At 37.3% G+C, this 55,818-nt stretch overlaps 5 protein-coding genes across 8 annotated transcripts in view; 2 read left to right on the plus strand and 3 right to left on the minus strand.

Annotated features, from left to right (window-relative positions):
* The window catches only part of nt5c2a (5'-nucleotidase, cytosolic IIa), a 13,278-nt gene extending 8,035 nt beyond the window's left edge, over nt 1-5,243 (plus strand). For both annotated transcript variants that reach the window (XM_056238020.1, XM_056238021.1), the window contains 7 exons: nt 312-419; nt 503-569; nt 659-829; nt 3,223-3,274; nt 3,520-3,580; nt 4,525-4,701; nt 4,799-5,243. In XM_056238020.1, the coding sequence (XP_056093995.1) occupies nt 312-419; nt 503-569; nt 659-829; nt 3,223-3,274; nt 3,520-3,580; nt 4,525-4,701; nt 4,799-5,035 (873 nt within the window). In that variant the 3' untranslated portion in view covers nt 5,036-5,243. The remainder of the gene's footprint in view (nt 1-311; nt 420-502; nt 570-658; nt 830-3,222; nt 3,275-3,519; nt 3,581-4,524; nt 4,702-4,798) is intronic.
* A 2,789-nt stretch (nt 5,244-8,032) lies between these two features.
* On the minus strand, nt 8,033-25,315 carry cnnm2a (cyclin and CBS domain divalent metal cation transport mediator 2a). 2 transcript variants are annotated; one of them, XM_056238022.1, is made up of 8 exons: nt 23,662-25,315; nt 15,688-15,831; nt 14,628-14,765; nt 14,336-14,505; nt 13,696-13,789; nt 13,259-13,321; nt 11,691-11,869; nt 8,033-10,311 (listed from the first exon to the last, which is right to left on the minus strand). In XM_056238022.1, exons 1-8 carry the CDS (start codon nt 25,112-25,114, stop codon nt 10,114-10,116), a joined length of 2,439 nt encoding a protein of 812 aa, XP_056093997.1. In that variant the 5' UTR covers nt 25,115-25,315; the 3' UTR covers nt 8,033-10,113. The 2 variants fall into 2 exon arrangements, with proteins under 2 accessions (XP_056093997.1, XP_056093998.1); XM_056238023.1 differs by lacking the exon at nt 13,259-13,321.
* Nucleotides 25,316-27,938: 2,623 nt separating this feature from the next.
* borcs7 (BLOC-1 related complex subunit 7) lies at nt 27,939-29,454 on the minus strand. Its single transcript, XM_056238040.1, has 5 exons — nt 29,291-29,454; nt 29,002-29,064; nt 28,857-28,900; nt 28,545-28,565; nt 27,939-28,461 (listed from the first exon to the last, which is right to left on the minus strand). Exons 1-5 carry the CDS (start codon nt 29,420-29,422, stop codon nt 28,410-28,412), a joined length of 312 nt encoding a protein of 103 aa, XP_056094015.1. The 5' UTR covers nt 29,423-29,454; the 3' UTR covers nt 27,939-28,409.
* A 1,281-nt stretch (nt 29,455-30,735) lies between these two features.
* On the plus strand, nt 30,736-34,734 carry LOC130072784 (steroid 17-alpha-hydroxylase/17,20 lyase). The gene is made up of 8 exons (XM_056238031.1): nt 30,736-31,306; nt 31,566-31,704; nt 31,807-32,036; nt 32,727-32,813; nt 32,986-33,195; nt 33,285-33,454; nt 34,258-34,361; nt 34,435-34,734. Exons 1-8 carry the CDS (start codon nt 30,839-30,841, stop codon nt 34,716-34,718), a joined length of 1,692 nt encoding a protein of 563 aa, XP_056094006.1. The 5' UTR covers nt 30,736-30,838; the 3' UTR covers nt 34,719-34,734.
* Nucleotides 34,735-37,348: 2,614 nt separating this feature from the next.
* Nucleotides 37,349-49,626, minus strand: wbp1la (WW domain binding protein 1-like a). Of its 2 annotated transcripts, XM_056238026.1 has the most exons (5): nt 49,408-49,626; nt 44,992-45,076; nt 44,436-44,538; nt 41,534-41,695; nt 37,349-38,888 (listed from the first exon to the last, which is right to left on the minus strand). In XM_056238026.1, the coding sequence occupies exons 2-5, from the start codon at nt 45,016-45,018 to the stop codon at nt 38,158-38,160; spliced, it is 1,023 nt and encodes a 340-aa protein (XP_056094001.1). In that variant the 5' UTR covers nt 45,019-45,076; nt 49,408-49,626; the 3' UTR covers nt 37,349-38,157. The 2 variants fall into 2 exon arrangements, with proteins under 2 accessions (XP_056094001.1, XP_056094000.1); XM_056238025.1 differs by lacking the exon at nt 44,992-45,076 and having other exon boundaries at nt 49,408-49,625.
* Between the last annotated feature and the right edge of the window lie 6,192 nt (nt 49,627-55,818).

Consider the following 55,818-nt stretch of genomic DNA (forward strand, 5'->3'; position numbering starts at 1 on the left):
TGTTGTTTTTATTTGTCTCAGATCCCCAATGAAAATGTCCTGGGACAAAGACCAGTACACATTTCACATATAATTTGTGTAGCAAGCTGCATTGTGTAGAAACCCCCCCTAAGGGTCAATTCGCCGGCTATGATGTGTCTGTAACACCATCAGATTTTTCATTAAAAAATGTGCTATTAACAAATATTGGGAAAGGGAATATGAACATAAAGACAAGGAGTATCATAGGCCATATAAGAACTCATTGTGTTGCGTTTGTATTGCATACACAAAGACAGTGACAGATTGAATGTATTATTTCTTTATTACAGGCAGGTACACCCCATCAGCCCTGGCAGTCCTACTTTGACCTTATTCTGGTGGATGCCAGGAAGCCAGTGTTTTTTGGAGAGGGCACAGTGCTCAGACAGGTGGACACGGTAAGCTCCGCTAGACTCACTTGAGTAGATTCCTGTGATGAACTTGTTCCTGTGATTGATTCAGCCATGTCTCTGTTCTGTAGACCACTGGGAGATTGAAGATCGGGACATACACTGGTCCCTTGCAGCATGGCATAGTGTATTCTGGTGGTAAGATAAACATTTATGTCATTTTTCATATTTATTTAACAGTTCTTGTCTGAACTGCCTGATTAAATTAGTTTATTGTTCCTTCTCAGGTTCCTCAGATATAGTTTGTGATCTATTGGGAGCAAAAGGAAAGGAAATCCTGTACATCGGTGACCACATTTTCGGAGACATCCTGAAGTCTAAGAAGCGGCAGGGCTGGAGAACGTTCCTGGTCATTCCTGAGCTGGCTCAGGAGCTGCACGTGTGGACCGACAAGAGCTGTGAGTCATATTATAGTTAACTAAAACTAAAATCATTAAAAAAAAGGTTGCTACTTGAAGGGGTGGTTTACTGCTTTTTTTCTTTGCATGATTGTGTTTATGGGGTGCAATGTAACATGTATTCGTGGTTTTTCTTTTTTAAAAAGTCTTATTTTTCATAAATTTCACCTTTATTGTAAGCCTCTTTCTCCTCTGTCATTTGAACGACCGGTTGATTCCTGATTCTATGAAACCACTCCCTCAGAAACAGGCAGTGGGCTCAGATTGGTTAGTTTGGGCCGGTGTGTTGCAATTGGCTAAACTGCGTAGCGCACGTTGTCCGGAAACCGGCACGCCCGGTTTCAGTTTCATGTGCTCCGGTTAATGTAAATAATGGTGTCGATACTGCCGTATCAGTTTGAGCCTGAATCAGACCCAGAAAGCGGCGATGAAGAGTCAAACAGAACCTCCCCAAACACGGCTGTTACAAAACGTTTCTGAATGGTACGTTTTTTAATTATTATTATTCTATTCTTCTATTATTACATAAGAAGTTTGATACCCTGTTATACCGGTAGCAGCTACTTGAAAATGCTACTGCTGCTTGTTAGCTTTTTGAGATACGTTTTTATCTTGATTAAACATTTAATACAAATGATTACATGAGTAATACAGTTTTTAGCAACAGTTTCTTGTGGAATCCGGCATTGAATTGTTGGAGATTCTGGAAGCTGTCTTCAGTGAAATGTGCTGCACAAAGAGCTAAATTACGATTGTAATCGTCAGAAACATTATCAAACATAAATTGTAGCCATTGTTGACGAACTACAGCGTCTGTAGGAAGCCCGAACACAGAAGACCTAACAGCTGAATGAAAATAACACACTTTTGACGGCATGGCTAGCTCTCCCTTGTAACTCTTCCTCTTCGGCAAAGCCGCACAAATATGGCCATGCCCTTTTTTGCGTATTCCGGAGGGAGGGTTGATGCAAATGTATGGGTTAGTGACGTCTAAAACCCAGCTGTAGTCCCAATCGAGTCGTTTTTGTAGGCATTTACACTTCCTGATTTTTAAAAGACGATATCTCTGCTTACATTGAACTTTCAGCGCTGCAACTTTGCAGATACTGTTCATGCACCAACAGCAACATTACACACTATTTAAAATGAAAAAATTGAAATCGCAATCAACCACCCCTTTGAAATCAAATAAACGTTAACTAAAACAGAATAAGTTTAATTGTTTTTTTGGCTATTTGCCAAAGCAACATTTGCATTTTGTTTAACTTGATGTACTAAAATAACTAAAACTGAAATTAAAAATATATAAAAACTGTACAGACATTTAAAAAAAAACTCAGATTCAGATTTGTCATCACTGATATGAAGAGTTTTGTTTAGCGTGTGTGCTTTCTGACTGAAACTCGCAAATTCTCCCATCATAAACAACAAAGTGCAGATTCGATGTAAGAGATTCATGTCGCATGTCTTCCGTGATTTTAACGGGAGTGTTTGTGAGAGTGCTTAAACTCGGGCTAGACCCAAGTTATGGACAGCTTCACGATCGGTCACATTGTCTGCTCCCTTTCTGTATACAGTTTATTCCAGTTAGGGTTAGACGGGAACGTTAGATGACGAGCTTGTGCACGAGTTGCGCCAGTTGCCCAGTAACTTTTGAATGAATTTTGACAATGCATGGTTGTGAGAATGTGATATGGCTTAGTGCGATCATCAAAACGCAACGGTTGTGATGTAATTATATAATATAGTCTGACGGTTACGCACTACATGTTTCCGAGTAAAGCCAAAGCACAGCACTCTGTTCATTTTCAGTAAATGCTATTCTGCAAGTGCTGTGTGTTTGAGTTGCTTATAATGTGCATTTGGGAAAGCAACATGCTCCAACCATCTTCCCAAATTTGTAATAAGAATAATTTATAAATCTGTTGTTGTCAATAAAGAGAAGCGTTAAGGTCTCCCTGCAGTTTCCGCCTAAATAAAAGTTCAATAGTTTAACGTTTGAAAGCAACAACAAAAAATTAAGACAACCATAAATTATAGTATTGTCATTTTTCTGCTGTTCTGTCAAATAAAATAATAATGATTATAATAATGATTAATATTGTTATTAATAATAATAATAATAATAATAAATCTGTTAATACTTTTATTATGACATAAATTGAATTATAATTATTATTGTTAATAATACAAAAAAATCAAAGCAAATCTATTTCGTTATACCATATTGCATTATAATATAACATTATTATTAAACACTTTTTTTAACAGTAGGCTACAATAGTGTATTACTGCGATAGTAAGATATTTCTTTATTATTTGAATGAAATAATAATTGGGGGTGGGGATGCAGATGTACATAGTTCACTGAGATCTCTCTCTTTGTTTTGCAGCACTGTTTGAGGAACTACAGAGTCTGGACATTTTCCTGGCAGAGCTCTACAAGTAAGTATCATCCATTAACTGCCACCATCCAGTGCTCGTGTGTGCTGGCATTCATGGGACACGACGCTCCCTCCCTGCTGTCTGCAGCCATTTGACATGCAGATAAAGGGGTGCGCATTCTTTTCTATTTAAAGACTGACAGTTCATGCCTTCAACTACATATAACTCCTTTGACACCGCTCTCACCCTACACCTCTCTGTTTCCCCTGTCATTTTTCTCCATCCTTTCTTTTTTTTGTTCACAGGCATTTGGATAGCAGCAGCAATGAGAGACCCGACATCAGCTCTCTTCAGAGGAGGATTAAGGTATATTTCTTTATACAAACGGAAGCAGTACGCTGTTCACTGACAATCCTGTCAGTGACATCGCGTTACTGGAGTGAAAAATCCACTTTCATGGGGAAAAAATATTCAGGGCTTTCCACATTTATAATTTGGAAAAAGTGCATGAAAGTTCCAAAGCATGCATTTTTAAAAAGGTGCTTGAGAGACAAATAGTTTATAGAACGGTATGTGTAGCAAACAAATGGAGCGCATCAAAGAATATAATCTTTTTGACAAAATTTTTTATTTTGATGGAATTTTCTTTTTTGGATGCCAGATTTAGGTTTTATTGAAGTCCTAATGACACTAATCATATTTTAATATTGAGCAGAAATTGAAATAATATATTATTCATTTTAGAAATATTCACTAGATTGATTATCAAAGTAATTACACTACTGTTTAAAAGTTTGAGCTCGGTAAGATTTTGGAATGTTTTTGAAAGAAATCTCTCATGTTCACCCAGGCTGAATGTATTTGATCTAAAATACCGTGAAATATTATTATAATTTAAAATAACTGATTTTAAAATATGATTTATTCCTGTGATGGCAGAATTTTCAGCATCATTAACTTCAGTGTCACATGATCCTTCAGGAATCATTCTAATATTCCGATTTGCTGTTCAAGAAACATTTTTTTATTATCAATGTTGTGATGATAATAATAATAATAATAAAAAACAGTTGTGCTGCTTAATATTTTTGTGGAAACAGTGCTAAAAAAAATTTTTTCTGAATTCTTTGGTAAATAGTTTAAAAGAACAGCATTTACTTAAATAGAAATAACATTATACGTGTTTCTACTGTCGATTATGATCAATTTAATGCATCCTTGCTGAATAAAAGTAATTAAAAAAAGTCTTACTGACCATTTCCTAAATCAAACTCAGTACCGTGCTGTTTCTGTATCTCTGATTTTCTCAGAAAGTGACCCATGACATGGACATGTGCTATGGGATGATGGGAAGTCTTTTCCGCAGTGGCTCTCGTCAGACTCTGTTCGCGTCTCAAGTGATGCGTTACGCTGACCTGTACGCTGCGTCCTTCATCAATCTCCTGTACTACCCCTTCAGCTACCTGTTCAGAGCCGCCCACGTCCTGGTAAGCTCAACAAACACAATGTCTACAGTTGATACATTGGTCATAAAAGTCAAGAAACCTTTAGTAGACATTTTTTTTGTCTGTGGTTTACAATCAGATGCCTCACGAGTCGACCGTGGAGCACGCTCACGTGGACATTAACGACACTGAGTCGCCCATGGCCACGCGCAACCGCCACTCCATCGACTTCAGAGACCTCGAGTGCAAGAGACACCAGCTGACCCGTTCCATAAGCGAGATCAACCCTCCACACCTCTTCCCTCAGACGCCACAGGAGATCACACACTGTCACGATGAGGATGATGATGAGGAGGAGGAAGAGGAGGAAGAATAGGCCTGTGACATTGCGTAGAGATGCGTCTACGGATTAAACGAGTATGAGCATTGCATTCACACTCAGCCATATATTTTGTAGATATATAAGAGAGGATGATTATTACTCACGAAACGTATTACATATTTTAGAGTTAAAGGTTTGATGAGAGTCTGAGGCTAAAACTGGGTTTTGATACTGTAGTTCTAGCTTCTTATTTTTGAATGAGATTTACTTTAAAATGCATTGAAAAAAATGCAAAATGATAACAGGAAGAACAGATTCCTGTTTAAACTGAATTACAGAATCAGTTAAGATATTGAGGGAACATAACACTTACAAGGTACGTCACTGACTTAAGCTTGATAAAATAGCATGAATACTCCATGACGTATTGTAGACTGCCTTCAAACTTTGGAGATGAGCCATGTAGCATGCTGGGAAATGTCACAACAACAATACACCTTGCTCAGTATCTGTCTTACTGCCTATTCAAACGCTCTAACATCGCCATCTTCATTTCAAAACTGGTAGTATGCAAATTGCTGTCATATTATTCGGTGAAAAATGGAACACATGCAACCGTTGCCAATTTATGCAGAGTGAGATACAGGAACTGAGGTGTAATAACTGGAAGATGAAGACAACACTGAAACACTGTCAAATGCACTTTCCATGATCACTGTGTTATCATTAAACCTTGAATCTAGAGCTTAGATTCGTTATTTACTATTTTTATATCCACTGATCTACAGTTAATTCAACCAGATATGTTTAAATCATTTTGTTTGATATTAGTGTAACGGTTAGCTTTTTGACAGTTGGCAGTGATTTAAGATTGTGAGTTGGTCTGAATGCATGGCACAAAGCCTTGTGGGTGGCATTGGACCAAAAGGGAGCTCATCCATGAGTCACACTCTGACATAATGAACATTTGTAACCCATACAGTGTTTTTGACTTTCATGGTGTTCTGATCAACATCAGAAGTGGTTTTGTCTTTTGTTAATGTTTTAAATCAAAAAGGGAATTTATGATGGGTCCGTGTTGCTTTGGAAAACTTTAACGTGCGCTCCTATATTTACAACTGTATTGGTTTATTTTGAACAGTACTGTTGAATTTGGACAGAAAGATGAGGGCCATCATGCCAATGTAATATGTGAAGGGATGCTTTAATCAGTGTCTTTCATTTAAATTCTCAGTAGCTGTTGAAGATTATTGATTTTGTGACTGTATTGTGTAATAGTGACATATTTGAGTTTGCTTTAACCTAATCAAACACACCTCTTGTTTATTTTTAGGCATTTCTATTCAGGTTAAATCTGCTGTATGGTATTTTTGATTCATCTGTGCCTTTTATTGTTTCAAATTTCTTGATTTGTTTGTGCCCAAGGCCTGTGAATCCCTGTTTTCAAAATAGTTTTCTTTTACTATTGTGTCATGTTTTTGCAGGATTTTTATGTTTGTTTAGTTTGCCATTATTTACTGTAAAGCGAACTGTCATGACAGACGTTTTGGAAGGATTAGATATTAATGTAGTTTAAATGTAGAAATACATCAGAAGGCTTTCAACTCAGATGTCTTTCATTTTTAATGTTATGTTTTGCATTGTTTGCTACACACAGGATTGGTTTTCAGTGTGTTGGCTTGTTGCATACGAAGATAATAAAGATCCTGTCATGCAGCGCTCCCTGGTGGTCAATATCTGTATTAGGTAATGGGCCAGATTTACGAAACAGGGCAAATTAGAGCGAGAACACAAATGCCAGTAAATTGACTAGTGGAAACCTTAGTATATCCCCTTGCTTGATTCATTTAAATACTCTCGTCTCATAAATTTTGCTTCTGATAGGAAAACTCCTACAAATACATAAGTGAAATAAGGTCAGCCGCAAAAATAACTGTCCGTGCCTCTTCAGCGCAAATTTTTCACATGATTTTTCACTTCCTGTCTTTAGTAAATCCTGAGTTTTTTTTAACGCTAAAAGAGTGTTTGCACTGTCGCAAGCTGTTAGTAAACCTGGCCCTATAAGTTTCTTTGGATAAAAGTGTGCCAAACGCATATGTAAATACTCTCAGGGTAGTTGAGAAATTGATATAACAAAATAAATTAAAAAATATATATTTTCATCTCAAACCTGTGCAGCTGCCTTTAACAATCAAATGTTAGGGATGCACAATATATTGGCCACCATATCAGTATCGGCCGATATGTTCATTTTTAATGTTATTGGGCCGATAAGAAAATTGGGCCGATATATTAAAGCTGATAAATAATGGATTATTTCCTTCAGTTTAGACACTTCAGATGCACACTGTTCGCCATGATGGTTTTGAATCGTTTGAAATATCATAGACATAGGAAAATAGACTTCTGCTGCACATGTTGCACTTAACTCTGTCATATAGGCTACATAAAAATATGAGAACATTAGAATTGTGTGCTTGGGACATGGCTTTTAATGGTGAGACTTTTGTTTTTGTAACCAGGCTTTCAAAAATCATATAAAATTTGGATTTAGATTTATCAGGCAATATATCGGTTTTCGCCTTTCAAACCTTAATAATTAGTGGTATCAGCCAAAATATTTGGGTCAAATTGACCCACAAACATCATAATCATACTAGAAGTTTTGTGTGCACATCGGTGTCGATTTTTGTTTTCATGACCCTAAATTAGAATGTCACAAAATTTCAAGACATCATGTTACCAGATAACTCAAAATCAAAATCAAACTTGACTCGCATCATAATATAAGGGCAGACAACAGAGGCTGCTTGGCTGATAAACATTCAAGCCAAAAAAAAAAAAAAAAATTAACCAATTTTCTGTTTTAAAATGTTTTAGACAATATTATTTAGAGTAAGTATTGTGTAAAAAGTAAATTTGCAGCAATTTTGTGGCTGTTTTATTTGCCATAACTAAATTGCATTATATATTAAACACATTAATCAGAGTTACATCTGCCACAATCTAACCTTTAAAAAATAAAATAAAATAAATGCAGGCAGGTAGCCATAAAGTTGTCAAACTGTTTTATTATAGCAATTTCCATCTGCATTATATATATATATAATATGTATATTTAAATCTGATATAGCATTTTCTGGTTTATAGTATGTAAGCATACAATAGTACTCTCTGATTTATGACTGTACAATATCTCTATACACATTCAAGATTGAAAATAGCAGCAGTGTATGACAGACTCAAACGGCATGTTAGAGCACCACATTTTTAAAGACATTTCCTCTTTTCTAAGGCAGGCGATCCGATGTGAAAACACTGATCTGACCTGTAGGACATCACCAAATGCTTTAAGCGAAATGAAAGGGCGTTCCTCTTTAACACAGTGTGAAAAAAAAATGGAATAAGTGTTCGATAAAGAAGAACAGGAATGAAGCCTTTGTTAGCGCTTAACAATCACTATTTCACATCTCAACAATAGTTATGTTACTCTAACAAACTTATTCTACCTCTCAGCCTCTTATTAAATTCTGCTAGTTTACTTTTGGTTATTTTGTCCTACCTGTGAGCTCATTAATTGGTCATGATTGTCCCTGCATAGCTGTTGCACTATTGCACTGAGAGGTTGCTACATAAAACACTTCAGACGTGAATGTCCTGATATCCAGCGGCTTTACGCTTCTGACGGAAGCGCCTCAGGAGGTTCTGAGAATAAAAAATAAAAAAACAACACAGCGGATAAACACATCATCCAGAGAATCGTTCCCCTATGTATCAGGAGTTAGTGTAATCTTGTCATAATAAAACAAAAATAAATACATTAATGCTGAATTATTTTCCTTTTTCGTCCGTTTTAAAATCGATACCTCTTTAACAATCCCATGGCATTGAGTCCTACGTGAATAGCTTTTTCTCTAAAAAATAAAATAAAAGTAAGATAAAAGAGCAATCTGAATCTGAAGACAAATATAAGTTATGGTGTAAATTCCTGAAATAGTCCTTTACATGTTTTTTTTAGGTCCTAAATGCAGCTTGAAACTATCTGAAGAAAGGTTGTTGTGACGTACAAAATGTTTCTTTTAAAAATGAAGAGTTACACGATTACAACAAATGCACTGAAAATCAAAAACGTATCGTTAATAAAGAGTGGTCCGACGTACATAAAAATGGAACCAGTCATGAGACATAATCTATTCACCTTAAAATAGGTGACGCTGTACCTCAGAGCAATCAGGATTGATGTAAAAAAAAAAATCTCTCTCTCTCTCTATATATATATATATATATATATACATATATAGATGAAAAAGGCCCTCATATGTAAACACATCTGACTTCTTTGTACTGCGAATGCTGTACAAAGCGCATCTGTACGTGACGTGGATTAACCTGGGCAGAAGAAATCATTGAAATCGTTGGTGTTATTTGGCACAGTCCAGGCAAATACTGTTTTGCCTGCTAATGCGCGTCATATCCGAAGCTGCTGTTTTGTAACAAATTCTCTTGAAGTTATTTTTCCCGTTTTTTGCTGTCCTTGCCAAATGTCTTTGGTCGTGATGCCTCTCAGTTCTGCTCTGACAGGCTGCGAGACGTATCCTGGATTTTCTCGAAAGGCTTAGTGATATTGATCTCCATCGAGTGTTTCCAAGCCTCCTGGTCGCCGATATCTCACCTGTGGTTGCATCTACTCGGGCTTCCTGGGTCGAATGGAAGATTTGGGAGAGCTCCGTGTCGCCGGGGCCCTCTAGATCTCCTTTGTTGACAGTAACCGAGCGCTGTCTAAAGGCACCATTATTTCTTTGTCCTTCTAGTATCGTGTCTGGTCGAGGTGTGGTGTGGGTCGTCACCTTGCTCCTAAGTGAAAGTGTGTGAGTGTGAATTTCAAGTGTGTGAGTCCTCGAGCGAGAATGATTTTGTGGTCCCTGACTGATCCGCTGCCTACAAAAAGTGTTAAGGTCATTAGTGCATGCATTGTGGGATATGCGGCCCTTCACGTTGTAGTCTTTGCGTACGGTCCCCTTTGAAATCGACCGTGATACGAGTTATGTCAAACGGAAGCTGCCCAGTGTACGAGAAGGCCTCTCTAATGGAGCCGAGCGCTCTCTCTCGCCATCTCTCTCCGCTGAGGGTGGTTAAATAGCCCCGTCGTTGTGGGCAGTGTGGTTGGGTCTGTGTGCGTTGGTGGTCAAAAGAGTGGCCGACTCATCCAGTGGTCCATCCTGATGCTCTGTGAAGGTCAACTCGATCTTGGTGAACTCGCTGTCCGTGGACTGAGGTGTTTTGTCCATGCGAGACGCCATCAGGGCGTTCTGATATTGCTGGCGGGTCACCTGAGAGAAGGGGAACAAGAATTAATGAGCTAGAATTATTCTGGTCTATTTTGGACATTTTGTGATGTAGCACTGCTAATATCTGTAATTATTAAAAAACATTATTCAAAGTTGCTTTGAATAGAAGCGTCATGCTAATTCAAACTGAGATCTTCAGATTTTTAGAGCCAAGTGGATTTAAAAAAAAATTTTTAACTAAGCTGTATTTTTTGTTTTTGCAAAATGTATTTTTTTTTAGATCCAAGTTAAAATGTTTATTGAAAATATAAAATATGTGTAACAATTCTACCAAACACATCTACCAAATGTAATGCTCTTATTGTTTCATTCAGCTTTCTAAAGATAGAAATCATCAGATTTATTATTATTATTTTTTTAAACTTTTTTTAATGAAATTATTTGATTCTATCGACAACTCTAGTTTTTAATAATAATAATAAAAATAAAATAACTAAACCTGTTTATTCTCTCATGTTCTACTTTGTGAAATATGTTCAGAAATCTTTCAATTGTTAGATTCTACTCGTGTTTATCTGGTGTTAAACTGTAAAACTGCTTTGGATGGATTTTTTTTAGTAAAAAAATAAAAAATAAGTGTATATAACTAAATGCCAATTCAGGCAATATGTTTGTCTTCATATGGTAACATCGTAAGATGTAACATTCTAATATTATGGGCTCTAATACCTAAAACCTCAATACCAAGTAAATAATTAAAATATACATAATATTCTATGCTCTCATTGCTCTGGTACAGGGATTCCCAAACCTTTTTTATCAGCTGAACCCCTCTGATGTAAAATGTTTTTACATCAGTATTTTAAGAATTTAAAAACAAATTTGCATGCTTACTGGTTCTCTGGTGTCGGTTAATGGTCACATGGCATTTTTATATTTAATCCTTTTTTGTTTTATTTTGGTGGGGTTTGAGAACCCCAATTTGGGAAATCCTGCTTTAATGTAATTACAATATAAATAGCAAATGTTTAATTTTGGAAATTTGTAACAACACATTATATAATATATATATTTTTTTTTTTACAATATAAATTGTATAGAAGTATAAAATTTAGTTGTCTTTATATTACAGAAAGTGGGGTATATCATATTCGAGGGTCCTTGGATTAAAAAAAGTTTGAAATCCTCTGCACTAAACAACAAAAGTACCACTGGACTAATGGTCAAGCTGCATGACGGCCCTGGCTTTGGATACAAGCTTATGCCAAAAATAAATTTAATACGACTGTCAGTTTTAGGCATCACAAAGTGTCTCAAACTTCAGTTGAGGTTCTAGAAGGCTTGCAATTCTATGCAATCCAAATAAACTAGTCTGAGTTGAGATTCAGAAGGGCAATATAAATTCTCAGCAGCATTCAAACCTTGATGTAAAGCAGGTCAGAGGCGGCTCTCACGGTGTAGTCCGGCACATAGACCTGCAGGAAGGAGTTGAGCTGGTTGTTGCTGCTGCCCAGTGTGGGAGTGACCGCCTCCATCCGGTCACTCCTGTTCAGGGAGTCTGAGTGGTTGAGTCCGAACGGTCGTGGAGGTGACTTATTTTCTGTATAGCAAATAAAGGGTGACATGCAGGTCATTGGTCAGCTGCTGTGATGTAAACAAACCAAAGAAAAGATGCTTGTCTGATGTTCCGTTCATTTTGGAAGCCCTGTCTCTTCTCATGAACCATGCTGTGGAATGCTTTTGTGTTTAGATGCTTCATTTATTTACAATCCAAATTTACAATGTAGCAGCCATTTAATGCGACTTTGATCTTTCTCTGCTAGAAACCCAGTGAGGATTTGCTTTTGTAGCCTAAAAAAATCCACATAAATAAGGGACAACAACCATTAGCCAGTGGCTTCTCTTGTCACAGTCTTTTGTCACCACTGTTTTATCAGCAGAACAAAAGGTAGTTATAATCCACTGCATGTTTGCACATTTTTAAACTTTGTCAGAAAGTGACAATTAGGATTAGAACATCTGCTTAACTCACATGTAATTTAGAGTTTTTAATCAAAATAAGATTAGGTTCTCCACTTCTTAAAGAAAAAGTTCAAAGGGTGTCTGTGGGGAAGCAGTACAACAGTCATTTCACTGGAATGTATATAATCCCAGGGTCAGATGTCTAACTGTGTGGATTGTTTCATATTTAGAAAAATATACGTGACCAATTTGCTAAATATGAAAATGAGTGAATAAATGACATAAATGGATAGCATGTACACTACCATTCAGAAGTTTGGGGTCGGAAAGATTTTTTAAATGGTTTTGAAAGAAGTGAAATTACATTTTAAAATAACTGTTTTCAATTTAAATACATTTTAAAATGTAAATTATTCATATGATGGCAAAGCTGAATTTTCAGCAGCCATTACTCCAATTTTCAGTGTCACATGATCCTTCAGAAACACTTCTTATAGGCTGATTTTGTGCTCAATAAGAATGTATTATTATTATTACCAATGTTATCAAGTTTATGTGGAATCAATTATACTTTTTTTCAGGATTCTTTGATGAATGTTGCAAAAGATTTTTTTTTAAATTCTATTCAAGTCTTTACTGTCACTTTTGATTAATTTAATGCATATTTGCTGAATACAAGTATTCATTCCTTTTAAAACCTTTGAATAGCAGTGTAAATGGATAAAGTGAACAAAAGCCGTTTGTAAAACAGTTTTGACATTTGCAATTTTGCAAAAAGATTTATTTCAATTGATCCATCTTTTGGATGAATAAAAGAAAGATTCATCAAAAGGTGAATGCTTTTGAATGCACATAAAAATGGTGTCATTTGCTTATTGGCTCCCATTATGATGATCAGACCATTAACATTTCCTTTTTTCTGTAAAAGAAAATGGAGGACCTTGGACAGAGAAAACTCATGACGCACCATTCAAATATTCAGATTCTGATGTGAAAAGATTATTCAGAGGAGAAACAAGTCCAGTACCTGGAGATCCTGCCAGTGATTCTGCCCTGCTCACCACAAAGGTTCGAGACAAGGAGAGGGGAACTGGAGAACAAGAAGAAAAGAGAGAAGGAGGAAAAGACAGAAGGAAATCATGGGGAGGAAAACATGATTTACACAGAATTCCACCAAGAATCAAATGAGTAATCATTTGCATAGTGTGCATTTGCATAATGTGATTGATTCAAGAGAGTATTCCTCATGCTTAAAGAAATCCAATAATAAATCTGATAGAAAAGAAAATCATGCATGATTTGGTAGAAAGAGTTGTATGAAATAAAGATATCAGCCATACAAAAGTGTGTAAAAACTTCAGAGTTGACAATCTCTTTCTTTCATGACCAAAGAGCATACATTTTCATCAAAACCCGGACTTCTAGCAGGTTTGTGCAATAAGTGAGACTATGCATTGTTCAGACCTGGTGAGGAAGTTAGAGCCAGCACTCCATAATACGAGAAGGCCCCAGCTTCAAACTTCATCCCCTCCTTTCCAGCCTCAACTTCCACCTTCCCCTGTGGGCCAACAGAGATACAGGTTTTTGAATGTAAATAGATTTATTTGAGTTCATTTTCAGTACTGAATCAAATAAGTAGTGGACGATTTTTTTTCAGAAAGGTTGTCATTGATTGGCTAAAATGACGTCTGCGTTGTTGCCGAGAATTTGGGTCAAAATTAGATTCTTAAAGGCAGGGTAGGCAATTTGTTCCAGAAACATTTTTTGTTATGCTAGTATGCTATATATATCGTCTGTGGAAGGCATAGGACCATAAAATGGTCGTCCAATCATTGCATTCAGTTCAAATGCAATGGTACGATGTCCTACCTGCCTGTCAACGTATGCATTTTCATTCAAAGCGAAGAACGAAACAGAACTTTGCTGCGAGTATATCGGGGGCTTTAGTAGGCGACCAACCCTTTGCTAGGCAGCTCACTATGTTCAGAGCTTCAAGATTTCAATCGAGGCCATGACGTTGTACATAGATCAAGGTCTGCAAAGGTTGTGACCTTTCGCTCAAACAGAACTCATAACATTGAGATACAGCTGAGGATGTTCTGACCTGCAGGATGAGGATGAAGTAGTCCACAGGCTTGTTGCGGTGAAAGAGGTAGTGCTCTGACATTTTCTTGTTCTTGTCATCATATTTGAGCTCCAAGATGACGTTAGGATGTTTCAGCAAGCGCAGGAGGATTTTCTCTGACATTTGAGCTGCACTAAAGGACTCCACCTCTGTAGGAGAAGAAAAAAAAAACAGGTTTAAGAACGCTTTAAGAGTTTGTGATTTTTTTTTCTTATTATTTTTATGATTATGAATGCAGAGACACATGTAGTTACATGCTGGACATCAGTACCAGTTGCCAGGAAACGCAGTGTGGCCAAAAGAAGCTGCGGAGATATTTTCACCCTCAACTCGTTATCTGTGGGTTTGAAAGCGGAGAAATCCTGTTTCTTCTCCCTGTGAGCTATCTTCTTTTTCGTCTTGTTGTCAGCTTTCATTGGGAATAACAGAAGGACATGGTTAGATGTTTTGACCAGCATTGTGAGATCTAAAACAAATGAGAATGGTAGAGCATAGAACCAGTAACACCAAGGTTATGGGTTTCAATTCCCAGGATGTGGATGTAATGACAATATTGCATAGAGGTCAATCAAAGACTTTAGATATACAAAGGTGGTGCACTTGTATTACTATGAATGGGAGAAATTGAAACGTGCATATGGCGGAATAAGTCCCGCCTTAAGTAAAAGAGCCAATCGCCGATTTGGTAAAGTCATTGAGTCACTGTTGCTGCTGTTAAAAGCTCTGGTTAGACGCACGCTTAGGACTGTGCATTAGCTTGGTCAGTTGTTGTCATATTTCAAATATGAAATTTAATCATAAGCTTGGCAAACAGTTCGCAAAATTTTCATGTTTCCCCATTCAAAGAGATAGGAGCTGCACTTGACTGAAATGCTGCCCGAGAGGCGTTTCAAAGATGGCCGCCGAGAGAAACGACTAGTCTTAAAGGGACTTTGGGTCTATGACATTAAAGAAAGAAAATCTTTTAAATGTCTAGTTTAAAACACTTGTGCCAAGTTCTCAGAAAACATAGTGTTTGTATTAATGTTGATTAATGTGGTTTTGAATACATTTTATTCCATTTTCAAGTAAAGGTTAAATGTAATGAATCTTAAAAATGTCATGTGGTTCAATCAAAGTAAAAAGTCATTTACCTTGAAAGTATGACAGAGCACATCTTAATATTTATCAAGAAAAAAGTGCATTCAAGTCATTTTATTGCACTTTAAATGTTTTTTTGAAATACGTAATTGGAGTCCATTTATTCTATTTATTATTGGCATTGAATAAATAGAATAAAAATCAAATAAATACAAATGTTTGCTTGGTTTGTAAATGTAAATGTTACTCACTGTATAAGTCTGTCTCATCAAGAATCTCAGATTTGATAATTTCTTCAATGACGTCCTCTAGCGTGACGATGCCCTGAACTTCATAGAATGGGTCACCCTCTCCTTCATTATTCACTCTTTGGACAATGGCCAGATGGGATTTACCTGCCAGCGCAAAAACAATATACAGTTGAGGTTATGAGGTATCTCTCATTTCAGATCATATCAAACATGGTGGTCCTCCTGAACCCTCTACAACCATAAAATCTCAGTTCTGTTGGTTTATGATTAAAACATGTCACGCGTGCTTATCAAAATCTATGAGAGAGTTATTATTTGACAATTGTGACTATTCAAACAAGAAGTTCTCTGAGTCAGACAATGATCCGTCGCGTTTTCTTAGCAAATCTCTCATGGTTCCACATCTGTTTTCCCAGGACCTCCTCGATAAGCTGCTTAAAAAATTCCTGCCCAGCACTGTCAACCAAAATGTTAAAGAAAATTCTTTTCCTGTTTCTCAGCTAGTGATCATTTAAAAGGAATTTTCCAGAGCCGGAGCTAATATTAGATCTGAAATGAAGTTTCCATTCCACTTGGGCGATGCTCTCACCGGCGTGACAGTGTAGCAATCCATTATGTAGGGTGTCTGCATAAAACTTTTCCATAAATACCACTATATATACCAGCAGAAAAAATGAGAGAGAGAGAGAGAAAAGAGGTTTCTTTAAAAACTACTGGGCGGCCAGACCCGAGTTAATGACTGACCGATCTTGGTCCGATCTTGTTCGGGCCTGTTTCATGCCTGTTGGAATCAGTAAGCAGTGCACCAACACTTGCCTAAGGAAATATAGGCTTATTTGCATTTAAAACCAGCATGACTTTTACAGCAGGAAAATAAGATTATTTTGTAAATAAACAGTTTAGACCGTAACAAAGAGGTGCTGTTAAACAGAGTTGGTTTTCAGAGGCCGCCCACATCCCTCACCCCTGATCTATCTGATCTTAGGAGAGTTTTAGACAGTCACTTCTCAACACATGAACCATTTAAGACACAATAAATGATCTTTCATCAGTTCAGTACAGTTTTAGCCAAACTGAGAACACAAGTATAGGTCCTACATCCAAAGAATCTAGAGAAGAGAAGTCATTGTTTTGAGCTTCCAAGAAATGCCCACACAGTGTCACAGAGGCTTTAACAGCAAATAATAGAAAATCTGGCTATTTAATTTTGACCATTTTGGGAAGTTCTCTTTCACCAGTCTAGTTTTTATGAGCTCTGAATGGTGCAGTTATGCTAACAAAATTACATTCAAAGTTTGGCATCAGTAAGTTTGTTTTTGAAAAAAGTCTCATGCTCACCAAGGCAACGTCTATTTGATCAAAAATACAGCAAAAACAGTAATATTGGTGAAATACATAACTGTTTCTATTTGAATATCCAATCTTCAGTGTCACATGATCCTTCAGAAATCACACTAATATGCTGAGACAATTCTAGCAAAGCATCAATTAGCAGTTCTCAAGGCATAAGAATATGACCTCTTGCGTGCAAGAATAAGACACTAGCTTTCTGAGTTTGCGACATGACTGTTGATCAGAAAACTTTTTTTTTTAAACAAAAAAACTCCAAGATGAATTGGAGTGCCTAAACTTTTTGGATCAAGTAAACAGAACTTGACTCCAAATGAACACATGGTTTCTAGACAACACATACAGACACATTTAGTACATTCCCACCTTATTTATGGAATGAGTTTTTTTCTTAGATATTTTCCGTAATGGAATTTCCCTATAAATAGTTGGTGGGACTGTGGGTGGCACGTCTGTGATGCTTCACTGGAACATCTTACAAATATCACAGGCACTTATCAAGGCAATGTTCCTTTTTATATAGTCATTTTTTTAAACAGTAAAATGACTGTAAATATAGGTTCCCAAGGAAAAGACTTACATCAGTCTTAATAATATTTCACCCCGGAAATGGAAATTTCAGTGCAGTAAATTAACCCCCAGTGTTTCTCCCCCATGGCAGGCCTATGACTCATCTGTAGAATAACAGTGCTTGCACAGTTATTTCAAACACAAAATCTGATCAACATTTGCTTATTCAATAACAAAGAATCTCCTCAGACCTCAATATGTCAAGATATTTAAGCTTCCTGACAGACTGTCACTGAACACTTAAGCGCTCATAAACATGTTAATAAACACTTTAAATAAACTGTTAAAAAAATACCCCTTTATCTATACCTGGGGAGGCTTTTAATTTGAAGCCAAAAATGCACATTTAACTGAGATAATTACCTGAGAATCAGACTGAAATTGGTCAAAGTGAACCCTATTGAGGGCAGAGATGAGCATTACAACCTATACATTATTAAAATGTGTGCTACAGAATAGGAGATTTGTAGTTGAATACTTTTGTAAAATGTAAACAAGAAATTATAAATTAGTGCTGTCAAATTGATTAATCGCATCTAACATAAAAGTTTTTGTTTACATAATATGTGTGTGTATATTATATATATATAACATATGTCTGTGTGTGTGTATATATATATATATATATATATATACACACACACACTCACCTAAAGGATTATTAGGAACACCTGTTCAATTTCTCATTAATGCAATTATCTAATCAACCAATCACATGGCAGTTGATTCAATGCATTTGGGGTGTGGTCCTGGTCAAGACAATCTCCTGAACTCCAAACTGAATGTCAGAATGGGAAAGAAAGGTGATTTAAGCAATTTTGAGCGTGGCATGGTTGTTGGTGCCAGACGGGCCGATCTGAGTATTTCACAATCTGCTCAGTTACTGGGATTTTCACGCACAACCATTTCTAGGGTTTACAAAGATGGTGTGAAAAGGGAAAAACATCCAGTATGCGGCAGTCCTGTTGGCAAAAATGCCTTGTTGATGCTAGAGGTCAGAGGAGAATGGGCCGACTGATTCAAGCTGATAGAAGAGCAACTTTGACTGAAATAACTAGAGATGTTCCGATAGCCTTTTTCCCTTCCCGATACCGATACCTGGACTCAGGGTATCGGCCGATACCGAGTACTGATCCGATACCTGGGTCTGTACAGATTCTATACAGCTGCAATTCATACTAGCACTGTATGAATTGATAGAATTATTTTATGGTGTGCTTCAGACTTATCCCTTAAATAAACATGAACAAATACATAGAGTGAACTATAGAGTATTTTTATTATCTGACATACATTTCACAGCAATATATTATTTATCTTTCTTAAGTGAAAAACAACTTAAAATGCAGCCACACATCTAATACTGTAAACTGAAAAAAGGTATTTAAGATTTACAATATATAACTGTATAAAAAAAGTGCAACAAATAAATCTAGGAATCTAAAAAAAATTATATATGAATAATATAAGAAAATTATCTCTTTATAATTTAAGGTCCATAAATGTTAAATAAACGGCATTTCAGTTTTGACATCGGCTGGTCATCCAGAATAATAAACTTAACTTACATGTTGTCGGTTATATTTATTGCTCGTTGGCTGTCTTTTGAAAACATTTCTCTAAGTTTGAATGAAGCTTTCAGAGATTGTTGATTCTGGCGCGGCTCATCCTTCTCTGCCCTTGCCTTTGTGTAATCGTGTTCTGCGGGGTTACTCGGTGTTAATTGAAGTTGCTAATACTTGTTCCACCCCTCGAAATTGCAGTATGTCATATGAGACATGTCGCCGTTTAACTAGCTGGTTGTCCAGTCTGAAAAACTGCCAACTGCAGGGCGCGCGAGCGTTTTCTTCTTCGCTGCTCTAAACAGTTGTTGCTTGTGTGGCAACAGCACGACTTCCTGTGTCGCCACAAGCAACCACTGTTTAGAGCAGCGAAGAAGAATTGAGCTCCGATTTGCAGCGTTACGCAAAGCTAGCGTGCATAACTAGTTATTGTTTAAGAAAATGGTATCGGATCGGTACGCGGGTAGAAGTACTTGCCGATACCGATGCCAGAATTTTTATTGGTATCGGTGGCATTTCCGATACTAGTATCGGAACAACTCTAGAAATAACCACTCGTTACAACCGAGGTATGCAGCAAAGCATTTGTGAAGCCACAACACGCACAACCTTGAGGCGGATGGGCTACAACAGCAGAAGACCCCACTAGGTACCACTCACCTCCACTACAAATAGGAAAAAGAGGCTACAATTTGCAAGAGCTCACCAAAATTGGACAGTTGAAGACTGGAAAAATGTTGCCTGGTCTGAGGAGTCTCGATTTCTGTTGAGACATTCAGATGGTAGAGTCAGAATTTGGCGTAACAGAATGAGAACATGGATCCATCATGCCTTGTTACCACTGTGCAGGCTGGTGGTGGTGATGTAATGGTGTGGGGGATGTTTTCTTGGCACACTTTAGGTCCCTTAGTGCCAATTGGGCATTGTTTTTCAATGCCACGGCCTACCTGAGTATTGTTTCTGACCATGTCCATCCCTTTATGGCCACCATGTACCCATCCTCTGATGGCTACTTCCAGCAGGATAATGCACCATGTCACAAAGCTCGAATCATTTCAAATTGGTTTCTTGAACATGACAATGAGTTCACTGTACTAAAATGGCCCCCACAGTTACCAGATCTCAACCCAATAGAGTATCTTTGGGATGTGGTGGAACGGGAGCTTCGTGCCCTGGATGTGCATCCCACAAATCTCCATAACCTGCAAGATGCTATCCTATCAATATGGGCCAACATTTCTAAAGAATGCTTTCAGCACCTTGTTGAATCAATGCCACGTAGAATTAAGGCAGTTCTGAAGGCGAAAGGGGGTCAAACACAGTATTAGTATGGAGTTCCTAATAATCCTTTAGGTGTAATCCTATATGTGTAAACAAAAACTTTTATATTAGATGCGATTAATCGCAATTAACCGATTTGACAGCACTAATAGAAATTAAAAATTAAAATTCATTTTACTTCATTTTAATTCTTTTTAATAATTAATTTGGCGTACATACATTAGTATTCAGTGTAACAAGATCCTTCAGAAATCATAAAAAAAAAAAATTAAAAAAAAATTTGAGGAAACTATGAAACATCCTTTTTCAGGATTTTTTGATGAATAGAAAGTTCAAAAGACCAGCATTTATTTGATCAACTTAATGTTTCCTGAGAATTATTCATTTCTATAATAATATCAATCTTACTGATCCCTATTGGGATTGGTTGTGTATATTATTCAAAATGTAGTATATTTTAACAAACAATATTCATTATATATATATATAATACATTTATAAATATATATTATTAAATCAAGACCTTTTCTTCCCATGGACCTTTCCTTGTATTGGTTTACTGCTCAGTTGTAACTGTAAGAACAGTGCAGAAATCTTAAAAGAGCCTTTACTGGAAACTAGTGGCTTCGTCTTGTTTACTACACGATTTATGTTTAGATCTCCCAAATGCGCATTGTATTATCAACAACATAAGCATCAATTAACCCTGTGAATTCCTGACCCTGCTTACAGGATTACACATTCCAACCCCACAACATTTTGAATGCAAATACCTCTCATTCCTGAGAAGAGTCATTTTATAAGACTAGAAAAGCCAAAAGCAAAAAAGCCACAATCAAAGCCGTTTACATAACAAGCAACAACTTGAAAGCAAGCAATAAAGTGCATCGGAGTACAACATGCTACAACAGCCAGATATAATTAGCCTGGAAATACAGTACAGATGCATAAGACCCAAGTGGAAAACAAAAATAAGGATATAAATAATTAGATATAGACCATCAGAGTCCAACAGCTTAATGGACACTTGCCCTTTGACACATCAGGTGACAACATGCTTTCACCATAACAGCATATCACTACTTTTGTGTTGAGTAAACACAGTTTGAAAGGTATGTCACAACAAAGAAATGGGGAGAAAGGCTTATGTGGGTGATACGGAGTCCTTTACACAGGAGATGTTGGGGTTTCTCTAAGATAGGCTTTGTTGATGGACTCAAGCTCAACACTGTACTACACATACCTCAACTGTTGCCCAAATCTGTTTAAGTCCATTTCCTGTTCAGCCACAATTTGTGGAATGTCAGGCCACGGTCCTACTATGGTCTGTGTCCACAACTGCGTGACCGCATGTTTAAAAATGACACCGTCCAACATCGATACTTGCACTTACATTAAAACAACTGACTAAACCTATTAAGACACACTTTAACTAAAACAATATAATTTACGCATATAAATACATTTCTGGCATGGTAATGGTAATGGACATGACAATGGTGATATGTTTGGACATGGCGGAAAAGATCTGCTATGCTGCTGTTGCTGCTTATTATTGTTGCTACTTCAGAGCAAGTACGGGACTTACTACTGCCAATGCATACACACGAAACGCTGCTGTGAGAAAGTAAGACATGCTGCTGCTGGACAATATAGTTACATGAATAAATTACTCGTAGCAGATCTATACAGGTGGAGCTGGGGAAGGTGGAGGGTTTCTGAAGGCGCGCTGCACTGCTAAGGCAAATGCTAATCAAATATTTGAAGGTTGAGCAGCGAGCTTATTGGCTACTGATACAGCAGGCAGGAACCAATCGGCTGTGCCCTATAGAGAATGATGCGATTGCAAGCCCGGTTGAGTTAAGGCCATATTAGCCTGCGCCATCTAGATTTTCATGACAGAACTTTCAACTTTGTATATCACGACAGAGCATTATGGCCAATAATAACCTCACCCACTCATATTGCTGTTTGGTATTTCTGTCAGAAAATAATTCACTGGTTCAGACATCATGTTCTGATTGCTCAGGGCAATGGGTGAAAATCACAAGCCAGAGTGATCATTACTCAGTGCCTGTTGAAGGAATGATTCTCTGAACAGCAATCGTAAAACAGCTTTATGGGATGACTGTGATGTTGTAAAATGAAAGCTTAAGCCTGATCACTCAACAGTCTTTTCATGAACTCCAGAGATCAATGTTATATCGGAGTCAGAGACATCACTGACAGTGAAGTTTAATTAACTCCTCTTGAACCGTCTTCATTGAATCCCACACATCAGAAAGTACAGATCATCTCATCAACAAGGTACCATCTTCAAGTAACATTTTACATTACAACAAATAATAACACTGTTTACTGATGCTGAACATAATGAAATCTAACACTTCCAAGAGTTCTCTATTTTGTATATGTTACTTTAGAGCAGCGGTTAAAACCTTTAAAGACGCAGGGACCCTCAAAGCCAGACTTCATAATAACCGTCATTAAGAAAATAACTAACATTACCACATTATAAAATGCTTAACAAATCATTAGTTACAATACTAGAGAATACTACTATGAGCATGATTTTCAAATGTTTTAATTAATATGAAATTTTTTTTTAAAGGTGAAAGGTTCATCTCCCACAATCGAACTGTCGCCCTAGCACAGTTTGCCAAATATCTTCTTTATGGGATGATATGTTAATATAACGAACACTGATCAGTGGTAATAAACCAATACATATTAGCCTAATGGTAGGGTTATTTTTTTCGATGGTTTTGCCAACCATCTCATATGAGCGCTCTAGCAGTGTACTTTTGCTGTGGTTACCTCCTCAGGTGACTTCTGTTTCATTAGTCTCTAACTTTAGTGGTAACTGAAAGTTTGAAAATGTTGTTGAAACTTTCAACAACATTTTCAAACTTTCATAAACATACATTTACACATGAAAAAGAACATGTAGCCTACTTTTATTATAATATAGATGAATTATTATTTCAACATGTAATTAAAGATGTAGCTTTAAAATAAAACAATGAAATGATATAGGCCTACATCCCCCTTACATTTATAAACTCCTTGAGCATATTTTTATCATTATAGTGTAACTTAAAAAAAATACATTTTTTTAACTCCTAGAGCATACTTGTATTATTATATAGCTGCATTATTTAATGATGTAGATTTTATTTTAAAATATATATATATATACTTTATATTTTACCTTTTTTAAACTCTTCGAGCATGGCATCCAGCTTTGTATCATTGAAGACAAAATGCAGAGGGTGGCTGTAGAACTTGGTGATGGTTTTCAATGGCGTGCAGTCATCAGGATCCACAAAGGCCAGGTCCTTGACAAAGAGCAGGTCCACAATATGACATCTCTCGCCCTCATACACAGGAATGCGCGTGTAGCCGCTCTCCATGATCTCAGACATGGTGTTGAAGTCCAGGATGGCGTCACCGGCGATCATGAAGCAGTCTCGCAAAGGTGTCATGACATCCTCCACAGTTTTAGTCCTGAGCTCCAGAGCACCCTGGATGATGTTGAGCTCCTCTTTCACCAGGTCATTATACGGATCTGTCACCCTGAGCATCTCCAGCAGCTTCTCCCTGTTGTACACAGTGCCTATCTCCTGCCCGAGCACGTGGTCCAGGAGTTTACTGACGGGATAGGACGCAGGGAAAGTGAGGATCATGAAAAATTTAGTCAGGAATATTGTGTTTGCTCCCACGGCGAGCCCATGCCTGGAGCAGATGGCTTGTGGTACGATTTCTCCGAATATAACGATCCCTATAGTGGACACCACCACAGCGATCAGCCCCGATCCTGCGATGTCATCGAGCAGTATGGTCAAAGTGGTATTGACCAGAACATTTCCTAAAAGCAAAGAGCACAGAAGGTAGTTTCCTTGGCTTCGGACGGGCTCGATCTTCTTCGCGTAATTCTTCTCCTTCTCAGTCCCGCAGTTTTGGACAATCCGGAGCTCCATGGGATCCAGCGCCATCAGTCCCAGATTCAGCCCGCTGAACATGCCGGACAAACACAACAACATGGCAATAAAAATAACCTGCAGCCAGAAAGGCAGCAGGAACTTTTTCTCCTCCACCACGAGCACTTTAGTGTCATGCCCGTCGTGATAGAACCAGGTGTTCTCGGACCACGAGTCCTGCGCGCCAGGTGTCGTGGCGGCGATGCACAGGTAATACAATTTACTCTTCTCTGTTTTTCGCAGAGGCTTCACCTCTAGTTCAATAATCCCAGATGTCTTTCGGGTTACCTCCACGTTAGGAAGGATGATGATATCGGAGGATCGGATGCCACAGGGATGAGAGGCAGGTGCATCTCCGGGGCTCTGGCTCTCTGCAGGTGCGCTGCTGCTGCTGTGTTCCGTGAAGGCGAGTTTGGACCACGTCTCGTTGTTGATGTTTTGCCCATAGACCCTTAACCTGACACGAGATCGCTCGCTGACGCGCAGAATGCCTCTCTCCATAAACGACACCTCGCCGGTGTCCTCGAGCCGGATGCCAATGATGACAGTCTCTTCTGGCGCGTCTTTGCCATCAGTGCTACTGATCAGACAACTGCTGACAATTAAGAATATAACAGTCAATGATCTAGCCCGGTTCAGCGCCGCCATATTAGAAGTGGGCACTGCGGTCCATTGCTCTGCCATGTTGACAATGGGCAGGCTTTAGTCAATGAATGTAGGATGCCACAGTCAGAGGGAATCCGCGTCCGCCTTCATCCTCTCTATAGCCGTCCTGACATCAAGCAACAAGGCCGGCATTACTCACCGCGTATCGCTGCCTCTCTGCACCACGATGACACACCAACACGCTCTATGTGAACTGCTGTGAGTACAGATGCCTAATGACGGACGTTCGTTTTGACCAACCCGGTAGCGTATGCAAATTGAGCCCGGATGCATCCAATGACATCGCGCGAGATGTCGGAGGAGAGGCGGTGCTATCGGCCTTAAACCCGGTAGTGGGTGTTTCCAAAGACCAATCAGCGGGTAAAATGAGCAGTACCTAAAAGGTGGGAGTGGTCGCCGACGGCCAACTGTATCTCACCATTGAAAGTACTGGCCAAAACATCGCATTAACGTACTGAAATTTCGGGGTTAATTCTGAAGAAGAGAGAGAGAGAGAGAAAAAAAAACAGTTTGATGGTTTTACTAGTGTAAATCATATACAATAAATTAACCGAGCAGAGTAAAAAGATTCTCCTTGTATTTGCTTGTAAGCGCGTGTGCGTCTCTACCAGATAAACAAACTCGTAACGCCTTCTTCATGCGTTCAGTATGTCACATTCCAAAGTAAACAGTTTTGTGATGTTTCAGAAAATGAAAAAAGGAGGAAAATGAGGAAAGAGGAAAATTGGATACTCATATTTAGATTTTTTTATTAGATTTATTAGCTGTCACCTTTTGAATAGACTTTAAATTGGATATGAAAAAAATATATCTACTATATTTTTAATAGCTAAATTTAGAACTACATGATATACACACACACACACACACACACACACACACACACACACACACACACACACACACACACACACACACACACACACACACACACACACACACACACACACACAATTTTAAATGTAAACATTTCAAGTATTTTAATAAGTTTATTCACATAGAACGAAAACCACTAGTCCAAAACAAATTAATGAATAGAATTCCTTGCAGATGTAGAAAATAGCATTTACTACCGTAATCATTATAATACACCGGACACTGACCACCAAATAGGTAAACAAAATACAATACATATACATTATAACAAAATCCAGTTTAGTTATAATTAATTGTAGGCCTATTTTGTTTACCTATATGGTGGTAAAGTAAATGTCCGGGTATTATAATGCTTACGGTAATAAGCCTGTAAATGAGCGCGTATGCTTTTTGGCTTATTTCTCGTGTGCGGATATCCTTTTGTCATTTTTTGTTAAGTTTATTCACAAAATGAAATAGCACAAAACCGTCTTTGTAATCTCAAGATGTATATGGAAACCCTTTCAATTATGACAAAACTGAACCATAAAACAGTACAAATGTAAAACTGCTAAATAGGTTCATGCAAATACACATTACGTTTGAGTGGAGTTTAGTGCGCATCTTCTTGCTCTTTCCTGTTCCAGGAAACATTGTGACATTGACATTGTGTTGGAAAACTGTTTGTTTATGAATATATTGAATATGTACACAATAATATAGACTAAAAAATATTGAAAAACGATATCGTAACCTATTACCTTAATTTATAATAGGTCCGTCATTGCATCCTTGTAGTCACTAAAGCCTGCAAACCTGTAATCTCCCCAGACTATTTATTTATTTGCTCTATAATAATGTGTTTGGCTGCTGTTTTGCCTATAGAGGGAGCCAAAACCCTAACAATAACGCATTTTGACTAATCGACTTCCTTTTTCAAAATCAGTACCACCTGAACATAAATGACAGTCAAACTGAGCAACGTAAAATGTGCAAGAGGATGTTGCAGATTTGAAGGGCACAACACGAATACAACCATGCTTAGCTCTGTAAATATGTATAGTTTTCTTTATTATAGCCTAGTGTCATATTTAGAATAAAAACTGTTGTTTTGCATATATTGCTAAATTAATAAAGATAAAACTGATATGGAAATATTCTTAAATGGGCGATTATCATTGTGTGAAAAAGCAGTCAATGTTGCTCTTAGCGATTTCTATGGACATTCCACATAAATCAAAGTAAATAAAATTTTGTAAGCCTATTTATTAGCTCATAAGACATTATCCTTTTGAAAAACTCATTCTAATAGTAATGACTAAATCAAGACTTGCTTTTACACAAGCTCTTGGCAGGTGGCAAGACTACATTAATATAGACCTTGGTTACTGATAAGTTGAACTATGGGAGGTACAAAACATTCTTTCCAATTCAAGGTTGCATGATCCTGTGAGTATGAATGAGCAGATGTGCAAAGTGCAAGATCATTTAACAAGGACTTAAAATGAACTTGTATTTATTATAACTGTTGACATTGCATGACCAACTATTTTTTCTCAACACTTTTAAAAGGTTTTTTATAATTTTCTTGAATTACTCGTTTTATTAAAGTTATGTAACTGTCAACATATTATAAATGCAATTGTTACAATACAATGTGTTACTATTTTGGATCAGTATAGTTTTTGACCCTCACTTATATTTTGACTGAAATATATATATATATATATATATATATATGTGTGCACAAGTCTTGCAGATTAGAGTCAAAACTTTGTTGAAGTAGATAGTTATGCTCAAGGCCTCGCTCTTGGTCATGGACATCCATCTGCTTGCCCTTGCAGAGGAGCTGCTGATATTGCATGTGGGATAAACGTTATCATTTACCCCCGTGTTGGACTTTCAACAAAGGACACATTTCATCCATTTGCCATAGTTTTCCACATAAAGTTGCTCCAAGATTACACACAATAAAGAATTAGCAAAATGTGAAGAAACAATTATTTGTGCCATTTTATACAATATATTCAAATATAGCGCAACAATAACAAATAAATTAACAAGAAAATACAATTTGTACAGTTGGTGTACAATGAATTCAAGATCTAAAAGTCTAAAAGCAAATGTTCTTACACAAATGTATGCTTAAAAGATGAGACAAAAACAGTGCAACCTGTTTTGACATTGTACTATCATTTCAAAAAGACAAATATGAATACTGGAAATAGTCTTTCACAGAAAATCCTTCACTTGAAGGTCTTATGCATGTTTTGCATGAGCATCCAGAAGCAGGCCATAAAAACAGAAGAGGATGATGACCTGTGCATTTTCTAAAAGAGCAATCTGCTATGAAATGAGCCATCAGTGCAGTCTCAAATTATGTGATCTACTGTTAAAAAAAATCAATGAAAGACCAGAGTATAGGCTATATCCACAGCTTGATGTTAGAAGAGCTCCATTACTTCATCAAGTGTCTTAGCTGGTCCTGCAGGTTTTTGGAGTGTTCTACACTGTGAAAGACATTAAAGATGAAGAGTTATTGAAAGTAATTTTGTATAGATTTTAATTATGTAGGCTAAATATAATGACTTACTTCTTTTGAATGGCTTCTTGCCTGGATTTAAGAGGTAAATAAATATATTAGACAGACTCTCTCTTGTATTTAGGAATTTATTTTGGGATTTAGGCTACATAGAGACAAAAAAGGTTAACTTAATTTTGTAACGAAATTCATACTGATGCCATCGTTTTCTAGTTTTACAACTATTTTACGCATTTACAGCCTTAGGGTCTAAAGGTGTTTATTAAAAAAATCACAAGTTACATGAGTGTGTCCAAACCTTTGACTGGTAGTGTACAAGATGATAATGGAGATAAATGCAGTATGCAATACACATATACTTACTGATATTGCAAGTGGGTCGTTATAATAGACATTTTCCGTAGACTCTGTAAGAATAAAGATGCTTGAAGAAGTTAAATCTGCTTTACTAAAGATGAAATAATAATAATAAACCAAAATATAATAATTAAGCTTTTATATCACATACATCTTCAGAATGCAGAATGGCATCTTCTTGAATTACCATATTTCTCGCTGCCTGACTGAGTAGCTGTAAAGTAGAACAAGGGACCGATGCAAATATGAATATGAATCCTAAAACCCAGTTTCTAGACAGCATGTCTAGAATCATATGCCACCGAATATTTGGGCCTATGCTATCCAAAAATGTTGTCTAGGCAGCGTAATAAGTTGAGGCTCGCCTCCGGTGTTTATTGCTATGAGAGGGAAACAGTTACAGAAACAATATGGCGTTAGAAAACGTTTCGTATATTTACTTCTTGGCTCCGGGATCCTTTCAACACTTGACGGGTTAGAGCGATCACATCTCCACTGCAAGAAGTGACTTTATCAGACAATAAACCTTTAACAGATTGACCGAAACGCGACTGTGTCTCGGAGGAAGCCATCACTGTTTACTACGGGTCCTGGAGAGGGACAAATTAAAATGTGAACGCGAATGACACAGTCTTTGACGACACTTGCGAGAGGATAGGTTTTTAAAATTATATCTAAATAGAGAGCTCTTCCGATCAAGTCGAGTAAAGTCACGCATATCACAGTTTATTTGGTACAATTAGCCTATTTTTGTGTTGTGAAACCAATCAAATATAATCAATTATTTAACATACAAAATAATTATACGTGGCAAATTTAAAAAAACATCCTATTATATGTCAATACTGTCTGTGTTACTCGAGTTATTGTGAGGAAAAAATATTATTTTAAGATTTTATTATTCATTAATATATTACGTTTATAAACCAACAAATAGACTAAACTAAAACTAATTCTAGTTATTTTTTAGTTACTCATTTTGTTAATTTTAATGCTTATTTAATGTTATTGGCATAATGTTATTGAAAGCCCTATAGAAAATTAACAGAAAACAAGACATCTTCAAGACAAGTCCATATAAAGTTTAGTTTCAGCTATGTTCATTTTCTAAAGTTTAACCACCTCCTTGCTTGACCATTTATAAAAATAAATAAATACATTAAAGATTTGTTCAAGATTTTGTGGGGATTTTGACTAAATGCAATACATTTTCTCATAGGCTATTCTCTCGTTATTTCATCTGACTCCATACATGAAAAGGTTTTTTAATGATATCTGTGCATCATTAAATATAAGCGAATGTTTGACTATTCCTTTTAATTTTTTAATGAAAATAATGTCAGACTGTTAGAATAAAATCAACTGTTTACAATTTATTATGTCCGGTAATTTCATAATCAGTTCAAAAAGAATCAATACAAAACATCAAATGCTCTGGAATAAAGAGAAGATATATGAACCCGACATTAGGAAATACATGATGCTGAGAGTCCCGGCGGCTCTCAGCATTCACGGGCTGATCTGGGGTAGGACCAGAGCCCCTTGCTACATTTCATTATATAGACAGAAACTTCTTTCACATAGAAACATGTGCTAACAATTATGGATATTTGCATTCAGAGGCTACACCTTTTGGGGGTATAGAGACCATTTGTCTCCTTTTGTAGAGACCACATTCCTTTGTGTGCCAGTTATCTCTAAACTCTTTAAAACCTTATTACCTTTTGTTTGACTTATTTTGGAATGAGACACTTGTACCAGTCACACTCAATTTCAAATGATACCAAACATGTATAAAACTCTATGATAATTGTTCACATTAAAACCATATATTTAGGTGAGACTTTTGTCTCAAATGGTGAGTTCAAATGGTAATTTCCAGCAAGGTCCTTTGTCTTCTCGAGGAGTGGTCGTTCCTCAAACAGTTCTCAGTCTTACAGATCCAATCAGCAGCTTTGTTGAAAACAGCCCCGATGACACTTAGATAGATGAAGCTAAACTATTTCAGGGTCAGGGAGGTGGCATTGAAGATTTTGCATAAAAGTCTCCTTCGGCTTGCACACATGGGCAGTGCTGTTTTGGATATAGAGCTGGTGGACAACTTGGTTGAATGTATACTGACAATGTCTGAACCACTCATCCTGCCATGGCTTCTCTGTTCATGTCTGTTATCTGCAGTAACTCTGGCTGCGCTGTATCTCAAAAGGAAGATGAATGGATTTGTGCCAGGGAACAGATCTCCTCCAAGCCTCCCCTCGTTGCCCATCATTGGGAGTCTCCTCAGCCTTGTGAGCGACAGTCCTCCACACATCTTCTTTCAACAACTGCAGCAGAAATATGGAGATATTTATTCCCTCATGATGGGCTCCCACAAAATCCTTATTGTGAACAACCACCATCATGCAAAAGAGGTCCTGATCAAAAAAGGAAAAATATTTGCAGGGAGGCCACGAACTGTAAGTAAACTGCTTTAAATCACTTTCATCAGCAACTGAATTATACTGCACTTTTAAAAAAAATGTTGTTTCAATTAAAAAAGTTAGTGTTCATGCTGCCTTAAAATTTTAAGTTTAGTCAACTCTAATATCAAAATTGTCACTTAGTACAACTTCACATTTCAAGGTGACTAAACTTATTTTTTTTTAATTTTACAGTGTAATAAGATGAGTATGAGTTTTTTTTTTTTAAATGAGGCTTTTTATAATTATCTTAAAGGTTACAACAGACTTGTTAACTCGAGATGGGAAAGATATAGCATTTGCTGACTACAGTTCCACATGGAAGTTCCATCGGAAAATGGTTCATGGAGCTCTTTGTATGTTTGGTGAAGGTTCAGTTTCTATTGAGAAGATAAGTGAGTACTGCAGCTAGCAGCCGACATGATATTATACAAATATGAAAAGAATATATAAAATATGTATTTTACAGAACCTGCTACTCAATTCTTCTTCTAAAGTTTGCAGGGAGGCGGGCTCTATGTGTGAAGTGTTGACTGAAACCCAGAACAGCGCTGTGGATCTGGCACCGGAGCTGACCCGTGCCGTCACAAACGTGGTGTGTGCTTTGTGTTTCAACTCCTCATACAAACGTGGAGATGCTGAGTTTGAGTCCATGCTCCAGTACAGCCAGGGTATCGTGGATACAGTTGCTAAGGACAGCTTGGTGGATACTTTCCCATGGCTGCAGGTGAGATTTAATTCAATATGTGTCTTATAGAAGAATTATCAATTTACACTATGCAAAAGTTTGGGGTCGGAAAAGATTTTCTAATGTTTAAGTCTGTAAGTCTTTTATACTCACGAAGGCTGCATTTATTTGATCAAATGGAAAACAGTAATATTATGAAGTTTTATTACAATTTTAAAAAACTGTTTATATTTTAATATAATTGAATATATAGGCTAATTTACTCCTGTGATGGCAAAGCTGATTTTCGGCATCATTAATCCAATCATTTTGGGTTCCCCAAACAAAAGTTCTTATAAAAAAAGAACCATATTTTCTTAGTGTAAAGAACATTTTAATATAATAGAATAAAATGTATATAATTTTAATGTAACTAATCAGACTCCACTATAAAGAACCTTTTGTGGAATGGGAAGGTTCCATGGGTTTAAAAAGTTTTTCATGGAACCATCAATGCTAATAAAGAACCTTTATTTTTAAGAGCGAAGAAAGTTTAAACGAACAGCATTTATTTGAAATAAATCTTTTGTAATATTTTAATGATTAATAAACATATTCATTTCTTTAAACTTACTGACCCCAGACTTTTGAACAGTAGTGTGCATATTAAAGTTATGACACTCAGATGTTACAACTGGTTTGTTAACTAAAATGTATTAAAAATCATAACTATGTATTCCTTCCTTCAAGATATTCCCAAATAAAGAACTCAAAATCTTAAGACAGTGTGTTTCCATCAGAGACAATTTGCTTCAAAAGAAATATGAGGAACACAAGGTAAAATAGAAATACAAAATATTCTGTGTAGTCTGTAACTAACATGATATCATAAAAGCTGCATGAATAATAATTATAAGACAGTTTTAGTGCCTCGAAACAGCAGTTTTCATTCAAGTCCATTTAGAGAAAAAGCCTCGCTCAATTCCCTGGGATTTGTCTCCCTCTACAGGTGGATTACAGTGATAACGTCCAGCGGGACCTCTTGGATGCACTTCTGAGGGCCAAACGTAGTTCAGAGAATAACAACACCAGCTCTCACGATGTTGGTTTAACTGAAGACCACCTGCTCATGACTGTGGGGGACATCTTCGGGGCAGGGGTGGAAACCACGAGCACTGTACTGAAATGGTCAATAGCATACCTTGTCCATTTTCCACAGGTAAATAAAGCTGCTCACAGTCACAGCTGAGCTGGCTGTACTGAATTAATTAATATTTTCTTGTAATGAAACATTGCATTTGACATTAGGTGCAGAGAAAGATTCAGGAGGAGCTAGACAATAAGATTGGAAAAGACAGACACCCTCAGCTCAGTGATAGAGGGAATTTGCCTTATCTAGAGGCCACTATAAGAGAAGTCCTGAGAATCCGACCCGTCTCCCCACTCCTCATCCCTCATGTGGCGCTCCAAGACTCCAGGTAATAACACTACGATTTAATAGTTATAAAAATAATAATACTTTTATTCAGAAAGAATGCATTTCATTGATCTAAAGTGACAGTAAAGACATGTAGCTATAATGTTACAAAAGATTTCAAAAAAAACTTTTGATGAATAGAAAGTTCAAAAGAATCCGTGATAATAAGAAATGTTTCTTGAGCTGCAAATCAGCATATTAGAATGATTTCTGAAGGATCATGTGACACTGAATATTTCTAACATGCAGTCAAACATGACACTCAACAAACCTAGACAGTTCAGATATTTCATGTGTTCTAGCTCAAACACACCTGGTGCAACTAATGAAGCCCTTGATTAGTTGCATTGGGTGTTCTTGAGAAAAACACCCGTTTTGAAGATCTGTGCTGTTGTGAAGGATTCTATTCAGGGGGTTGAATAATTTTGAAACTGTAGAAGTCATTAAAAGTTTCATTTTCAGTTGAATTTAGGGAAACCACTTGAAACATTTATTGTGTTGAGCTATTTCATTTACTTTTGTTCGATTTGTTCATTGCAAACAGCTGAAAGTCTAAATTTGCCAATAAAACTGATTTACAATTACAACTGTATATTAAATGTGTGTGTATATATATATATAGATATATATATATATATAATTTAATATTTATTTTTGATGTTTATTTAATGATCATTGTTTGAAACACCCACTTTTAAACGTATTTAACCCCATTGAACCCTAACCCTATTGAAAATGAAGAGAAAACTAAACTGTTCACATAAAATACTGTAGAGTCCTGATTTCTTCTCTGCTCACTTGTAGTGTGGGAGAATACACTGTGCAGAAAGGGACCAGAGTCATTATTAATCTGTGGTCTTTACATCATGATGAGAAGGAATGGAAGAATCCTGAGCTATTTGACCCAGGTGAGAATCTGCAATGACATCTAAAATTTGTGTGTGTCTGTGAAAGTTACCAAAACAGTGCATCTTCTGACAGGACGATTTCTGAACGAGGAGGGTGATGGTTTGGGCTGCCCATCGGCCAGCTACCTGCCATTCGGCGCAGGAGTACGCGTTTGTCTTGGTGAGGCTCTGGCAAAGATGGAACTCTTCCTCTTCCTCTCATGGATTTTGCAAAGGTTCACGCTAGAGATGCCCGCTGGCAAGCCTCTGCCCGACCTCCAGGGCAAGTTTGGTGTGGTTCTTCAACCTGAGAAATACAAGGTCATTGCTAAACTGAGAGCAGACTGGGAAAAATCTCCACTAATGCAACACTGCTGAGTAAATGTATGTATTTTAATACATTGGAAAAAATTATAAAGCCTACTATCCAGTATCACAAAAAGCATTTCTTGAGACAATATGAATCGATCTTCAGCAGTAATTGAATAAAGTAAAAGTAAAAATCCCATTCATTTTCTCCAAAGGGGAATTGATTTTTAACACAAACTTAAAAACTTTTAAACACAGACCTACTTTTGAGTTTTGAGGTTGTTAATCAATGGTATATGTTTTTTCGTTCAAGTCCTCAATCTACATTATATCAACTTTGTTTTATAATCGTGTTTAATGGTGTAAGTCCTGGTGGAAAACTACATTACCCATGATTCTGCAAAGAAAGAAAGCTACACCAGAGAATGACATCAATCTCCCTGCACTCTTACTTAAATAGGTGTGTGTGTGTATACTGTATATGCATTGTTTCTATAAACATCAAACAACATTTTATATTTATCCACCATTTTAATTTTAATTATGCTGTTTATACTTTCCCTCATTAAAGTGAAGTAGTGAGTCTTGTACCTTATGTATTTTTGTCCAATTTTCAAATACTTTTTTTGCATCAAATCAAAGTTCGTAATGTTTTGATTCACCTTGTAGCTGGATGGCTTGGTTCATGGTTTATAACTCTTTAAAAAAGACTTTTTAAAATTCCTATGGGAAAAATTAATGGCAAAAATACTTGCGTAACGAAGGCTACAAAAAACAAACTAAATAACTAAATCACTCACAGAAATTCATTGGCTTTAATAACTTTTTTTTATTTATTTGGAACATTCTTTGATACTCTTTAATTTGGTTGAGTCTTCTTATAAAATGCAGAAAATACAGTTTTATATAAAAAGAAAGTGACTACAGATACAAAACTAAAACGTAGTACCAGGCTTAAATCAAAGCTTAAGAAAAAGAAAAACCCAATTGGCTTGCAAAGCCTTCGTCACCTTCAAGCACTCCCACACTCACCGCTCAGTGTCAAAACAGTGCAATGACAACTTATTTAGGCAAAATGAACATCTCATTCACAGTGAGCTATCCAACATATAACTCAGATTTCCACTTTTATTCATATACCTTTGGTCTCAAACATCAAAGGACGAGAAAAAACAATGGAGACTAAAGCTACAGAAAGAACGACATGAGCATCGTCGCTGAAATCCTCACTGAACTGACTTCATAACCTCAAGATTTCCCTTAATCGGTCAAATATTTTGATAAATGCTTTAACTATGATGATATAACTGGTCTAAATAGTTCAGAACACTCAATATTTGGATTACTACTACATACATGTATTTGAAGGCATCATGTCTGTGTTGGAATCTGCCTCCCAAAACCAGTTTTTCCAGCTAACAAACTAGGAACCTAATTTATCAGCCACATCACGTTTGAAAGAAAATTAGCCTCCATTTACACAGGAACACTCTGATCTGGAGATCAACAGGGCCGAAAAGCCATCTGTGCCCAAGCTAAGACTCTATTAAAGGACGCCTAACTGCTAATCCAAACCAAAGGTCAAACAAACACAGTGGCCTGAAGAACGATCCACTTAAAGGAATCCACAATGACACTCTCTCTCAACACACACACACACAGTCTAGGGAATGCAGTGGAGCAGCTTTGGACAGTCTCACCGCCACAGAAAAATAAATCTCAATCTCATCATGAACCCGACATAAGTGCTACACTAGCATGACAGTAACCTTACCTGATCTGCTACAATAAAACGCACATTAAAAGATTATTTTATGTAATAAGGCCTATACATAAGTTACTGTTAGTGGTGCAAGAGTTCCCTTACAGTGTTAGGATACAAAAACAATTTTAAAGCACTATGGGAGAGTACAGAAAAAAAAAAATTAAGGCAAACAACAAACATATCTATGGAAGGCTTATCAAGTGATCCTTTCAAACAAGAAGTTACCATTGACCAAAAGGTTCACTCATACTGGCCCTTAATTATTTTATGCAGAACTTCTATGACACACGCATACTGTTCTCTTTAAGGCATATGAAAACTACTTGAATCAACAAAGGCACCTATTGTAAATGTACAAGCTGGGTTCAATCTATACACAAAGGTATTTTCAGCCTTCATTTGAAGAGTCTTTGCATAATGAACTTAAAAATGTATTACTATATAGTATGTGGATAAAGTCAGTTTTTGTTTGTGGATCTATCGAGTTTCTGCAAATAATCATGCTAAATATTGGATAGAGCCCGAGACCATGTACAATGATGAAACTAAATGGCAACCATACCCTGCTAGGAATTATTATTAATAATAATAAAAAAAACAGAATTATTTTCCTTCATTTTTCTGAATAGCATCATGCAGATACTCCAGATAAAAAGTTTTTTTTTTAAAGGACATGTAATAAAGACAAAAAACAACAACTGAATATTAAAGCTCTGAAGTGTTAGCAGACCGCTCAGTGGCTGTCTTTTCCATTTTTTTGTGCACAATATAATTTTTTAAGAGTACAATATAAACAAATTAAGATTAATGAAATCTGAAAAATGTCAGTCCCTCCACTGAAATTGCACCTCCATTCCCCCTAAAAATAAATCCATATGAATCAAGCGGTTTAATCCAAGTCTTCTGAAGAGACACCATCATTTAATATGATTAACAGATCTAATTTAGGCTTTTATTCACATATAAACATTGATCACCGAACATACAGTAACAGAAGTTCAAGTGTACTTGCTTGACACATAAGAAGCCTCATGGGCTCTTGCTGAAGCTTGATCGGTTGTCACATTCCAAGCAAGTACGTTTTAGCTTCTGTTTACCATATTTGATGTGCTCCACGTATGTGCATATGGATATATCATTTTATTAACTTTTTAAAGCGACATGGTTTTGGTGGAATGGTGTTTGGTGAAATCTCTCAGGCTTCATTAAAAATATCTTCATTTGTTTCAAAGATGAAAGTAACTAATGACAGAACTTTCATTTTAGGGTAAACCATCCCTTGAAGTATTTAAAAAGAATATTAAAAGTACGAATTCAGGAGCAAAAACCAGCACAAATCAATATCCCCAGACCTTGAGTGCCAACTTCATCTCAGGAGGCAATCAGCCCCCAAAAAACTGACAAAAAGCCTTAAATCTACAGGCATGTCACCCAGAGCTCGATAAGGCTATAAACGGGAGAATTTCCCCTGTGGTTTTGATCGCGACCTCTCTGTGAGGCAACAGACCTATTAACGTCTTTAATAGATTACCCTATTAATCCATAAAACCGTGAGGACTCACACATTAACGCCCTTTTAAAACTCTTTCGCATGCGCACACACACACACACACACACACACACACACACACACACACGAGAAGTACACCCAAAGTGACATAGCTGACAGTACAAACTGATGTATCTTAAGAAAGTAAAGGGAGACAGCAGTCTAAAGTAAGTCTCTGCTGGAACTGGCTGTGCTCAACTCTGGGGGTCCGTGTTGTTGCCGTGATGTGGACCGTCCTGTTCGTTGATAGTGTGCAGATGGAGGCAGACTGGAGGTCGCTGAGGCTCTCTGTGCTCCAGAGGCATGTCTGAGGCAGCCAGGCCCTGCTCCTCATCCCCGGGACCCAGAGGAGGGCTGCTGCCACGGGGGTTGCAGCTATCACAGAAGTCCTGCTCCTCGAGCTCCCCTCCATCCAAATGCCCCACAAGATCTTTCATCTCCTCCTCTTCCTCTCCGTCTTTCCCCTGGCTGCACACGCATACCTCAATCCCAGAGTCGCCCGTAAAGCGCCGGTGGCGCCCTGGAGTCTTGTCTTGGCTTTCGGGAGAACAGTCTTCTCCGGGTTCGGTCAGGTCCTCGCTGGAGCTGCCCTGTTTGACTGGGCTGTGTGAGGTAGCGCATGCCACCTGTTGGAGCTGCCTGTCCTCTAGGCTGAGGTACTGTGGTTTGTGGGCGTCTCTGGCAGGGCGGTGTGTGGTGGGAGAATGTGGCTGCTCTACGCAGGGTCCCGGGGAACAGTTCTCAGATGCAGGCGGGGCAGTGGGGCTGCACTGCAATGGAGGACAGTGCTCATCTGGTTGTTCAGAGCACAGGGGCTCCGAGCTGGTGGACTGGGCTGGCTGAGAGGCACTGTATGGAGGCGGGGGTGTCGGAGGTCTGTTTTCGACTTCCTCGTATGCGGGTAAGAGGTAGCCAGACAGGAACCCTGGAAAAGAGGAAAAGAAGATGATTTTGACAGCATTTGTTGACTGACCACTAAAGCACACATTACTTTCCATGAATAGATCTACTAGTTCTATAATAAACTGATTAATTTCCGATTCAGATATAATTGTAAGCTATTTACAGTTATTACTGGACTGCAAACTTTGTTTGAGCGGCTCATTATCCGCCGGTGTTTGGTCAGTGTTTATCATCAGTGTTTATTAACGGTGTTTATCATCAGCTTTTACTGTGAACCGAACCACTCTGAGACACTTCTTCTCAGAGTGGTTCGGTTCACAGTAAAAGCTGATCCACACAAACTCCATCTCTGTTTGAGTCAGGGATGGAAATTAGCACCCGCAACCAGCCAGATGCGGGTGATTTTGTGTTGTGGTGGGTAAACTCGCTTCACCTACCGGCCACCGTGGCGGGTAAATAAAAATAGCATACTGTTTTACCCGGACGGCGGACACTTTTAGAGGAGGCACACCTTCAAACAAAAATGTGGCGTTACATCGCAGGCGTAGAGGTCTGCAGAGAAAACATCATGGTGCGTTCACACCAGACGAGAATAGAGCGTCTGGCGCGAGTGATTTCATTGTTAAGTCAATGCAAAGACGGCGCGAATGAGGTGTAGAGCGCGCCGTGGTAGATGCGAATACGCCTCATTCGCGCGGCAAGTTCGAGCGTCTGACGCGTTCCGCGCGCATGATTTTATTGAGTGCTTTTGTGCATTCACGCTTTTGACGCGAATTCGCATCTGCCGCCCGAGTTGAAAAATCTGAACTTTGGCGTCAATTCGCGCCGCGTTAACCAATCAGGAGCCTAGCTGCTGTCACGTGGTGAAGTATCTGGATGCTTCAATAAATTATTTTGTACTAAATGCCTGATGTGGTTCTAATGCACAACAAAGCAAATATTTTATCACATAAAACTTGATTTCAATATATGAGACATATTCATTTTGTATTGAATGCTATTTATTCCATTTCATATCTAGATTATATTAAATATTATTCTAATGTAAAGGCAACCAATATACTATAGCTCATAAATCCGTGTCTGGAGAGTGTTGTGTGAGAGAAAAAAAAAATCACAGGACAGGTTAATTACTTTTGGAGGCTGGCTCAATTTATCATCAAAACAAAAATAAATGACAGATTAGGTGGATGAGGCCGAGGGTGAGAGAAAGAGAAAATGTCAGTATTTCATTGAGACTTGAGATTAAATAAACTGCTTAAGTATTCTTGTAGTATTAATTTTCACATGCAGTTACACATTGTCGGTTAAAAACAAGAAAGTGGCTGGTAAAAACATTGAGTGGCTGGTAGATTTTGAAATCCACCAGCCACAGTGGCCGGTGGACAAAAAAGTTAATTTCCATCCCTGGTTTGAGTTTAGGGCGCTTTAACATGAATTTGGGAACATGTGCCAAGTAACCATTTTTTCAAACTTGTAATGAGAAGCGCTCATCAACAAAGGAGTAGATTTAAAGGCTGCCTGCTAGGTTTGTTGCGGTAGTCAGCCATACACTGATACATTACTTGCCCTCGGCGGGGTAGTCAGCCATGCACAATACATTACTTTCCCACGCGGCACCGCCCCCGTTGGAGTTTAGTTTTTTTTATTGAAATAAAAAACATTTAGTTCAGTTGGACAACAGATGCTGCAATTATAAACTGAAATTGTCTGCTGTGCTCCATACAGCATGAGCTGCAGAGTCACAGCACACTGACCAGACAATGTTGGACGATTTAGTGCACAACAGATCCAGAGAATCATTGACAAATATCTTATCATGTAAATGTGCGGTCAGTATCGCCACTTCCTATACACAGAGTACGCGTGATCGCGAATTCGAAAGTGAAAAGCGAGCGTGCGTTCAAAAGCGATTTCTATACTCCGCATATAGATAGCAGCTCCCTGATACTCGCAAATTATAGGCCTATAGTATATACGCATGATTGCGAATTAAATTTACAATCATCTAATAAATTATTTGACAGAACTAGTAGACAGAAAGTAACGTTGGATTTAGATGCATACAGGACAAGCAACTTTAAATCATTGATTTTAAACTTTGCTGAGCTATATACAGTTGGTCACTATGTTATATTCACTGTGCTATATGTAAAATTAGTGTTACATGTTTTTTTTGTTGAGAAAATAGGATTCATAGTCCGCATACTTAGTATTTACTTCCATTTTCTTCTTTGTGAAATATACAATAATAGGATTACAGAAGCAATAAGTTGCTATCTAAAGTTTAAACAGTCACACTTTAGTTTAGGGTCCAATTCTCACTATTATCTAACTATTAACTATGACTTTTGCATCAATAAACTCCTAATTACTGCTTATTAATAGTTTGGTAGTTGTTAAGTTTAAGTATTGGGTAGGATTAAGGGATGTAGAATATGTTCATGCAGAATAAGGCATTAATATGTGCTTTATAAGTACTAATAAACAGCCAATATCCTAGTAAGTTGCATGCTAATAAGCAACTAGTTAATAGTGAGAATTGGACCCTAAACTAAAGTGAAACCGTTTAAATCTCTTTATTTTACAGGTTTATTTATTTTTTAAATTCATATCGTATTTTATTGATTAAAGGGAGAATGACAGGGGAATGAAGAGGGTACTGACTGAAGTAGAAGGGTAGAGAGGAGTAGTTATGGGCTTCTCTGTAAGCGATGAGATTGATCTCGTGCTGCCGCTGCTGTTGCTGTAGTCTGTGTTTGGCTCGGCGGTGGTGACACACACAGCAGCAGCCCAGAATGATAATGAGCGTCAGGACCAACCAAAACCCTGATGAAAGAGCACAAAACACAATACTGTTAAGTGTTAATGAGTAAAGAGAACATCATGTTCTAACCAGGTGCAGCACACCATAAATCAAAATTATTCCATGTTATTTGAGTTGTTGTCAACAGTGCTGACTGACAAGATGCTTTATAAGTTGCTTGGTTTCTTTTTTGAATGCATCTTGTGGCTCCACCCACAGTGTACTTTTTTTAGTCCGACTTTTTGATTGGCTGCAAGCTGTATACACATATCATTCAAAAGTTTGGGGTCAGTACTATTTTCTAAAATGTTTTTGTCTCTTATGCTCATCAAGACTACATTTATTTGATGAAAAAAACAGTAATATTGTGAAATATTTTTAATAAGTTAAAGTAACTTTTGTATTTTAATATATGTTAAAAAAATATTTTTCTTGTGATGGCAAAGGCTTATGATCCTTCAGAAATCATTTTAATGTGCTGATTTGGTGCTTAAGAAACATTTCTTATTATTATCAATGTTAAAAAACTTTTTTTTTTGTGGAAATCTTGATAAATGTTTTCAGGATTCTTTGATTAATAGAAATCAAAGAAATCTCTTCCAAGCTTTATAATGGGAGTGAATAGAAAATGAGATTTTGAAGCCCAAAAGCTAGTGATTACAGTTTATTAAGTTATAATTATGGATTTTTGTCTTACAAAAATGCATCGCTTCGGTTCAGAAGGCCTTTATTAACCCCCTGGTGCCGTATGGATTACTTTTATGATGGATGGATGCGCTTTTTTGGGCTTCAAAATCTCAGTTATCATTCACTGCCATTATAAAGCTTGGAAGAGTCAGAATATATATATATTTTTTCCGATTGTGTTTGGCTGAAAGAAAAAAGTTATATACACCTAGGATGCCTTGAGGGTGAGTAAATTATGTGATAATTTTTATTTTTGGGTGAACTAACCCTTTAGTATCATATACAAAAAATCTATAAAATGCAACCATAATGGTACAAAAATGCATTATGTCAACCTAACAATCTGGCACCAGATCCCAGGAGAAGAATGTACTGGACATTAGGTTGGGATGCTCATCACTCAACAGTAAGAGCCATGCAGGTCCATGTCATGTGAGACAAGTGTGTGAAACTTTGGCCCAAATAAAGCAGAGACCTTTTCTGGCAGAAGGGGAGGGGGGTTAAGAAATTTAAGGCAGCTGTTTACAGGATCTGGTCTGATCCGGTTACACTGGATTTGTGTCTGCCCGGGTCGCATGTATTTGGCATGATGTACAAAACCCAAAGTGCAGCCCCTTGACTCAGCAGACGATGTGCTGCAATTACCGTGAAGATGAGGTTAGTCCTTAGTTATTAAAATAGATGGTACACCAGAGGGAGAGGGGTAATTTGATAACACAGAAACACAGCCAACAGGCGTGAACAGGGCAGAACAACAACTAGATCAGGGCCAGCCAATGACACAAAAGTTAAAAGCAACACACACAAATCAGACCCATTATTAAAAAACTGAGAAAGATGGTTAAAAGGAATTCTTTAGGACAAAAAAAAAAAAACCAAAAACTGGCATATCCATTGTACTGTAAGCTCAATTACATATGTGCTTGAAATTACTGCAGATCTGATTCCAGTCAGATGCGCGATTGAATACCTAAATCTAATTACTATTTACGGTAACAAAACAATTACAGTGTCAAACATGAGCCGTGCCTTGGGTGTCTTTTCCCAAGGCATGTCGCCTCTTGTCCAACCCATTGCTGGCATCATAAGCTTGGGCTGCTTACTGCAAACAACTTGAGAACAAATGCAGGTGGGCATGTAACACCCCTAAATGCTATTACAACCGTATTTCAATGCTGAATCATTTCTGAATCAGATGTAATCTTATTTAAATAACTAGACAGACTGCCTTTTGCATCAGAGTTTACAGTGTTCTGGAATTGGGACCACATCCAGGCCGATAAGTGTGTTATATACAAACCAATACAGACTAGATATGTGCCGATATACGGTAATACAATATATCACGATACTGACCATGCACGGTCAGTATTATTCAAATTTTTAGAATGCATTTTAAGAATACTTTTCAATCAACCGGTAAAAATGTACAACAAAGAGGCATGCACACACTCAGATGTAAACAAGCCCAACACGGAAAAGAAGCGCATGGCAGAACGAGTGAAGGAGACGAGCTGAATGAAAATACACATTCACTCACTGACAGCAGATGGCACTGATGGAACAGCAGAAATGCAGCCATTACACTGGTAACAGCTGTGCTACTTTCTGTTTCTGAACAGTATTTAAATATTTTAAACAGCCATTCAGATGGTGTTTGTCACAGCACCAAATACTTAAACAGTTAATGCATTAACTAAGGTTAACTAATGAGACCTTTGGTGAATGATTACCTATTGTTCTTTATAATTCTTTTTTGCACTTTAATCTGTTTGAAACATTTGTTTACTTTATACATTTGTGTATTGTTTTATTGTATTTCAATGTTCAGTTCTTTTTGTAATAAGAAAAAAAGTGTTTACATTTTTTTGCAACTTATTGCAATATGATAAAAGCTTCAGCAATTATCGCATCATGAAAGTTTGATACCGTCACATGGCTAATACAGACTTGAAGTAACTAAATACAAGTGCAGAGCAACTGGAGGATGTTTCAGACACTATAGCGAACAGCATTTACACCATGGACTGACCTGATCTTACAGCATGTATAGGCAGCAGGGACTCAGATACTTACACCACACCTCGTAGTAATAGCTGCAACACTGAGATTCTCCACAGCAGTGGCCCGAATCACAGAAGTAGCTCTGGTTGTTCACTCCTACACAAAGCAGCCGGTTCTGCAAAACCCAAAAGAAAATATAAGCATATAATCAGCACAAATATCAGAGGAGCTTAGTGCACCAAAAACCTTTTTCATGGCACATAAAAAAAATAATTTCAATGCAAAATAGGGCCAAAAGAATAGATTATGTTGTAGTTCTTTTTTCTTTTGGACATATCTGGCATTTCCTTGCATTGCGATCTGCCGCTCAATTGTATTAAAGAGCTTTTTATTATCACATGTATGTAAAGACATCCTGATGTCACTGTGTCATAATAAGTAAATAAATGTCCCCAACACAGTGACATCAGGCTGTCTTTACATACAGGTTAAAAAGCTCTTTAATACAATTCAGAGGCAGATCGCTACGCAAACCCTTGAGTGTTCAGACTATATTATACGGAATGCAATTCAAGTTACATTTGCTAATTAAATTAATAAAATGCTGATTCCTGTGGTCTCGTTTTACCTGTCTAAACCCCAGGAGAAAAGGCATGATAGGCGTCTGATAGGAAAATCAACACAGCAGAGACAGAGTTTTGTTACACACAGGGCTGCAAAGACCAAGAGAGAGACAGAGATAAGGTCGGGCTCGGGCCACCCACCACCCACACATGGTACAGTGCGACATGAACTGCCCCCTTTATTAGCCGGAGGGTCTCGTTTTAAACACACATACATACACAGCCTCCCTCATGGCATTTCAGACCCAGCGAGCGCTGCCAGGGAATGCAAGTAAACAGGATGAACAGACAAGCGGTCTGTGCCTCCCTCCCTCTCACATACACAAAGTAATGATGACAACTGCTGGCCTCACAGTTGTCTCAAGCATTGCGCTAGATACAAATGAAAGTAACACTGAAATCTTGCCTGAGGAACAATAATCTTTACTCGAGTAAAAATGCCATATAGGCGCCGATCCCGTGGGTGCTCGGGGGCTCAAGCCAGTTCTCTAGTTATTTTATTAATAGTTATTTTTGAGTTAAGTGCTTATTTTAAATAGATATGTATTTAGTAAACCGCTACTGATCATCAGGTAGGCCTATAGCCTATCATGGATAGAATGTACTTTCGTTTGGTTGGTCAAATGTATTTGCAGTGCATAATAACTTAGCCCAGTTATTATTTGCTCATGGAAACATAGGTGAATAAAAATGTGTTTTATATTTGGTTGGTAATTTATTTGCATGTTTGTTTCTCAATGCGTTGGGTTGAGATAACGATTAACGATAACAAGCAGCTGAAAGCTAAAGTCTGAGTATTCAGGGCTGCAAACCTGTGTAAGGACGGACATAGTGCCAAAAAGTTCATAGAAGGGATGGCAACTGGCAGCAAACAGCTGAGTTGAAGGTTAATTAGTTAATTATTACACATTCCTAGTCACAGAGAGAGCAACAGCAAGTGTTCCAGATAATATTTTTAGTGATAATTTGTAAAGCATTCAACCAATGAACCATAAGTGATGCAGACACTTTAAGATTGAATTCCAGACATATCCCATTCATGTCTACTAAAGGTATACACATTTGATCAGCTTTTGCATTTCCTGGGAAAAGTACCTATAAACTTGGGTGTTGCTGGCACTAATGCTCTACTGCTGTAGCTACAGGCACACGTTTGAATTATGAGGTGTATGGGTGTTGCGGTTAGTCCACATTATGGTACATATGCTGTTTACAGAGCTTCTTAATTTTAACCTTTAAAGAGATAGCCTAGTTCACCCAAAAATGAAAATTCCATCATCATTTAGGCCTACTCACCCTTGTGTCGTTTCAAACCTGTATGACCTATATCTTCTGCGGAAGATATTTTGCAAAATGCTGGTAACCAAAATTTTTTGGTGACCATTGACTTTCATTGCATTGATACAAAAACAGACATTTCTCAAAATATATATTTTGTTTCGCAGAAGAAATAAAGTCATAAAGGTTTAGAACAAAATGAGAGTGATTAAAAGTTAAAAGAACTTTCATTTTTGGCGATCTTTTAAATAACATAGGGCCTTTCTCCTTGTCTCTTTCCCCCCATATTTATGGTTCAATCTTTATACCTACCAATTTTTTTTTTTAAATCCTTATGTAGAAAATGAATGGGAAAAACAATTGTGGAACCAAGTCATTGAAAATGTAGGCGATCACTTTTGCACTGTACTGATCATGGTATTTAAAAGAAATTCATAAGCTCTCACAAAAATATAAAATGTGCACGTCTGTTAAATTTTTTTTTTAAAGTTTGGTGTTGTATCTCTGATATGTATAGGGCTACAACTGTTCAGAGGTTTGGCTCAGTAAGTTTTCTTCCTTTTTTTTTTTTACTTTTATTGAGCAATGACACATTAAATTGGTCAAAGGTGACAGTAAACACATTTATAATACAAAAGGTACAACATTTTTATTTCAAATAAATGTTGTTCTTTTGAACATTCTATTCAAAGAATCCTGAAAGAGAAATTCTCATGTGACACTGAAGACTGGACTGGAGTAATGGCTGCCAAAATTCAGCTTTGACGTCACAGGAATAACTACATTTTAAAATAAACTGAAATAGAAAACAGTTATTTTAAATTGTAATAATATTTCACAACATTACTGTTGTATAGTTTTTTTCAATAAACTATTGGTGAACATAAGAGAATTTTTATTTTTTATTATTGTACCTATCCAACTTTTGAACAGTACTGTGTCATTGAAAATGGGGGTCTCATGTGAAAAAAGGTTGTGATGTAGTGATTGCTTTTCATTATCTAATATAATCAAGTCCCACTCTAAATGTTCAACATTTCACAGGCATAAAGCTTGTGGTTTCAGTCATGTTAGTAGATCTAGTAGATCAGCCTATCATTCAGGCACCTACGTTCCCTCAGAGATAACACCTGTGGAGAGCAAACAGCTCACTGCCTGACCTTGATCTACCACCTGTCACAACAGAGAGAAGAAGAGCATCTTCAAACACACACGCCTTTCACAGTCAAGGCCAGAATGAGAACAGTCAAAACAGCCTCAGCCCATCATCAGCGAAATCTTTAAATATGTGCTTTTTCTAGACAGCCAATTTTAAAGTGTCAATCACAGTGAGTCAACTGTACAATTCGAAATGTCACTAAACAATTAGTTTATTGTAGAACGATCACAACCCTACAGGCTACAGATAAAACATGGCTCGGCCTGAAAAATCCCCTATTGTACACCCTTACTTCATCAGCAGCAGTAATAATAGACAGGCCTTTTTAATTATTTACCTATCACTCAGAAAGAATAACATAAGGGACGAGACAAAGCGTTATGAATCATTCATCTGGTTGTGTATTTACCTGTAATCCCAGCCAGATTGAAATTGAACAAACTGGCCAAAGAATTGTATTCTATTTACAGATTCATATTTCTTGACGTTTTTGAATTGGTCTAAATGAGAATCTAAATTAAGGTAATTTAGGTTGCAAATTGTTGACTTTAAGAAAGACTTTTAAAACTTAATACAAAGACATTTTATCACTTACTCAAAAGCAGACAAGGCCATACACTAACAACTGTAACACTTTCCTTTCTGTCCTTTCTTTAACAGGCGCACATTTGAGATTAGAAAAATAAAATATTGCAGTATAAATATTTTTTTATATATGTACATATATACATATACACCTACACACACACAGTACTGTGCAAAAGTCTTAGGCACGTTAGTATTTTCAGCCCCTCTCTTGCTGTAGTATGCAAGTAGGAAATATCAGTTTACATTTCCAAACATTCCTTTTTCCATTAATTGTAATAATCCAGTGAGATTTTTGTATGCTCAAGAAGTCTGAGAACAGCCGGTATGATCCACAGAGATCTGATCTCACCATCATTGAATCTATCTGGGATTACATGAAACAGAAAAAACCGAGACAGCCTTTAACCAAAAGAACTGTGGCAACATCTCCAAGACGCTTGAAGAAACCTTCCTGCAATGCTACAGTACTGTGAAAAGTTTTAGACACTTAAAAATGCTGTAAATGTGAGGATGCTTTCAAAAATAATGTCATAAATAGATTTTAGTTATCAATTAACTTCTATTAACTAAATCAAATCAATATTTGGTGTGACCACCCTTTGCTTTTAAAACAGCTTTTGTCTGAGGTACACTTGCACATATTTTTCAGTTAGCTTTGCAGGAAGGTTTCTTCAAGCGTCTTGGAGACTATAATGAAAATGCTAAGGTGGGTAAGATTTTTGCACAGTACAGTACATATATGTATAAGTACAATGTAAACATGTTGTACACAATAAGTGCATTGCATCAAATTATTAATTAAAATGTTAGTATAGTAGACATTTAACATGATTTAATATATTACAGACACTTATAATACAGTGGGTCCAAAAATCATAGCATCTTATATTATTATACACAATCTAGATTTTTTTTACAAGTTTTACCAAAAACAGTTTACACTTAAAAGTCATGATCTCTAATGACTTGACACTGTTACTGTATTACTCTACATTTAGTCAAGCTGACAACTTTAAAAGCCGTTTAAAGAACATAGCTAAAGCTGTTCAGATCAGACCTCCAGGCAGTCAACTTCCTAACCTTTGTGATAAATAAAAACTGAATCATTTGGTTTAGAAAAGGACGAAAAAGATCAAGTATGAACCATGTAAAATATGTTTATGGCATGTCAGACTCAAAAGTCTAAGTAATCTTTGTTGTCACCGCTGTGGACACAAGCACACAGGCTGTGCCTCAAAACCCAATGAGCTGACTAATTAGACAGCATTCTGGGCACCATTACAACGTTTGACGCACTTAAGATGCATTCCAATGCTGTCTTACTAGGCAGCACACTAGGTTTGGAGACGCAGCCACAGTCTACCGGCTAGGCTAATGATGCTAACAGTGTCTTTACCTCGGTCAACGCTGCCTCCACTGACACCGAACCGACTGGTCCAATAACCGCGTTACTTACAAACAACCCCATGCCCAGTTTTATATATACAACCCCCCACATTCCGCCCTTTCCCGTGGCTTTCGACACATCTGCGACACGGCAGGACATTCAGCTAGCCTGCGAGCTAGCTTCAGTTACGATTCTTTCTTCTTTCTTTCAACTCTCTCACAAACTCCGAAAGTCTCCTCAAGCCCCGCCCCCTGCTGCTATTGGTCCGTTCAAGCGAACACTTCCTGCTTTGACAAATAAACGTAGTCACGATTGGTTGATTTATCTGTCGTTTAAAAACAACCAAAGAGACGGTAGGGCGTGACTTTGTTGTTCTTTACCAGCTGAGAACAAGAAATCAGCTGACATTGAATTTAAAGGGGCAGGATATGACATATTTCCCTATGCAAAAATGAAAGCAAGCAAGCAAGCAAGCAAGCAAGCAGATAGATAGACAAAATGAATACAATATTATTTTTCATGAATTTTCTAATATTTTTAAATTACTTTATTAATTCTTATATTAATAAATGTAGCCTATATAAGTATGGATATTAATAATTGAATTTCAGTATACTGACTGAAGTTTAACCAAATCTTTTCTTGGATGAATCCAGTAATACATATAGAATATTAAGAATACTAGAAACAGTCCAGAACAATTTATTAAAAGTGTGTAACATAAGACAAAGATGCTGGATTCAGGTATCTCAAGTGTTTTCTTTTCACTAAAGTCAAACTTTTGATTTTCATTTTAATATAGTGAAGCGTGTCTTTGCATGTCCGTGTACAAAAGCAACTGTTGCTGGCCAGTCTGGAAACATTTCAGGCAAACAAATATTAAGTAACTACTAGTCTAATTATTTATTGTTAGAAATAGTTAGGTTTTTAAAATTAATTTTCTTCTTTTCCCAACTTCACCAGATGCCAATCTACAGACACAGGGTACATCTATACTGCCTTCAAAATGTCAGCAAATGAAGGCATGGTATTAGATATGTTGTGAAAACACTGGTTTCTACAGCCTTCATATCCTGCCTGCGAAGGCAGCATGGTTCAGGTTTCGGACACAGCAAGAGTATCATCGAGAAAGTGACAACCACTGATCCCTGCAAAATCAATGTAATCTCTCTCAAGTAAACTTGTTTGTTTTGTGCTAAATGTTATTTTGACAGCCATAGCTAAGGGCTCTTATACTTGCTTTATTCCTGCGACATATCTTTCAGACTTGGGACTGCGGCTTCTTAGGTGAGACTCTTTGAACTGAGCCAAGTTAAAAGGAACAAAAGCAAACAAATCACATTGTTCTTTCAGGAATTTTTCTTGTTCACTGGCTTTCATTTCTCTCTTTTTTCAGCACTTCTCTCATTCAGAACAGAGAAGTCAATGGATCCTTACATCCCAGCTTGACAAGTTAGGAGGATACAAGCTAATCCCCTAATCTGTCTATTCTCCCGTGCAGTGCCAAAGGGGGAGAGGTACCCAGCACAAGTAATCCTATAGAAAAAACAATAGGATTAGACCCCTGCTCTTGGAGTGACAATCAGATATCTACTGACTGATTTGCAAAGTAGGGTCGAGTTTCTTCAAATTAGCTTTTTTTCCCTCCTCTAGGGAAAAGGTGCCTTTCATTAACTGCTGGTGGGATTCCTTTAGGACAGATGCTGGAGGTCCGCATGAAAGGCATGTATTCTTCGCTTCCAGCACACAAGTCCTGCTTCTCCCACAGCAGAGGCTGAAAGGTGGGGACGCACCATTGGCCTGGGCAACCCCTCCACCCCTTTACCCTCTGTCAACTCCTTTATGATTCGAACTCTAATGCCTTTAAAAAGTGTTTGACAGATGGATCAGATTCCACTGAGGATACATGTAGCAGATCAACAAGACTAAATGATGAGGGCAATGTGAGATATGCTGCCTGTTTGCAGCCATGCAACATGTTTTCTTTTTATTATTTTTTTCTGTAACACTTAATGAGATTAATGTTTTGGGCAGTTTTTGCTTGTTGATATATATATATATATATATATATATATATATATATATATATATTTGTACAATTGATACATAAAACCTTGAAAACTGGCTATTTTACTGACAGCTAAGTGTCTAGCCTACACTAAAAAATAAAGTTTCCAAATGAGGGTTTCGCAGTGATGCCATTGAAGAACCATTTAGGGTTCACCAAAGAACCTATAGAGAACAGTTCTTAAAAGAAACATTCCCATTTTTAAGGAATTTTCCATATTGATTTTTCACAGCGGTTTTGTCCATATTTTGAATCAAGCATTACATTATATGAAATGATGTAATTTATATATATATATATATTTAAATATATACTTTTTAAAAATTATTTAGGGTATTATTCAAATATTATATTGTTATGTAATGGTTCAGATGTCCATCATTTTGGGCTGTGAAATAATATTGCCTATACAATAGATGTGTCTTCCTTTTGACCTTTAGATGGCACTATTGGTGTAAAATTACCCCCAGAATCCTCTGAGATGTCTGTGTGGGTTGAAGCCTATTCTTGGGTGTGTGATTAGCCACTGTGACACTTGATACTTAACCACAAGCTAATGCAGCTTGGGAAAGGCATCATCCTGTAGGAAACAAGGGTCACCTGCGCTGAAAAGGAAGTCCTTGATTCCATTTAAGTCCAGTGAACTTGGCCAAGCAAAACATGATGTGACTCTTAACTTCATCTCACATTACTTTTCCAATCCGGTCCATAAATAAAGAGAACACTTGTGGATTATTGTGCAAGTGAATAATGTGTGAAATTCAGCTAAACCTACTATGTCATTTTGTGGCAGAATAGTCATTCTCATATTAATAAAAAGTCAAGACAACCCTGAGAAATGTGAATGGAGAATGTGAAGCAATGACGTTCTTGTTCATGTATCTACGAAATATATAAAACATGATAAGACTAAAAAGACAGGCTCTCACCCTCCTAAAATCTAAGGTAACATGACGGATACTGTTTCACCTGCTAAACACTTTGCTCTCCCAACCAAATAGCTTGGCTTCCCACTATTCTTCCAACATCTGCCGGGAGAATCACTGTGTAATTGAGGCTTTAAAAAGGCATGCCAGAAAGCTCACCAGATGCATCATTACTGTGTTCGGCCTGTCTTTTGAAAGCTAAATTTACGAAGCGGTCTTTGCTCAGGTCTCTTTCGGTGGTTTGCACTCTTTACTCTGAATGCTGTTGAGATGCTAGAGCATGTGTCCAGCATGGGAAAAGATGCTGTACAAACAAACAAAACAACTGGAGCTATGAATTAAAACAAATTAGATCATAATGCTTTCAAAAATGTCATTAGCGGTTTCTCGTGACTGCTTCTTCCCGTCCAGATGTTTCTTCAGAGATCAAAGCAGGAATGTGCTCTAATGGTGTAAACGTATTTGTTGTGTAATACTGGTAGATAATGTAAACCCTGGTGCAGGAAAAGTAGACCTTTTGTCCTCAAATTGCCAGTATGATTTTACAGTGATTTGTGCAGGTGCAAAGCGTGTAAAGTGGTTTTAATCCCATGTCTTTGTAATCATTGCCTTTTTATATGCCATCATTTCCAATCTGTGCTGCGTGCACAGGCAAGTGTAAAGATAAAGTGTAAATAATCATGTTATGCCTGACGTGACATTGCTTGGTCTGTGGACAATGTTTGTGTGTGTTCCTTTGTGTGCTGTAGGTTCTGAAAACGTAATCCTCAAATCCCCTTCCCATAAGTCGCCTCCAACCCCTCCTCTGAACTCGGAAGGTCTTCATACCTTTGTCAGAAACTGTGAGCTTGTGGCTCACCCACAGTTCCTCAAAGGGCTTTTGGTAATGACCTTGCGCTAGCTAGCTAGCTAGATAGATAGACATAATAGATAGATAGACAGACAGACAGACATGATAGACAGACATGATAGATATAGATATATATAGATAGAAACATGATAGATAGATAGATAGACAGACAGATAGATAGACATGATAGTTAGATAGACAAACATGATAGATAGACATGATAGATAGATAGACAAACATGATAGATAGATATAGACAGACAGAGAGGCAGACATGATATATAGATAGATAGATAGACAGACAGACAGACAAACATGATAGATAGAGATAGATAGACAAACAGACGGACAGACAGACATGATAGATTGACAGAGAGACAGACAGACATGATAGATAGATTGATAGATAGACAGACAGACAGAGAGACAGACATGATAGATAAACAGACAGAGAGACAGACAGACATGATAGATAGACAGACAGAGAGACAGACAGACATGATAGACATAGATAGATATATAGATAGAAACATGATAGATAGATAGATAGACAGACAGACAAACATGATAGATAGAGATAGATAGACAAGCAGAGAGACAGACAGACATGATAGATAGACAGACAGAGACAGACATGATAGATGGATAGATAGATAGACGGACGGACGGACGGACGACAGAAAGATAGATTGCACTCTTCCCTTCTATTTATCAGATAACATCATGAAATCTGGAAAAGAAAAATCAAGAAAAAAAACTAATACATAGAACATATTGTATAATGGCAAATTATCTCATTTTGCATGCTTTTACAGAAGCCACACAGTGTAAAATTCCCTGCCTTCATTTTAGGAATATCCACAATGTCATCCTCAATATGAGTGAGTGCCCATTTCCTGCTGAGCTCCAAACCTATGTATTAATATTTATTGAAGTGACCACGTCTTTCAGTCCCATGAGGCCATATTTCCTGCATGATTGTACAATATCTGCACGGAGGTGTAGGCATTCCTTTTATCCTCAGTGACAAAATCAGCTAATGGATTGTCCCACATTGCATATGATCTAATTTATTCCGTGATTGACCATAAATCACATCAAGCCCAACATGAGCCCCACCTTTTAAGAATTACATTGAGCAGCAAATGTGCATTGTCTGGGGTTGATAAACGTTTCTTCTCAGTAGTTTAAAAACAAAGTATGGTGAGCATACGTTTTGATAGATGTGCATATGTTGATTTAAAGAGATAGTTTGCCCAGAAATTAAAATTCTGTCATCATTTATTCATGCTGAATAACACCCCTCATATATGTTATGACATGGCTTCTGAAGATTTGGAATATAGAGCATGAGCACATATGGACTGACCTTTGGTACTTTTTATGTCATTTTGAAGCTTGACAGCCCCAGTCCTAATTCTTACATTGTAAAGAAAAAACTGGCCAGGGTATTCTTGAATGATATAAGGGTAAATAAATACATAGGCCTACATCATTTTCATTATTTGGTGAACTATTCCATTATTTTGTTTAGTGCAGTTTAAGGAAATATATTTTAAAATATATATTAGCAGTATATGTTTGCATATTTTAAATATACTTAAAAATATTTGAAAATATTGTTTTGGTTGGAGCATATATCAAGTATGTCTATGACAGATTTTATTTGTTTTTCTTTGACACAACTGAGATGTTTAGGATAGCATGGCTAAATTCCTATGAGTTATCACAGAGGAATCCCAAAGGAAAAGAGGCCTGCCTAGAGTGTGACAGGACAATACCTTTGCATTGTCATCCTGTGACTGCACCAAATCCAAGGGGGCTTTAACATCAGAAGCATGAGGTATTTGTTTTGGGATGGCATGGATTAACCATGTCAGCGCAGACCTCCGCTAGCTCTGGATGCTAATGCGCTCAGCTACTTCTATGCTGCAAGCCACTGCTTTGAGAGGACAGGGAAAGAAGAGGTGTGTGGCTTCCTCCTTTGGTTGTTCTGTTACCCTCTTTACAGATGTCTGCTCCAGCACAGACCCAGCAGCCACCCATAGCTTTTAAAGCCTAACCTTTGACCTTAGATTTCTCACTTTACGGTGTATAACACTAGTCGAAAACACTTACAGGGTCACCAAACATCTTTCTTGCCTCTTTAGGAACACCAGAGAAATTATTAAAACACATGTAACAGAAATAGTCTTAACACAGAGATTTATAAACCAACCAAAAGTCACTTATTTTCAATGACAGTTGAAGAAAACAACGACAGTTGGCAATGGAATGTTGTAGAGTCCAGTGATTTGACAAGTTGATGCACCTTATGTAAATGAGCAACACAACGACTACCAATAGGAGTGAAGACATCGACGCTCATGTGATCAGTCTCTTCTGAGACACTGAAGTGAAGTGTCAGTAAGATGCAGAGCTACGATGTGCGTTTGATCATAAAAAAATGATGCATGGAAAACTGTCAAAAATGGTCAGAGTTTGATTCATGCATTGATAATGATGATACATTATGCACGAATGTAATTTATATACAAACACTTCCCCTCCAGGCTGTTCATTTGTAATGGTAAGAAA

This window comes from Rhinichthys klamathensis, unplaced genomic scaffold (genome assembly GCF_029890125.1).
Source record: "Rhinichthys klamathensis goyatoka isolate OS25496 unplaced genomic scaffold, OSU_Roscu_1.1 h1tg000505l_1, whole genome shotgun sequence".
NCBI classification, from domain to species: domain Eukaryota; kingdom Metazoa; phylum Chordata; class Actinopteri; order Cypriniformes; family Leuciscidae; genus Rhinichthys; species Rhinichthys klamathensis.

What these genes read in the sequence shown, in the direction of transcription:
- cnnm2a (XM_056238022.1), bottom strand. Translation starts at nt 25,114, where the DNA reads ATGGCAGAGCAATGGACCGCAGTGCCCACTTCTAATATGGCGGCGCTG. An exon ending in ACTGCGTTTCCTGGCAACTG is followed by an intron (nt 14,506 to 14,627) that starts GTACTGATGTCC and finishes CTTCTCCTACAG; the next exon opens with AGGTGGAGTCCTTTAGTGCA. An exon ending in GGCTCTAACTTCCTCACCAG is followed by an intron (nt 13,322 to 13,695) that starts GTCTGAACAATG and finishes CTTGTTCTCCAG; the next exon opens with TTCCCCTCTCCTTGTCTCGA.
- borcs7 (XM_056238040.1), bottom strand. Translation starts at nt 29,422, where the DNA reads ATGGCTTCCTCCGAGACACAGTCGCGTTTCGGTCAATCTGTTAAAGGT. An exon ending in AAGGATCCCGGAGCCAAGAA is followed by an intron (nt 29,065 to 29,290) that starts GTAAATATACGA and finishes TCTACTTTACAG; the next exon opens with CTACTCAGTCAGGCAGCGAG. An exon ending in CAAGAAGCCATTCAAAAGAA is followed by an intron (nt 28,462 to 28,544) that starts GTAAGTCATTAT and finishes TGTCTTTCACAG; the next exon opens with TGTAGAACACTCCAAAAACC.
- LOC130072784 (XM_056238031.1), top strand. Translation starts at nt 30,839, where the DNA reads ATGAAGCTAAACTATTTCAGGGTCAGGGAGGTGGCATTGAAGATTTTG. An exon ending in AGAAATATGAGGAACACAAG is followed by an intron (nt 32,814 to 32,985) that starts GTAAAATAGAAA and finishes CTCCCTCTACAG; the next exon opens with GTGGATTACAGTGATAACGT. An exon ending in TCCTGAGCTATTTGACCCAG is followed by an intron (nt 34,362 to 34,434) that starts GTGAGAATCTGC and finishes ATCTTCTGACAG; the next exon opens with GACGATTTCTGAACGAGGAG.
- wbp1la (XM_056238025.1), bottom strand. Translation starts at nt 49,557, where the DNA reads ATGTCCTGCCGTGTCGCAGATGTGTCGAAAGCCACGGGAAAGGGCGGA. An exon ending in CTATTACTACGAGGTGTGGT is followed by an intron (nt 41,696 to 44,435) that starts GTAAGTATCTGA and finishes CTCTTTCATCAG; the next exon opens with GGTTTTGGTTGGTCCTGACG. An exon ending in CTCTCTACCCTTCTACTTCA is followed by an intron (nt 38,889 to 41,533) that starts GTCAGTACCCTC and finishes CCTCTTTTCCAG; the next exon opens with GGTTCCTGTCTGGCTACCTC.